We start from the raw sequence: 72,089 nt of genomic DNA on the forward strand, positions 1-72,089 counted from the left end.
GCCAGCAGAAGTGTCACATTTGCTCTTCAAGAGAATAGCTTTGAAAGCTTCCTGATTTGAAAAAGCTAAGTGCTTGTGGGGGATACACACGTACACACACACAAAATACACCCAGAGTTTTCTTTGGCAACCATCATCACAGTGGCAGATATTTCAGGATTAGGACAAACAGCAAAGGAAGAAATAAAACCCTGATGTAGATTGTGCATGCTCAGCCAGTTATCAGCAGAGTGAGTCTGGGCCCAGCCCTGACCATTCAGCACAGCACAGAACAGAAAAGCCACCTGAGGCAGCTTTGATTAGTAAGCTGCCAGAAAACTAAGGGGAAAAAAAAAAAAAGATATTTACTTTTCCAGCGCTGATTCCAAAGGGTAAGGCTGTTTAGTTTCTTTACAAATGGCACAGCCAGTCTCCCCATGCCAACATCACAGTAAGATGTGATTTTTGTTCTCCCATTATCTCCATGGCCCTGCCATGAGAGTTTACACCAGCTGAGGATGTCTGAAATTCAATCCCACTGAAGGCAGGAGTTTCATCAACAGCACTGCCATTTAATCCACTATATAGCAGCAGTCAGGACAGTCACCTAGCACAGCAAGGAAGGCATCAAGCCTAGAACAGGAACTCTTTACTTTACGGTAAAGTACAACATTTGAGAAGAGCAGAAGAGGAAAGCAAGCCAGAGCGGGCAGCTCAATCCATACGCTTCGACTAAAGTTTATTATCTAACAATGCCCTCCATCTGCCTGCCACCTGCTCCTCTCATGGGCACAAGCAATGGTTAGCACTGCAACACAGGTGAGGAAGCAGGAGTGAAATGTTCAGATGACCGTGCGATAAGGCCTGGCCCTGCTCCCAGCAAAGCCAGAGGTACAGTGGCCACGGTTGTTGCAGTACCACTTCAGTGGCTATGCCTGGCCTTTTCAATCCACTGCTTCATGTAGCAGATTTCCAAGGCTCGAGCTTGCTGCACAGATTTGGGGTCCAAAGGGTTGCGGCTGCGTAGGTCCAGGTGATGGGCTCCATCTGGGATCAGGATTGCCACAAGGGAATCGGTGATGTTCTGGGTCACCCCACCTGCAGACCACGGGTCCAGGCCACCGTTGCTGTAAGGAAAGAATACCTCGTTATGGTACAGCAGTCAGCAGTGGGACTGCAGCTCACATCAACAGAGCCACATTGACTTTCAACTAGTTTTGCTTATGTACAGAGCTCAGCCCTGTCCCAATGTCTTCTTGCCCACCCCTCTGCTGAAAGGGCCCTTCTTGACAGAGGTATGGAGCTATCAGCAGCGTAAGCAAGGCTATCCTTCTGTCATTAATTATCTGCTAATTCAGGTAATAACCTACAATAGTGCCACAACCTCTGGAGATAGATTTGCTGCCACCTGTCATTGTCAAAAAAGGTTCAGGTTCCCCCGTACCGAGACAGGTCCAAATTCCCAAATCGAAGCACTTTGCTTTCGTTCTTCAGTGTACCATAAACTAACAACCAAATGGACCCTTCAGAGCTGAATTTTCATGAAGTTCTACCTTTTTCTCTCTCAGCTGTGTGCCAACCTGGTTTTGCAAAGAAATGCCTGGACCTTCCATTAGTCCCCTTATTTCTAATAACAACCATATTAAAATAATGCTTTTATCCCTCAGGAAATCGTCTAAAATTATTCTTCCTCTAACAGGACAATTTAATGCAATTTACTCCCCCTCCTGCCTCACCCCAAGTCAATGAAAGGATTCCGTGCACTGTGGACTTGGATCCAAATAATGCCTGGTCCATGGAGCAATGGCTGAACTGGGATGAGAGTTTTGCATCTCTCATTCCTAGCTTTGGACCTCACCCAGTAATCCCTATTACATCTTTGTTTTCTTCACTACAATGTTCTTCCCACATGTGGTCCATCTTTCTGCACAAAGAAAGCAACAATCCGTGTGCTCACAGAACTACACAAATCTAGATCTGTTCCTCACTTAAAATACAGGACCTGCCTGCAAAAGAAAACATTAAAGGTGAGCTATTGTATGTCAGTGTAAATTTCTAGGAGGATCTAAGAAATGAAAACATCCTTGGACATTAAGAGATATGCAGCTAGGAAAATAACACAGCAGCAGCAACAGAAAATAACAGAAAGAAATAGTGAGTAAGAAAGAGTTTTGTAGAAATAACTAAGAGTGAAAACCTGATGAGGTCTGAACTAATACTTGTGGGCTGTTTTTATTTCAATGGAGAAACAAATAAAGTCTCTTGAATCTCTGTAGTTCTTTATTTTCCATGGTTCTAAATATGACTTAAGAGAAACATTTTGTATCTGCAGAACAAAAGCATACAAAGCTGCCCAATAAGCAAAAAGCATTTGATTTAAAAGATTGCCTGAATCAGCAGAGCACCTTGGCAACAGGGGGATGAGTTGCTGAGAGACCCAAGATGTACATGAACTTGGATCTTTTGGTCCCAGTCACGTGGAAACTAAGCATGCCACAAGAAAACAACTCTCTCTGGCTTTTCTGGGAGCTGCTGGCTGCATCCTCTGTGGCTCCTGCCAAATGATGGCACCAGAGGCACTGACGCAGTTTGGGAAGTGATACTTGCTGAAGATTACTTCTGTAAATCTTAACGGTTTTACAGAATAAGATAGTTCAGTACCAACGGGAATGGATTATTTGTGTGTTAAAGCTAAGCATGCATGCACTTGCCCATCTTACAGGACAGGATTTTCCCAGTGTAACAGAAGTAGTAAAAAAAAAAAAAAAGAATAAAAACCTCAGCCATTTCTTTCTAGCAGTGTCCAGGCAAGTAGGGCTTGAGGAAAAAAGCAAACAACTAATGCAAGTGATCAGCCACTAGACCTGTTTTCATTTAATCATATTTCCTTGACAGCATAACTAGCATCCTGCCTAACCCACAGCAAACTGTTGTCTTTGCTGTCATCTCTTCAAAGCCTCCTCAGCCCTCCAGTGCTGCCCAGAACAAGGAGTTTTACACAATCTTAGAAGCACTTTCTGTGCATCCTTTTATAACATGCCCATTCTCCACAACTGCCACGTTGTCTTTTCTTAACTTTTTTCTCTCACCTTCTCTTCAGCCAGGTAGTGATCTGCCTTCTCTTTTCCTCCATTCCCTTCTTTTATGCTAACAAGACCTGCTTCTGCACATAGCTTCAGTATCTCTCAAAACAGAGCTTTTGCTTTCTGCCCCTCCCCTGCCAGTACAGAACTGGATAGGTGGATGCCCTAGCTTAGAAGCCCACAACCTAGATGTGATCCATCCAGATTGAAAAGTACCCATTTTTAGACTGTGCACACCAAATCTCATACTGTCTGACATAACCTGGGCTGATTTTGACTACCACAGTATGTCGATGACGAGACGCTACCAACTGGTACAAGCTCTCTGCCACCATATGCATGAACAGTGTTAAAATCCGTTTCCACCACTGTGCAGCACTTCCACACCAAGTACAGAGCATGTTCCAGTAAGAGTACCAGGAGTGGAAATTGCTAGAAGAGAGAAGGCAAACAGGGTTCTGAAAGTCCCAATGTCCTCAAACCAGTGTTTTAACATACATGCGCTGCTCAAGACAGGCATGTCGTATTTGCCTACGGCCTAAGTAAGCACTCACACACTAATTACATACCTCCAAGAAGGTACCAAAGTGGCAACGGAGATTCCTGCGTCGATGCCTTACAATACATACAACACCATTTGAATCTGCAGAGTGATGCACTGCTCGCAGAGGGAGAAGCAGCAACACCAGTTTAAGCATCCTGGCCAAATCCCACTGTGGCTGGATAAATCCACCCAACAGTGGTTCTCTTTAGATGGAGTATTTTTCCCCTTCTTGCGCTGAACTGTTGTGTGAGTTGCCCAACACTTGAAACACAGTGCGTTTTACCCCACAGGGAGCCACATCCCCTGGTAAATGTAGGGGTATTTTTTGTAAAGCACTCCGCAGTGTTTGAGGATAAAAGGCTCTTACATAAAGTGTACAGTGTTGACAATGTATTTGTTTGAAGATAAACAACCCAGCTTGAGATCCAGAGCTTTTTATGTACAGCACTACTTCTTCATTCAATCTGGTTGCTTTTAAGCTTTTCTCACTTCAAGCTCCTTCAGCTGGCATAAATTCTTAAACACTTATTTAGATTTGTTTGCTTGTCTATCGCTTACAAAGCGGATTTCTACTGTACAGAGCTGTGAAGTCTTGGAAATAAGCACCACTTTGCAGAAATTAAGTTAAACCAATAATTTTTTTATTAAAAAGTTTTCAAAAAAAAAAGGGTGGAATTTCTCATCCTGCTGGGACAGAAACAGCAAGAGCCAAACAAGAGGAAAGCAACAGGCCTTTGGAGCCAAACAGACCAATGCTAACAGCTGACATCTAGAGAATAATCTTCAACTCAAGTGAAGATTTTCTACTTTTAAAATACACACCTATTTACCAAGTCCAACAGGCTAATTGAGTTTTGTTTGAAGTGGCAGCAGGGTTTGGTTTTTTTGCTCTTTTGTTTTTTTAAAAACCCTTGCACACTTTTAACCAGAGCAGAGAGGAATATATATCCAGGAGCTGCCCATAGTGGGCAATGAGTACAGCAAGTCAGACTGCCTGAAGCACAGGATTCAGTGGGTTTATTAAATGATTCCCTATCACTTAATGACCTGATGAACAGCCAGCCAGGAGTTAACTGTTCAATGTTTTGAATCACATCACAGCAAAAGCACAGCTACATGAATCTCCCTTTAAAGAAAGGAGAGTTTAACCTCAAAAATAAGGAAAGTGAAGGCTAAGTAGAAAGCAAGCAGCATGCACTAGTTTTTGCACTAGACTGAAACATTTCTTTTGCTTTTTGTCCACATACAAAGGTGTTTCAGACAAACTTCTGTTGTATTACCGGTATGCCTTGCTAGAATGGAAAACATCTCTTTGTATTTGGATCTTACTCAAGTTTGTTGAAACTTGCCTAATTACCACTAAAATAAAAATGCAGTTGGCAGCGATAGGAAAGCTTCCCAAGTTACTTCCCTCTCTTTCCTGTATCAAAGGGAAAGAGAAATATCACGCCAGCCCTTCCGCAAGGCTATCACCCACAGCGACAATTTTAGTGACCGAGATCCTGTGTTATAGCTAGAGCTTGTTTAGACTTTTCTTTTATGTAGAAGAGACAGTGCTTTGGCTTCACAAAAGCTAGACGGATTTACCAGCATGGGAAACCTGGACTTTAGCCACAAGATAAGAAGGAACCCACATGGAAAGAAAGTTACATTTGGCAGAATCCCAACACAGATTCTTCTTTTAGAGTCACACAGGCAGTGACTGAATAGTTGACTTCTTTGGCCACTGCAGATTGACCATTTTACCCTCAAGAGCAACACAAAGCATGCCCATCATTCATTCAGCTGGAGTGTTGGAGACAGATCCTTTTGCTACTTAGAGCAGGCTCTCTGCACTGACAACCCAAACTGATGGAAGACTCCATTTGAGAAGCTGAAACAAGGCTCACCTGAAGACGATGTTGCTGTGTGAACTGATGTTTTTCCCCCCATACATAGAAAGAATCCAAGAGGGGCGAGGTCTCACTCCCCACAGCCTGTAACACTCCTCTGAAAGTGCATCGAAGTCCCATTTCTGAGGCTCGAACATGTCATTGACACCATCTGTGCACATGGGCATCACCATCTCAGTGCAAGCCTGAAAGAGCAGGGTAACAAGATATATTCCCAGGATACTGTTCAATAGCTGTTAGTGCAGTATTTAAATAAATAAGCTCAAACCGTATTTTACCAGTAATTACTGTTAAACTATCACACAATCATTTAGGTTGGAAAAGACCCTTAAGATAATTGAGTCCAACCATTAACCTAACACTGCCACTAAACCATGTCCCTAAGTGCCTCCACTTCCCTGGGCAGTCGGTTCCAATGCTTGACCACCCTCTCGGTGAAGAAATTTTTCCTACTATCCAATCTAAACCTCCCTGGTGCAACTTGAGGGCATTTCCTCTTTTCCTATCACGTGTTACTTGGGAGAAGAGACTGACACCCACCTTGCTACAACCCCCTTTCACGTAGTTGTAGAGAGTGATAACATCTCCCCTGAGCCTCCTCTTCTTCAGACTAAACCACCCCAGATCCCTCAGCTGCTAGTTATAAGACTTGTCCTCTAAACCCTTCACCAGCTTCATTGCCCTTCATTGGACACGCTACAGCACCTCAATGTCCTTCTTGTAGTGAGGGGCCCAAAACTGAACACAGGATTCAGTGTGCAGCTTCACCAGTGCCGAGTACAGGGGCATGATCACTGCCCTAGTCCTACTGGCCACACACTTTCTGATACAGGCCAGGATGCTGTTGCCCGCCTTGGCCACCTGGGCACACTGCCGGCTCCTATTCAGCCGGCTGTCAACCAGCACCTCAAGGTCCTTTTCTGCCAGGCAGCTCTCCAGCCACTCTTGCCCAAGCCTGTAGCATTGCATGGGGTTGTTGTGACCCAAGTGCAGGACCCAGCACTCAGCCTTGTTAAACCTCATACAGTTGGCCTCGGCCCATCGATCCAACCTGTCCAGATCCCTCTGCAGAGCCCTCCTACCCTCCAGCAGATCAACACTCCCACCCAACTTGGTGTCCCCTGCAAACTTACTGAGGGAGCACTTGATCCCCTCATCCAGATCATTGACAGAGATATTAAACATAACTGGTCCCAGTAGTGAGCCCTGTGTAACACCACTTGTGGCTGGCTGCCGACTGGATTTAACTCCATTCGCCACAACTCTTTGGGCTTGGCCTTCGAGCCGGTTTTTTTCACCCAGTAAAGCATATGCGCATCCAAGCCATGAGCACCCAGTTTCTCCAGGAGAATACTGTGGAAAACTGTGTCAGAGACCTTATGAAAGTCTAGGCAGACAACATCCACAGCCTTTCCCTCATCCACTCAGTGGGTCACCTTGTCATGGAAGGAGATCAGGTTAGTCAAGCAGGATCTGCCTTTCATAAACCCATGCTGAATGGGCCTGATCGCCTGGTTGTCCTGTACGTGCCACATGATGGCACTAAGGATGATCTGCTCAATAACCTTTCCCAGCACAAAGGTCTGACTGACAGGCCTGTAGTTCCCCAGATCCTCTTTCTGGGCCTTCTTGTAGATGGGCCAGAACAGATGCCAAGCAAAAATTTCATCTTTCATACAAACAGACTGACACCTTAGTGATACTAGCTAAAAGAAAAACAAATTATATCCTGGAAGCAACATAGCCCCCACGACTATTAATCTAACTTGCAGTCTGTTCCTACTTGACCTCTTTCCCATGTGCCTTCAGAAGCAGGCAGGGAACAAGCTGCAGAGTGGATGTGTTTTGATGAGTCCAGCTGCCCTATTCTGTTACCTATATGGCATTTCTCCCCTTTCTCAGAGCACAACTTCTAAAGCCTGCATATCTCCTGGGGCTGTTCTGAACAAATACATAGGAGACAGTAGCCAAGAGCAGATGGTCACAACCCGAACACCAGTTCTTAACACTTTGCTTCTGGAAGGAGCTGCCTTGCTCCTCAGAAAAGAGACTGTACATAACAGTGTTGCATGTGCTTAAGAAATGGGATAGGGAGAGCAGAATATCCCGGGCCCCTTGCCCCAGGAATCTGTATTTTTGTTACCTACTTGATGGGAAAGGTTGCGTCTCAGTGAGCTACAGGATAAACAGCTGTAGTTAAAAGAAGTAAGTATCAACATATCCTGATGTATTTGCATGCACAAATTGCGGTGGATAGCTGGGATGGGGGATTTAGAAGATCAAGATGCTGCTGGTGTACATAATCTTTCAGTCTATATGAAGATCTGAAACTCAACAATTAGTTAGGTAATGAAGACACAGCCTACACCTCCTGGGAAAGCTGCTTCTCTTTTCTGTCTTGCCCTCCCCACTACAATCATACTTGCGTCATGCTTACATTTGTCATCAATACATTAATTACATCTGGCACAATATATGAACAACTAAGTGACAGTTGAGAATTCTCATCAGCTCTAGCCCAAAAACCTCACTGAGTTGCAATTTAGAAAGGATAGAGCACATACCTGATAGTACCAACCCAACTGGCCCAGATTTTTTGTTGCAGTCTCAGATATGTCTAAACATGAGGCTTCTCCTGAATAATTGTAGTATAAATTTACTGCATGGAAAACATTCTGCAGCAACAATTTGTCAGAGAGACTGGGATCCTTCAAGAACTTGCAGACTTCCTGCAATGAAGACAGAAGGGGGTAGGTCTAAATCTGCAAGAAATAAAGATTAATACATGATACCTGATAGGATATCAATTTATTTTCAAAGTACAGTCAGACCACTTCCAGAAGGCATCTTTCTATGCAATGATATACCCTGACCATTATCCTAAAAAATACTCCATTTGTGTAGTTGTGCTACTGTGAGGAACCTGAAACTTTACATTTCCTGATTAAAGCTTTAAAAAACAGTACAACTGTTCAATATTTCATTCACCAAGCTTTTCATTCCATTTCCTGTTCTTTAAAATAGGTAATACTTAAAGAATATTTACCACCTCTGTAATGAAAGACAGTAAGATGCAAATACATAACAAAAAAGCTCTAGGTATAGACTGGGGTTCCCTGCAGTTTGCTGTAGTACAAATGGAAACATTCATGTAAAGGAAGTTCTAATATTTTTAAGTCCTTTTATAGAGCAGCATTGCAAAATCCTTACCTCTTTGTGTTTGGAAAATATGAGGTAGTGGAACAAGGCACTGTTTTCCTGGTGAAAAACTAAGAGCAATCTTGAGTAGAGTTTAATGCAAAATCATTGCAACACATGATTTTGTAATTTTATCATGTGATAAATTGTATTTATCATGTGGATGCAAGTAGTGGAAAAAACAAAACAAAACAGAAACGCTACTGCCCCAGAAAGTTTCTCCATCTTAAAACTTTTTTTTAAAACGACAATATTCTCTTTGGCAAGGCTTTTCCTTACTCCTGCTCCCATGGAGTCTGGACTAATACAAGAACAGCATAGTGGGGTAAAAGCTGTGAATCTGAGCTCCCAGCCCATCAGAAGAATCCAGAATTTCTCTCTGCAGGGAGCAAAGGATGCACTGCAACTCCAATGCTGTTCAATGCAGGTGCATAGGCACACGCGGACAACTCACATGGCCAATGCAAAGTGCATCTTCCAAGAAGTGATCTTACTACCCTTCCCCCTCCCCCCTGTATAATCTTTTTCCCCTCATTTTCCATGTGGAAGCTGGGAAACTGATCCCTCCCTTGTTCCCTACAGACAACATCAGAGTACAGCTCCCACATTTTGCCATTCCAAGTAGGTTTTATGGTTTGGCTAGCTCTGCCATCAGTTAACTTGGCAATTAGAGGCCTGGAAAGCTCACTAATTCATGAAAATATACACTGCAGACAGCAGAACAGAGGGCTTGCAGACAGCCCTGTATCTGAAGCTCAGCTTGCATGGTAGAGACAAGAGATCAGTATTTCTGAGAAGAGATCAGTATTTCTGAGAAAGTACTGGCAGCCCACAATAGATTAAGCAACATACATATATAGTTAGCTACTCAAACATGTTCTAGCCCCCTTCCTCACCCTCAGAGTCAGATTAGAGCTTGTGTTTCAGAAAAAAGTATCTGAACAGCTTAAATAACTCATATTTCATACATCAGCATTGTCCAGATGAGCCACAGCCTTTTGTATTTTAGGCTTATATCTCAGAGATCGCATGGACAGTGGTGAAGGTGAGTGCATTTCTTAAGTTGTGTCAGATTGATAACAAAGCAGAAATAAATTTCAAGGTGCTCATAGTGCCCTTTGCAGACAGGCACAGGACAGATGAATGTCCATCCCCTCCTCCAACAGGCAGCTCTAGATGAGGGATATTTTTTTTTTTTATATTTAACTACTGTTTAATAGCCAAAAATACTAATATTTTATCTACCCTACCAGCCATACACAATAACGCAAAGCCATGCAGGGAAATTCAGCCAGGGTCTTAAAACAAAAACACTCCAAGAAATTTGAAGTCTTTGACAAAGCACTGCAGATAAACAGAACTGCACAAGTAAAGGTTTACAAGTGTGAAAAGTGGTTCTGCTTTGAGAAATGACACTGCAAGGAATACATTTGGGGGGATCCACGTTTCCTCTCTCACTCGTTCCCCCATATTAAAAAGGACATAGTCTCAAAACTTTCTCTTAATTGCAAGCTCTGACAGCTAAGCCTTTGCATCAGAAGCTCTAATCACTCGTGCTTTTTGTGCAACATTTCTGCTCCTGAAGAACAACTCCGCAGGACAGCTCAGGTTTTGCCATCATCCCTGGCACTTTTCTGGGCTCTTGATGCAATTTATCAGCCCTACAAGTGGCAGTTAGTCAAACCAGTTGATGCACAAGAAGATATTGCCCTGGTTCTCTTTTCAGCCATGCTGGTTCTACAGAGACAAAAACAAAGGAAAAGGTGCAGCCTGGGAGAGAAGGGAAGAATTAGTTAAACCAAATGGTCAGTTCGACAAGACATTGGTTCTCAATCACCTGTATAGGCCAAGCTGGCAGAGGCTGTAAGAAGTCGGCTTTATAGGGATAGTTCACCATAGCCAAGTTTACCCATGTTTCACTCAGCCAGTTTTTCAATATAGCAGCATCCTGAAGATCTTTTAGTGGGCTGCACAAATGAAATGTGCTCGAAAGCCACTGTAAACCTGCATCTTTAATAAAAAATAAAATAATGTTTAATGTATTGTACCATTAACACATAGGTCAATTGTACTGCTGCTAAAAAAATATTTCCCTTAGCATAACTAATCTGGTGAAATTATGCCACATACATACAAGCATAGCAGATCAGATTTTAGTCAGCACCTCTAAGTGAAGGGAAATATAATCAGTATACTTCAGCATATGGGTATGTCACAGCTAAGATAACATTACCAAAAACAAAGGCAGATTTACATGACATTTGGCATTTTTTTGATAGGAATTACTTCTTCGGGGCACTCTTCCAATGAAAGGAAAACTTCAAACCAGCCAGCTCACAGTGCAAGAACTATTAATGAGAGATCTCTTGGGACTCTCATTATTTTATCTAGAGTAAAATATATTTTTTTTTTCCAAGATATTCTAGAACTCATCCAGTTCAGTTTCCCTGATTTTAATTAGCTAACTCATCATACCAAGCTTTCTATTTAGGACACTGAACTCAACTAGCAAGATTTTTTTTTTTTAATTTAATTCCTTTGCTGTACAGTGAGCTCATCTGATATAAAATCATAGAATCATTTAGGTTGGAAAAGACCCTTAAGATCATCGAGTCCAACCATAAGCCAAACACTACCAAGCCCACCACTAAACCATGTCCTTAAGCGCCACATCTACATGTCTTTTAAATATCTCCAGGGATGGTGACTCAACCACTTCGCTGGGCAACCTGTTCCAGTGCCTGACAACTCTTTCAGTGAAGAAATTCTTCCTAATATCCAATCTAAACCTCCCCTGGCACAACTTGAGGGCATTTCCTCTCATCCTGTCACTTGTTACTTGGGAGAAGAGACTGACCCCCACCTCGTGACAACCTCCTTTCAGGTGTTTGTAGAATCATAGAATCATTTAGGTTGGAAAAGACCCTTAAGATCAAGTTGAACTGAATCTCTAGCACTGAATCCATAAGGATTGCAGTGATTTTCTAGACTTGATTGCCTCTGCTGGCATTTAAACTTTTGTTTTTAGAGTAACAATTATCTGGTCTAGTTTGTCAGAAAGGAATACAAGCCTTGAGGTTCTGATCTGGAGTCAGCTGCTGTCTGACCTTAGGGATGTTTGGATCTGGTTTCTGAATTATGCCAGACATGAATGAAGTTTGTGATCCAACAAAACCAACATTTGAAAAATAATGCTAAGCTCATTTGTCAGTCTTCAACACTAAGAGTATTATGTAAAAAAACTAAATACATATACAGGTGAAAGCCATAACATAAACTTGCTGATTTTATGAAATTATAACACAATCCTGAACATTATGACTCTTTGAAAAAGTATTGGTGAGGTCTCACCTGTTGAGGAAAGGTGGTTAATGGCGTTCCAGGAATTCCGGATGCTTTCTGAGCAGCCTGTCCCACTCTTTTTGAAATCATCAGTCACTATACTGAAATAAGTGCCACATGGAACCAAATCACCAAACTGCCAGATTGGGGCAGAGGCTGCCAGAGCTCTGCAAGGGGACATAAAACATACAGAAAAACATATGCATCCTGAACGCCTGCAAAGTAAACTCCCATCCTCTGCTCAATACCTCCCTGCAGCTTCTAAGTTGCATTTATAATTCAGCTTGGACACCGAGCCCTACGCAAACTAACCATAACATTGCAAAACTATTCCATAGGTCTGCATGCAAGGGCTGTTGAAGTTTATAAGTCGTGACTCTAATAGAAAGATATAAGTAAATACATAAAGCAGAAATTCAGATTAGCTTACATCATTATTTTTTCATTCTCATCTAGCAGCTAGGTCTTTCTCAAAAGGCATTGTGCAAATCCAACTGCAGAGCCCCTGCCCACAAAAATCAACTCTAGCAGGTGCGATTGACACACGTGAAAGGACATCCAGAGGTACCCGGACAAGCTCGAGAAGTGGGCAAATGAATCACAATGCCCCCTGGTGTCAATACAGGCTGGGATATGAAGGGATGGAGAGTAGCCCTACTGAGAAGGACGTGGGGGTACCGGGGGATGAAAAGCTGGACAGGAGCCGGCAATTACATGCTCACAGCCCAGAAGGCCAACTGTTTCCTGGGCTGCATCCAAAGCAGCGTGGGAGCAGGTCGAAGGAGGGGATTCTGCCCCTCTGCTCCACTCTCGGGAGACTCCCCCTGCAGTGCTGCATCCAGCTCTGAAGCCCTCAGCACAGGAAAGACATGGACCTGTTGGAGCGGGTCCAGAGGAGGTCACCAAAATGCTCAGAGGGATGGAACACCTCTGCTGTAAGGACAGGCTGAGAGAGTTGGGGCTGTTCAGCCTGGAGAGGAGAAGGCTCCAGGGAGACCTTCTTGCAGCCTGCCAGGACTTAAAGGGGACTAATAGGAAAGATGGGGACAGACTTCTTAGCAGGGTCTGTTGCAACAGGGTAAGGGATAGGACAAGGTTTTTTAAACCAAAAAAGATTTGGACTAGATCTAAGGAAGAAATTTTTGACAATGAGGGTGGTGAACCACTGGCCCAGGTTGCCCAGAGAGGTGGTAGATGCCCCATCCCTGGAAACGTTCCAGGTCAGGTTGGACGGTGCTTTGAGCAACCTGATCTAGTTGAAGATATCCCCTCTCACTGCAGAGGGGTTGGACTAGATAGTCTTTAAAGGTCCCTTCCAACACAAACTGTTCTATTATTCTATTTACTAATCTTGTTTCCCAGAGGGGAACTAAGGCATTGAAGAGATTAAAGACCTGCCTCAAGTCACCAGGAATTCACTCACCCAGCTACCACATGGGGATACTTCATCCTAAACCAGGCTGCAAGCATTCCTCCATAAGATCCTCCTATAGCTATGACAGGACTGTAACGGGCTCCTGCAATGGTCGTCTTTAAGTACTCAACCAGTACTGCAAAGTCTGCCAGAGCTTGTTCTGATGTCAAGTAATTCAGACGCTTGGAATCCTGAGACAAAGGAAGTAGGTTATATACAGCACGGAAGCTATTTCCAGCAGCAATCTTTCTATTCCCCACAGCAGCTGTCAAGTTCTAAATCTATGGCTAATAACAAATGAAATATTCTCTGCAGGTGTCCCTTGAAGTGCTAGAAAATCTTGGACTCTTTTTTTAATCCTAGAATTGGTAGTTACAAAAATAAGACAGTTGTGTGCTTGTAGCACATCTAAATCTTACTCAGGCTAACAGTCATTGCAGTAGGCAAGTATAACAATAGGCAGAATTATGTGTGTATAGAACACATTTAAGGAAGAAAAACAGACACTTACACTGAAAGACTCATTCCCAAAGGGCAAAGATTCTCCATAATATCTATGTTCAGCAAATACTAACATGGCATTAAGTTCTTCAGCCACATCCCACATAAAACCCTGGTTGAGGGAAAACAGACATTTAAATAAGTTGAATCAATTCTTTTCGAAGTCTCTACTTTTAGTCTAGTGTATTCCAATTCTTACTCTTAGTAGAAGATAGCACTATTGGAACACAACTATAAAGACAGAGTGCAATTTGGTTTTAAAGTATCACTGAAGTAAGAAAACACACAAACCAGATATCCACCCAGAGACAGGGACACATACAAAGAAAACATGTATATTCTAATTCTGCAAAATATTAAGCAGTACTGTTTTGTGAGTACACATAGGTAATCCTGCCAGAACTCCTATGGCACAAGCTCAACCCATAGGAAATAAAAAACACTACTGGGGAAAAGCATGCATTTGAGTTAGGACTACATTACAGAGAACAAAAAATTTGTTTGGCAATAAGTAATAACCTAGGGCATTGCAATACACTTATTTTCAACTAATAAATAACTACCACTTGTTATTACTTGTTGACAGCAGCATGCTACCACCAGTTATGGAAACAGGCAGACAGAGATCACCTGCTGACTGAACAAAGTGTGTAAGCAGTCCTTGGTTGCTTTGAGCCCAGCACATGCCACCTCCTGTTGTGTTACTGGACTTTGTATTGAAGTAGCTGAAAAATGCCCACATGCGCCATTCTGCATTTGTATCAGTCAGGGAAGTAAAAGCTTCCACAGGTCTTGTCAGAGAACAAGAGTCATTTATCTTTGATTTCCCACCCCCTTCATTTCACTTCACATTTTTCTTATGGAGAAAAGACCCAAACCAAAACATCAAAACCTCCCATTTCACTTGGGGAATCTCAAGTAATGGGATAGGCATAATTTGGTCCAAAACTTTGCATTCTTAGTTTGAGCCATCTTACAGTGTTTCCTCTAGAAATTTTCTTCACTACTCCAAAGATAATACAAGTGCATCCCTTTGACTTCTATGGGCTGCAAACAGGACCCTGAACCCCCTAAAACTTTTTCTGTGCTTTTTTTCAGCTTCTTTTTCCTCCTATAACAATCATAGCAACCACCACAAACTTAATTTAAATGATATTCTGACACTGTGTCCTTATTCGTCCTTATTTTTCGGTAGGCCACTACTGGAAAGAAGGATTGTAACTCAAGAATCAAGAATCTATTTTCTACATACTGTATTGTTGCAGAACCACGTGATGTCTCCCTCATTGCCTGTATAAAATAGTATTGGCCCATTGTCTTTCTTCCAGTACTGATCTGCTACCAGATACCGCTGCTGGAATGTCAGATTTTCGTCAAATCCAAAGTGATCAACCTGTAAGAAGGAACAACATGTTCAGAAAGCTAAAATTGATCGAGTCCACTGCAAGTACTGACAGTTACTTTACAGTTGAAAAATAAAGAAAAGGAAGAACATTTTCTAAGATAAAAAAATATGACATTGAAGTGATTTATGTTCTTGGATTCCTAATTTGTCAGAATTTTTCTGCTTTATGAAGGAAACCAGCTAAAATTACAGGTGTATATGCTGAAGGGGAAGTGTTATTTTCAGCTATAAAAAAATCCATGCCCTTTTTATAGTATCATACTTAACATGAGCTATTCTGAATATATTTAGAAAATCAGACAAATCTGCTGAACAGTCACAAAGTATCTGATGTAATAAAACTGTATCAACAAGTAAAAAGATTCATTGTCCCACAATGTTTTGAGTCTTAGGAAAATTCCTTACTACCCTTATTATTTATTAAAAAAATCCACAACAAAACCAAAACTGAAACAAACAAAACAAAAAAGTCCATCTTTTCCTTCTCCCCCCACCCCTCTTTTGGAATAGGATTGAAATTTAAACAGGTTCTTGTTAGAAAGTGGGAGTGAGGTGTTAATTCTTAGAAAATACTAATTCTCTGTACTACTTGTGTTTTTGACAGATTTTTCAGGTAGTTTTATGGAGTGTTTCTCCCCTTGCAATTTTCACGAATACACATACCCTCCACAGTTTTCCCACTGCCCTATAAATGTTGCAAGCCTATACATACCACTTAACCCAAACCCCACAGTGTTAGTTTTATTCCCTCATTAGAAATTTAATTTCAATTCCTAAAAGTTTTTCAGCTTTTATTCACACTGCTTTCTATGCACTATCCCCCCGACCTTTCCCCAAGCATTCATCTATACTGGAAAGTTTATCAGTTGCTTTGACAAGGTAACTCCCTGCATGGGCATAATATTATTCTGGAATACCCACACAGGTTTTTACTATAAAAAATAAAAAAGCCAAACCAAAACAAAAAACTAGTCCAGAAGAGCTATGCTGCTCAACTACAATATATTCACAATCATCACTACTTTTATTCATCAGTTGAAGATGACCTGTAGTTTCCCAATTTTGACTTCCATCAGCGCAAAGCATCATCTTTTCCTTCCACATTGATTCCTGCTGGCAGTAACAGCCTGACATCTGCTGGCTTGAACATTTCTGCTCATCCATCTGCCTTTACACCAACAGCTCTGCCAAATCTCTCAGATGCTCCAGGACTCAACCTTTCACATTTCCTGCTTTCAGAATATCTGTAAGCTAACATTAAAAAGCAGCAAATCACACACAAATCCAAGCACTCGCTGCTAACATAGTGACCTAACTGCTAGGCAGATTCCTCCAGGCAGCTCAGGAAAGCCTAACTCTTGACCTGCAGGATCCAGCTACTCCAGAAAGCGCAGGAATTTATTTAAAATATATAATCTGCTGCAAAGTGTCTCTTTCCAAACTCTCTCAATGCTTACTCACTCTTGGACTGAGGTGAGAGGACAGTTGTGCTGCAGCTCACTGCTAGCAGAACAGCAGGAACTGCTGGAGGTCTGTGCATGGTCTTGACAGATGTAAGAAACAAGGTGTTCGCTCTGAATAAGCTAACTTTTGTGATTGCTTCCAGACCCAAATAAAACTAATGTATTTTCTACGGTTTTGCTCAGTGGGACCACTACATACGAGGTGATGTTATCATGCACATATTTAAGGGCGCTCTCGCTGCTTTCAAGCGCTGTCAATATATATTTGGCTTATTTTACACTGACTCACCTGCTCCTTTTTCATTTGCACAGTTATTAATTTTAGTTTCACTTTCTACATCAAGCATATTCAAGAGCTATTAGATAATGATTAGATGTAGAAAGGCAGAACAAGGTCAGCAACCGAAAAAATCGTTGTTCATAAGACCTTGGGACAATTGAAGAGAAGGACTAGATAAGGCACATCTAATAAAAATTACAGGATAGTTTAATAAAATCCAACACTATTAGAAAGTACAACTAATACATTCTGTTGTGCCAGGTCTGTTTGTAAAGAAGTATCTTTTTCTATGTAACTTTTCTAGTTACGGTGCTAGCCAGAGACAGGAAAAAATAGGCTCATGGGTCCTGTCTGCCTTCTATGGAATTATCTAAAATTAAACATTTAGCTTTAAAACTTGACTCTGCATCCTTCCTGCCTGAAGCCACAGTGCCAACTACAAGACCACACCACAAAAAGTATTCAACTCCCCTGAATTAGAGATATGTACCAAAATCTTCCCAGTGCAGGCACCTTAATATGCAACAGACAAAAGACATCCAGTGGAAGGGGAAAAAAGAAAAAAAAAAAAAAAAATCAGAGTAGTTTAATGGATAAGCATCCTTTTGGCACCAGGCTGAGGTTATTCAATGAGGTATCGTGCAGAACAGATTTTAAAAGCCATCTTACTGCTCCCATTCCACAGGAACTGGAAAATTAGGATAGAAATATCCAAATATGAATATATTTTCCCAAATGACTGCTGATTTTCCTTTTAGAGATATGATTTACTATGGTTTCCTTGTGATGTGATCTGTCAGTCTAATCCCACAAAACAAACCCCAAGATCCCAATGCTCTAGTGAATCTACCTCTCAATACCAAGGAGAACAGTCCAGGAATTTAAGGGTTGGGGATTTTTTTTGCCAGTTTTAGTAACCACATTGATCAAAGTGTAATGATTCTCCATCTTGACTGAGCCATGCTATAGACTCACTGACATTATTCATGTTCTTTCCCATTCCTCCCTCAATCTGTAACATTTTGATAGCCTCACAGCAGCTAAACTGCCTCTGTTCATCACAATTCATAACATTCATGGACATGTGTGACATGCCAGGTAAGACAATTCCAGACTTCTCCAGGGGGAAAAAAAAAAAATAAAATCACAAGCACCTATTACTCAACTGAAAAGCAGGAACTCCTTTATTGCTAGATGATGGGGCCTCATACCTTGTAGACTCATAGAATAGTCTGGGTTGGAAGAGACCTTCAAAGGCCATCTAGTCCAACCCTGCTAAAGTAAGAGGGGACATCTTCAACTAGAGCAGGTTGCTCAGAGCCCTGTCCAGCCCGACCTCGAACGTTTCCAGGGATGGGGCATCTACCACCTCTCTGGGCAACCTCTGCCAGGGTTTCACCACCCTCCTTGTCAAAGATTTCTGCCTTAGATCTACTCTAAATTTACCTTCTTTTAGTTTAAAACCATTACCCCTTGTCCTATCACAACAGGCCCTGCTAAGAAGTCTGTCCCCATCTTTCCTATCAGCCCCCTTTAAGTCCTGGCAGGCTGCAAGAAGGTCTCCCTCGTGCCTTCTCTTCTCCAGGCTGAACAGCCCCAACTCTCTCAGCCTGTTCTTACAGCAGAGGTGTTCCATCCCTCTGAGCATTTTGTAGTAACTTGTCTTTGCAAGGGCAAGACACATAACATAGCTAAAAAAAAAATCTTAAAGTTTGTAAAGCAGACAGAGAGAGATGTCACAACTGCTGGTTATTGCCAAGAAATTTAAAGAACTTTTGAATCCTGAACATCAAAATGCAGCTTGGAAGTGTCCCAAGGAGTGCCTCCTCACAAGAGTAAAAACTCTTTGAAAATGTACTAAGAGTGAAAAACCACAAGAATCAACATAAAATTATGAAGTGAGAGGTTGGACACAAAGGGAAAGCTGTAGTTCAAGAACAGCAGATGGAGCTGTCGTGTAGCCGAACTGTGCTGCAGGAACATGCAGGGCTGCGCATGGGAGCTGCTGGTCCTCATTCAACGAGTGCTTCTTTCACCATCCTTCATAGAACAGGCATGCAAACAAGTAATAAACCCCACAAACCGTGTGAAGTATACTTTACAACTCAAATCACCAGGATATATTTTTAGCTCTCTCTTTTTTTAAGTAAGATTTCATTAAAAAGTTGAACCAGGAAATTTGTTTTCTTCATTTATGCAAAAGCAATAAGACAAAAGCAAACAATTTTGCAACCAGAATAGACCACAACAGCAAAAGAAAAAAAGCAGTTTAGTACAGATTTACAATATCTTAACTGTTGGTTAAAACTAACAATTGTAAAGGTATACTAGCATATATGAGCTTTTTCTAATTACAATTATTGCCAGGATGGCAGCAGTAAGTACAAGGTCCTCAACAACATCATACAACTTTGAATTTGGCCGTCCTTTGAGTGGGAGGTTGTACCAGATGATATGCAGAGTTCTCTTCCAATATTAACTATTTTAGGATTAATCCAAACCAGTTACACAGCCTAAAATTTTAAGCTTTTGTAAACAGGACTACCTAGCAAGTTTGGTTAAAATAAGAATACAATCATCAGCAGCAATACAACAGCAATGTTTTACAGATGAAAGTACATGCAACACACAGAATCAGTCCTTCTGATACTAATAAAATGGAGGATAAAAATAGAAGGAGGAGTACTGAAAGTAACAAATTACAAGCAAGTTTAAGGGCAACTTCTCAGCTGAAGTAGGCAAGACAGACAGCCAGGCAGCAAGGAAAACAAGCAACAAAGTTTCAGTTCCACATACAAAAATCTTCATGAATTTTGTGTGGTTTTAGAAAAAAAAAAATCACCTTGTATTTTCCTGCACATCTTTGAGTCAAAAGACTCAAAGTACTTGGGGAAGATGCATACACACACACCCCAGATTGCTCAAGAGGCAGGCAGCTCCAGACAGAAGACCACAGCCACTTCCCAAAGCATGGCCACAGCTGCTGAGAACCACACTCACCAAGTTTCACAGAATCACAGAATCACTAAGGTTGGAAAGGACCTTCAATATCATCAAGTCCAACCATAAATCCAGTGCCACCATGTCCCCTAAACCATGTCCTGAAGCGCCACATCCACATGTTTATTGAACACTTCCAAAGATGGCGACTCCACCACCTCCCTGGGCAGCCTGTTCCAATGCCTGACCACCCTCTCAGTGAAGAAATTTTTCCTAATATCCAATCTAAACCTCCCCTGGCACAACTTGAGGCCATTTCCTCTCGTCCTATCACTAGTTGCTTGGGAGAAGAGACCAACACCCTCGTCGCCACAACCCCCTTTCAGGTAGTTGTAGAAAGCAATAAGGTCTCCCCTCAGCCTCCTCCTCTCCAGGCTCAACAACCCCAGTTCCCTCAGTCGCTCCTCATAAGACTTGTGCTCCAGACCCCTCACCAGCTTTGTTGCCCTTCTCTGGACACACTCAAGCATCTCAACATCCTTCTTGTAGTGAGGGGCCCAAAACTGAACATAGGATTCAAGGTGCGGCCTCACCAGTGCCGAGTACAGGGGCACGATCACTTCCCTACTCCTGCTGGCCACACTATTGCTGATACAGGCCAGGATGCTGTTGGCCTCCTTGGCCACCTGGGCACACTGCCAGCTCATGTTCAGCTGGCTGTCAGCCAGCACCCCCAGGTCCCTTTCCACCAGGCAGCTCTCCAGCCACTCCTCCCCAAGCCTGTAGCGCTGCCTGGGGTTGTTGTGGCCAAAGTGCAGGACCCGGCACTTGGCCTTATTAAACCTCATACAGTTGACCTCTGCCCATCGATCCAGCCTGTCCAGATGCCTCTGCAGAGCCCTCCTGCCCTCCAGCAGATCAACACTCCCACCCAACTTGGTGTCATCTGCAAACTTACTGAGGGAGCACTCAATTCCCTCATCCAGATCATCTATAAAGATATTGAACAAGACCGGCCCCAGAACCGAGTCCTGGGGAACACCGCTTGCGACCGGCCGCCAGCTGGATTTAACGCCATTGACCACAATCTCTGAGCTCAGCCATCCAGCCAGTTCCTCACCCAGTGAAGAGTAAACCTGTCCAAGCCACGAGCCGCCAGTTTCTCCAGGAAAATGCTGTGGGAGATGTTGTCAAAGGCTTTACTAAAGTAAAGTTTTACTAAAAAGTTTTTTACTAAAGTTTTTTTGATTAAAAATAGTAGTAGGCAGCACGAGGCGTTGTGCCCAAGAGGCTGATGAGAACTACAGACTGAAGCCTTGAGCCAGCAGCTTTGATCCTTTAGCTCAGAGAAGTTTTCTACAGTGAAGTGCAGCTCATCAGCTCAGGACAAGAAGCTTTCTCTAGACAAAGATTGGAACAGGCTGCCCAGGGAGGTGGTGGAGTTAACATCACTGAAGTATTCAAAAAACGTATGGATGTGGCACTTCAGGACATGGTTTAGTGGGCATGGTGGTGTTGGGTTGATGGTTGGACTTGATGATCTTAAAGGTCTTTTCCAACCTTAATGATTCTGTGACTGGTTCACTGAACAACATAGAAGGGCCAAAACCACCTCACTGCCTTCTGCTCAAAATATGCAGCACATTCCTTTGACTTTACCTTATATGTGCACATGTACTGTGTGCTTATGTTGAGCTCTCAAAGATGACTGATCTTGGTGTATGTTGTTTGGGTTTTTTAATATGCTTTTTTGTTTTTTTGGAAGTCCATTTAAAATAAAATAAGCCACTCTGCCACACACCTCCCCTGGGGAGGAAACAAGAAACAGCACAGCAGATGTTAGTTATTCTACAGATGTTAGTCTGCTTAATAAACTCCTGGAAGTATTCAGGAACCATGGCACTGTGTGAAGTACAAAGACAAAACAGGACATGTGGGCTAAAACCCACTTCCTTCCCAGCAGCACCTTAAGGTCATCAGTGACTACAGAGACAGGACAGCAAACCCAAGCCTTTACCAAAAAAAGACTGTGATTCACAGAATAGCTTCTAACCAAAAGCATTTAATGTCGTTCAAGGTGGTAAATCAGCACCTGATGGTTCTATGCTTTTAAGTGTCTGGCAATACTCCAAGTGTCAGAAAGTCTTTCTGTTATGCCTTGAATTTCAACCCTCTAGGCAATAGCTTTATTTTCCCAAATTTGGATATTCCTTTCGAAATCAAGTCAGCTGTTTCACTAGTGAGAAGCCGAGGGATTTTAAGAGGTATGCTCCACCCTCCAAGTGTTCACAGAGTTGTTCTGAGTGCTCATCCTGTCGGAATTATTTCCTGAAGACAGGAAGATACAGGATAGCCTGAGGATATCCTCCTGCGTGAACAGCAGTGTGGGTACTAGCCTCTTTGGGATTTCACCAATGTGTTTTAATTCCTGGTTTTACTCCTGACAGGCTGTGGCCCTCCAGTCCAGTTGGCTGGCCCTATTAGTTCTGTTTCCTCTTAAAAATCTTTGCTTCCTTCATTTAAGTTGGAAGGTCATGAGGGCAGGGACTGCCTTGCCGTCTTTGTACAGCATCATATTCAAAGGGCCCAAATTTTGTAACAAGCATTACTACATATAGTTAAATATTCAAGCTCAAAAACCATTGCAGCAGTAGAGTACTGCTAAATAAATATAGATATATACACACACACACACACACACTATTAATGTCTTCATAGCAGGGAAGACACAGAACGAGAAATGAAAGCTAAATAAAAATCAGTTTTAAACAGTCTCCCTCCGTGACACTATTCTTGTTGCTTTGTTTCCTCCTCCTATTGCACATTTTTGTGTATCATAGCCCACCAGGCCTGAGGCTTCATCTCACCAACAGCTGGTAAGATCCTCTCAGTTTGTCCCTGCTTATTTAGTGCAGAAAAGGAAAAAACAGACAAGAAAATCAAGGCTAGCTTTGTTTTATCTTTACCATTTTACATGCAAGGAATGAGGTGTTTCCTTGCTTTCTAAGCTGATACTTGTGCAAGAGACAGCAGAGATTGAAGATTAGCACCAGTCTGTTGAAATGCATAAGCATTTGATGCTCTGTGGAAGAGCAGGGAGATGTAAACTGCAACTTCTTGCATCAGGCTACATTAACCCACTAACTTGAAAGGCCTACATGTAAATAATGTAAGAAAACTGGAAGAGATGGACTCAACAGAATTGTAATCTTTTACACTCCCCATAATTCAGCTTGTTTGTTCATTAGATTTAATTTTACTCCATTAATCTGTCACATTTAACAAAACATACAGACATAACAATACGCATGCTGTTTGCCTACTCCAGCTTCCATTCTACTACTGATGGTCTAGAAGAACCATTACCAGTTTTTCCCTGGCTGGAGTTAAGCCAAACTTTGGCGCTCCCCCAAAACAAATCCAGATGCAAGATCCTTGTAATGAAAGGATCTCTTCCATTGTGACTATGTCCTTGTGAACACACTGGCCTTTGACTGGAATTCATGTATTTTACGGAAGCTTCTTTTATGCTGCAGAAACTGTATCACCTGCTCTTGGGAGGCTGCAACTGTTTAAGGACATCTGCTTTTAGCACTCATTTATTTCAGTGATTAAAAAGCAGTGACAAGGAAAGCCTCAGACAGGAACTCTACCCCAGCCCTGAGCAACACAGTTTGGACAAGACACTTAAAACAGACCAAAACACATTTATACAGCCACAGGATATGCTGTAGGAAAGCACCAGGCTACTCAGGTCAGCCCTTGTTAGAAACAAACAGTTCCCAAACAGTATATTATGAAAGGTTATTTTTATGTTGGAAATCTAAGCAGCTAACAAGAACACAACTTCCACAAACCATTAGTAGTTGTGCTGCGATTGAAACTCCAGATTTGCCTTATCATGTAAAGATGAAGTCCATAGAGACATTTAGACTTTACCTACTTAAGTGTAAAATCCTCCACCAGTCACAGCGGGGATGCAATTGGTCGTTACAACTCCTCCAGTTGGAAGGACAGCCTGAGAGGTCTCACAGGACCTCCCAAAATTTGCCACCCCAGACTACAGTGTGGCAAACCCCCAGCTCAAGGGGAAGAAGGGGCAGGAGATGGCAGGAGTCACTTCAATCTGCTTTACTGATGATGCTCCTTAACCATGCTTTCCACTCCTCTGCCACCCCGTTGTTCTTCTCCAAGCAATGGAGAGGCTTGTGCTGCTGAAAGTCAATCAACTACACAAATTTATAACAAACTACTATGCTGATAAACACACCAAATGTGAACATCATTGATGACTCCTTTCAAGGCATGATTAGCCTGGTGAAATTCTTCCACAGGACAAGGGATGCAGCAAGGAATAGGGAACAAACGGGTCAAAGCTGTATTACCCAAAGTGCATTATTTCATAAGGTGAAAATAAGCACAAAGACATACAGAATCACAGAATCACAGAATCACTAGGTTGGAAAGGACCTTCAAGATCATCAAGTCCAACCATTAATCCAGCGCCACTATGTCCCCTAAACCATGTCCTGAAGCGCCACATCCACACGTTTTTTGAACTACTATACAAGCAACAACAAAGTTATCCTTGTGAAAAGTCTCTCAGACCTGTAATAGGCAAAGGCCTGCAATTTTTTCCATCCGCCTTCCAGATTGTATTACAAATCCATCACCTTTGGAGGATTAACTTCAGAGGGGAGGAAAAAACTGTACCTGAATCTTCAACATGTCACAGATTAAGCAGTATAAAAATATTCCAGTTTTGCTGAGAGTGTCCTAAGGTTCTAAATAGGACTAATATTTTGAACAAAATACTTTACAAAATAAGTTTGATCTTCCCTGATCAAAACTGTTTTCCTTTGAAAAGCTTCCTCAACCTATTTGTAAACAAGGACATGGGGAAGGAAAGCATTTCACATTCAAGAATATATTTTGATTTGGTCAAATTAAATACTTTAAATACCTCTACGCCTCCTCCCAAAAGGGCTAGAATTTCTAACTTGCCAAATATTTTTAAAGGTTTGACTCAAATTGCAATCATTTTACTTCCCAGATTTTCAGAGCTACAAGGAAATTTGCTCCATTCTGTTATTCTCCCAGACTTAGTTCAGGCCCTGTTACTTGTATTTTTTTTTCTCCAGCTAATCCCACACAAAACAGGGGACCCATGGCAGGGGGGAGGACAAACAAAGTGAAAACTGTCCTGTCATCCACCCAGATATTATTCTAGTCAGATAAAGCACAGGCAAAATGGCAACAGAATTAAAAGGCACCAAATGCCTATATAAGGTCCAGCACTAGGGATTTTACCCATGCCACAGTGGATCATTTAATTGCTACCAATTCTGATGAGCATCTAAGAGGGAGGTGGGGAAGAATTTCAGAAAACAAAGCATCAAAACAGCAATTAGTCATACAGCCCTTATGCAAGAGCAAAAATACCACATCACAACTGCTTCTCTGGCAAGCTTGCAAGCTTCATCTGAACGCTGAAGAACAACTGCTTGCAGGGCTCCAAACTATTGGTAGATGGGATGATAGGGAGACCAGCAGCATTCAGGGAAATAACATCCATGGCTCCCTGCAGGTGAAAAGTTTTTCTACATATTGCTCTACTTTACAACAGAAGCATCCAGGTCTCTTGTTACAATCACAAAAGTTCTCCAGTGGCTGAAAAGCTCTGGCAAACATACGGATAAACGATGGGTCTTTATAACAGCACACTTAACACCCAGACTGGAGCTGGACCACAGATGCTGTTGTTCTCATAGCAAAGCAACACTTTTCTCGTCTAAATAGAGGGTCTCATTTTTACCCAAAAAGATTTTTCTATTTCCATTTTCCATCTTTTTCCTCCACTTAAAAATAGGCAAGAACATTTTGTTATGAACCACCCTGTTCAGAACAGAGTCTGAACAACTGCAAACATTGCTAAAAGCCATTTGCCATCATCTTGTAGGACAGGAGCTCCTGCTTAGGAGTCAAGGGAACTCTACGTTTTCCCCCAGTAGCAGTGACTTTCAGGACTGAAAACTGTACACGTGGAAGTAGCCAGACATTTATCACTGCATAGGAAACACTACAGAAAAGCCAGCAGCAGCGTGTGGTTCTGAATAGCTTTTGTGAAAGACACGGTTTTCAAGAAGTCAGGCAGTAGGGCAAAGCAAGCTGCTGCTTTGAGGCATAAATCACATGTTTTGTTAATGCTAGTTTTGCTTTCACTCACTTCCTCTAGCTCAGTCTGGCCTCACTTCAAGTCCTGATGAAGTCAAAGAGCCTGATGCCCATCACTTTCTGTTCCTGCTGTCTTAAAAGTAAGTTCCTACACCATTAACTATCATCTAAGCCTACCTCTGACTAGCTTTTTCACACTAAGTCTCTTTGTGGATGCTTTTAGAAAGGGTTTTTGCTTCACAATACAAGAAAACAAACAGTACTGTTTTAATATCATCAATGACAGACAGCAGAATTGGGCTCATCCTCAGCAGCTTTGCAGATGACACCAAGCTGAGTGGTGCTGGTTGACACACCTGAGGGACAGGATGCAATCCAGAGGGACCTGGACATGCTTTAGGAATGGGCCCAGGTGACTTCATGAGGTTCAGCGAGGCCAAGTGCAAGGTCCTGCATCTGGGTAACCCCGGTATCAAAGCAGGCTGGGGGAGGAAGGGATGGAGAGCAGCCCTGCCAAGAAGGACTTGGGGGTACTGGGCAATGAAAAGCTGGACAGGAGCGGGCAATGTGCACTCACAGCCCAGAAGGCCAACCGTGTCCTGGGCTGCACCCAAAGCAGTGTGGCCCGCAGGGCGAGGGAGGGGATTCTGCCCCTCTGCTCTGCTCTGGGGAGACCCGCCTGCAGTGCTGCGTCCAGCTCTGGAGCCCTCAGCACAGGAAAGACTTGGACCTGTTGGAGCGTGTCCAGAGGAGGCCACCAAAATGACCAGAGAGATGGAACAGCTCTGCTGTGAGGCCAGGCTGAAAGAGTTGGGTTTCTTCAGCCTGAAGAAGAGAAGGTTCTGGGGACTCCTTCTTGCAGCCTGCCAGGACTTAAAGGGGGCTTAAAAGAAAGATGGGGACAGACTGTTTAGCAGGGCCTGTTGCAACAGGACAAGGGGTAATGGTTTTAAACTAAAAGAGGGCAGATTTGGACTAGATCTAAGGAAGAAATTTTTCCCAGTGAGGGTGGTGAACCACTGACCCAGGCTGCCCAGAGAGGTGGTAGATGCCCCATCCCTGGAACCATTCCAGGTCAGGTTGGATGGGGCTCTGAGCAACCTGCTGTAGTTGAAGATGTCCCTGCTCACTGCAAGGGGGTTGGACTAGATGACCTTTAAAGGTCCCTTCCAACCCTAACTATTCTATGGTTCCATGAAAACTTACTCCCTTTGGAATGAAAGGAGATGCACCACCAAGTGTGTCCATATCAGCAGTCAGAGGGAAAAGCTAGCACACAGCATCATAAGCTCCCTGCGTACTCACATGCCACGCAGGCAGCCCTGCCAGTGAACCCTCTCCACTTCTGGAAAGAGGGACGCTTCTCAGATCTTACTTGAAACACCTTTTCCAGATAATCTTCACCTGATCACTCTCACTAAGCCTGACACAAGCATAAGCTTGTACATAAACTTTGTATTTTGGCTGTAGGCGTGAAAAATGGAAAAGGCCGTTATGTCAATTTGAAGATGGAAACCACCACCCAAAAGGATCAGTTTTGTTCTTTATTCTCTATATGCATTTTGAGAACAGCAAGCACAGCACAAGTGACAGTAATAATGCCATTTGGTAGTAGCACGACAACACTGCTGAGTACTAGAAAATATTCCAGGCATACTAGGACTGATCTAAAGCATAGGAAACAGCAACTAAGAACGTAAAATAAAAAAGAAAATTATCCCCCTACAGCACATGCAAGGAGGACAGTATCTATTGACTGTACTGAAAAGAAATGCAATTCCCATTCTTCTGTCCATATTTCATTTCATGAATTCACATGTCTGGAAAACAAAGAAATGAACCATTTTGCAAGTATATGGAAGATGACCAAGTACAGCCTGGTCTTCCCCATTAAATTTCTTACAAGTTTCACTGCTTTAGATATAAAAATCTAAAGATTCCAGAGTGTATTAACGTAATTCTTCAGTTTCTTTAAGATTTAAAATTAAATAATCAAATGTGACCTCTAGTATCTCAGTCGGGCATATTTTACAAATTACCTGCACAGTTTACAACAACTTATGCTGTTGACTGGCCTTGATCTCCTTAAGGTCAGATGAAAAAATCAGTACAGAACGCATTAACATCAAATTTCATTTTGAACTTCATTTCCCTTCTTATGTCTCCACCCAGCACCTTCCCCCCAAAAAAGCAAGAAATTCAGAGCTAAGACTTTGATTCAACTGCTCATGGGTACCAATTGCTCATGGGCAATTGGTACAAGTCAAAATAACTTCAGTGAAGTTAACAGGACTTCTCATGAACATCTGGCTTGTAAACAGCTTGCTGCCTCAGCCATGGGCAGGTTTGTTTATTGTTTAGTCCTTTAGACTTTCTTTAATCAAGACAGTCTATCAGAAATCTTTGAGTGGCCTATACAGATTTTAATGATTAAAGCTAGTGAGATAAAATGCTTATTTTCAGAGGGCGTAGTGATCATTGATGCTTTCTGTAGTCTATAGTATTAACTGCTCACTTGAAGGAAGAGACTGCAAGTTGTGAGGAAATTAAGTGTTTCCTGCTTAATTTGAGAAGCTGCTGTCTGCATTGTGACCCACAGATAAGTAGTGCATAAAAATAAAAATTCACTGACAAGCTTTAAGAAGTACTTCCCCATTTTCCTGTCCACTGAATAAGAACTATTGTTTCTGCTTATAGACCTGGTTTATAGCTTACAGCTCCTGTTTTAAATCACACTATGAAATCACAGAGTAAGAGCTGCCAAGTACTCCTGTACTACTTGATGAGTAAAACATATTCCAAGTAGTTCACCTCCGAGACAAACATCAGCATCACTTCTCTAACCACTGACAAAACTTTTAATTGGTACCAAGGGGTTCTGTAAAAAGCACTTTGTTTTTTCCTTCACCAGAAGTTAAAAGTGCTATTGTATTATGGTGCCAGACATGAAAAACTCATCTTAACTATTCCCGACATCTGTTACTATTTTGAGACACCAACATCAGTCACAATAAGATGCTGAAAAAATTGCTAACCAGAATTTAAAGTACTAATCTCAATCTGTTTTAATGTCTTAAAAGCAAGTTTTAGGCCCATGGTTGAGAATTGCTTCATTAGCATTAAAACAGCTCATACGGTACTGTTGTGTGTATGTTTTTAGTGACACTCATTTATGTACAACAGTGAAAATTTCAGAGTGGAAAATGCCGAATTGGATTAAAGGTATCTTGTTCAGTAATTGTAAACTTTCTTCTTGTGAATAAAACAGATGCAACATCTAAAAGCAAAACTGCACCCTTAGTTTGGATTAATCCAAATTTACCATCTTATCATCATCTAATCCAAATTTATCATCTTAAGGTGATAAATTAAGACAGTATTGTCATCAAAAAAGTGATCCAATCTCTTCACCTCACTTTCCTTTACTCTGCTCATTCATGCAGTGACCTGAGACTGAAGTTAAATTGGTTTTTTGCCATAGTACATTTTCAGTTAGAGCAGGAAAATTCTGTGATTCACTGGCTCCCTCTAAATTGACCCTTCCTGTAAAAGACAAAGAACCTTGCCTGAAAAATATAGCTTCGCTTCTCCTTTGCAGTCCTTCTCAAATTCTCTTTTCTGGCTTGAAACATGCATTCTAATTTTTGCACTTTCAATCAAGGCTTTCATTTTCTATGCCTCAGAACTTCAGTCCCTAACACAAAATAGGGTATTAAAGACACCTGATATTGCCAGAAAAGATCAAATTGCATGCTTTTGAAACTTCATTACTTTGGAGCTTCAGCATAGCTTCCTTTTATGTACACACAGTGTGAAGTACAGATGTGTTTCAAAGCACAAGGACTTGCATATGAATTTACTATGCTATGAAATACTGACATAGGTATGAAGTCTAGGAAGTTATTAAATGCAATCAGAACCCATCTTCTGGAAATGGTGACACAATTGACATGTATTAGTTCAAAAGACAATCTGATTGAAGGACCAGGCTCAGTAATTTGCTGAACGCAAGTTAATTTGTACTTGTTACATTGGTTCTTAGGCCATTCATAGCAGTTCACAAAGCAAGAGATGTGCTTACAAAGTGCAACTGGGGTGAAGGCTCCACCAGCACGTTAAGTCTCGCACAGCCATCAATTATCAAATTGAGTGAAGAGTCACCACATCTACTCTCTTTTCTGAAAAAGACAGTTTATCATGGAGAATCCTTCAAATATCAGGCAATTTAAGACATCATCCTCTCAGCAGTACTGCACTTAAAGCACCACAAGTTCTCAGCCTATGGTTTTTGTGACACTGGTACCTGAATTGAAGACAGGAATGCAGAGGTGCAAGACAAGCTCCCCCAAGGTCAGAAAAGCTGCCTGACTCTAGACCCTCCCCACTATGCTATAAGGTTATTTCTACTTGGGCAAAGAGAACTAGATGGCTCTTGGATGCCTCACCAAGTCTTTGCAATGAATTTGAATTGTGGTTACTGACACAGCTGCCTTCAGAGAAGCCATTCAGATAGCGGTGGCCTGCAGCTCTACACATCCTACACATCATTCTCTCTGTAAAGTTCAGTTTTGGATGGATTAATTTAACACAAAAATCACAAGCAACCATTTAGCAACCAAGCTACTAAAGCAGAAGTGAGAATAGTCTTGCCTACAAAAGTCACGCTAGTGCATCGGAAAAGCTGAAAAGGAGACCAATGTCCCCAGTAGAGTTAAAATTTGTTGATGCAAAGATGTGAGCGATGGCAGAGTTTCTCCTTCAAGTGTCATCTACTAATCTAGGTCAGCACGAAGTACCTTTATACTGGGGTAATTTCACATCTGCATTGGAGGCATAAGGGCTGAAAAGCATCATTTATGAAGGGGGGGAGGGATCAAAATGCCAAGCCAAAATAATAAAAATTGAGCACATTCACAGTTCAGTATGCAAGCCAAGATCCTGGTCCCACTGACACTGGCATTGCTTGACTTATGTCTCATTATTCTAGACTTTAGTCCTGTCATTAGGAATGTCTGACACTTGAAATGGTAAACAGGAGGAAGTTCAATGTAAGTGAGCGTTGAGCTGAACTCTGACCCAGTTACTTCTCCATTTTTAGGAAAGCAGACCTAAATACCATTGCTTCTCAGTAAAGGCTGACACTAAACCCACAAGCAATGCTACAGGTCTATAGGCCTTCACGCCGAGACTCCATTTAGATATTCTAATGAATACACATGAAAATTCTCAGCTTCTGAAATTCACTTCTCCGATGTGCAATGTTAATGAATAGTTCACAGTGGTCAAGAGGTATTTTCAAGCAACAGAAATCATGCAAGAAATCTGTTTAGACTATTCAAAGTTCTCTTTTGGGGAAGTATTAAATATTTAAAGACTATTCAAAAAGATTTTTTATAGAAGTAGGTGTAAGAAATGTTTCCTTTATGACAGTGTAGTATTTTGCCATATTATAAAATCACTTTTATATTGCATGATTTTATATACATAAATTTTAACTGATGTTGAAAGCCAAAGGGATAAACAAGAATCAAAACAGGAACTTAGGTAAGAAGAAAGAACAGAAGCAGATGATTCATACCATAAGCAACTGTAATGCAAATAATTAAACTTCAACAATCCTGAGAGGTAGCAAATTATCACTGCCCCTATTTAATATGTTAATCATAGTATTTATGTTCCACTACATAATAATGATGTAATTACAAATTCCCAGACAGCAGCACTAAGGCACGTGGTTCATAAGGGCTGAAGAGTTTGACTATCAGTTCTGCATGCTATGCTACTTTTAAAAAGCAGTCTTATGCCCTCTGTGTGATTAGACCTCTTATGCTAACCCTGCATCTTTCAAGTGCCAGGCAGCAGCATTCAAATCTTTGACAAATACAAAAAAAAATTAATATACACACATCTCCCACCACATTCAGCAATACTAGTAAGTTCTTGGACAAAAAAAAACCAAGGATGTCAAGGCCTGTGAGTAGGACCCCTCTTTCTGCAGCAGCCGCTCTCAGCCAACATGATTTTGCTTGAAGTAGGGAAAGAGAACGTGGAAGAGCCTTAAGGCAGCAAGATGTGGCATCGACTTTACAACAGGATGTCACAGGGACTCTTCTCTCCCTTCTCTCAACATCTGTCTACCTCCCAAAATCCACAGGTTCACAGCAGCTCTGCCACTTTGCTGGCAACTGGAGGGCACACAGGCCATCTCTGCCGACAGCTGAGGAGAACAACAAGGTGATACCTGAGAAGGGATGAGGACAAAGGTATAACAGCATGGTGACAGAGGGTGGTGCAGACCACAGCACAGAATTAGTATCCCTGATACTATGACAGCAATGTGCAACAATCAATGTGCCAGAACAATTACGTGCCACGCTTAAGAGTTACAACACTACCGCAGGACTGACATCCTGGCCAACATGGACTGCACATTGTAAAGGGTATCTGCAGTATGTTACCAAAATAAGCTTCAGGGCTATTAGAGGATTTAATGGAGGGATCAATCACTACCCAAGCAATTGAAAAGCATTACAGAGATGCTTTCAAGACACAGGAATTCTATGATTTATTCAAGGAGACCACTGGAAGAGGAGTGCTCCCAATCCAGTAACACAGTCTGCAGAAGAACATAGTCTCAGTACATGGATTTCTCACTAAAATTGTTCTCAACCCATCTCTCACATCCCTAATGACAGAAACCTTAACTCTAAAATTAGTTCCTAGCTATTCAGGATAATCTTAAAAGGCTTATCTATTTTCTTCATGTCTGTTCTCTGTGAAAGCAACGCTCATTCCATCGTAAATTCACCTTCTACAAAGTTGAAGCAGGAGATGTTCAATCCACATATCATCCAAGATGCCTGTGAATTAAACACTTTCTCCTTCCCACCACTCCCTAGGGAGACCAGGGCATAAAATTCAGATGCAGTCTACAAGCCTGATTCTAATCAAACCAAGAGAATACCAGAAAAGTGTCCTCCCCCCTTACTATGGCTCCGAGTAAGAGGGATCATTACCTCCCCTGCAAAAACCAGGTACAGCACAGGAAGATGCAGACATTCCCTGACACATTCAAAGGAACTACTGACTGCTGGTTTTTTTTTTTCTTTTAAACCTATAAACAGGGACCATTTCATTTTCTGCAAGGGGACCACAGCAGCACTTGTAGTCAACATCATGGAGCCCTCTGTTCTGTCCACATGCTATGGATTTTGCCAACAAATTGCAAGGAGACTTGTTGGAGCTGACAGGAAAACAGAGCTCAGGTTAGTAACAGAAACCCGTTCCGTATTTAAAACGAACAAACAAAAAAATCACACAACTGCTATTTGTAAATACCAGCAGGGTACAACTGAGGTCCCCGGCCCCTCTCTGCTGACATGCTGTATGTTTTGGAATACAGACTTTGGTGCTAGGATATGGCGTATAGACACACCAGAGCAGACTACTCATCACTTTAAGTAGTTGCAACTTCACTGGAATATTCAAGACCTGGAACATTTTACCAAAGTGACCGGGCATTGTAACATCCAGAAACCCGCAGAAACACGATGCTGTCCAGTCTGCGGCTAAATGAGGCACCTGATAAAAGAAAATACCCCCTGAACCCCGCGGACACTCCCTGCCTGCAGCCGCGAGCAAACTGCGAAGTGACGGAAACCGCACCGGCCGCACTTGCCCTCAGCCCGGCCCGCAGCAGCTCCCCGAGGGGAGAGGCGACCGCCCCTCCAACAGCGGGCTCTTTACTGAAGGGAGCTACGCGGGCGCGGCGTGAGGGGAAGCCGGGGCCGCGGCGGGCTCCTACCTGCTGCCTGAGGTAGCGCGTGAGGTAGGGGGCGGTCGGCAGCGCAGCGCCCCGGCGGTGGAGGCGGGGTGGGGGAGCAGGTAGGGCGCCGGGCGCGCCGAGCAGCAGGAGACACAAGACAACCCACACCATTGCCAGGAGGAGCGGAGGCTGCCTGCCGCCCCACCGCCTTATAGCGGCCCCGCTGCCCCCGCCCGCGGGCTGCCCCGACCCGGCCCCGGGGGAGCGGCGGGACCCAGCGGGGAGGGCGGGGTCGCGCGTGCGCCCTTGGCGCAGGGCCGCTATGCGACCCGCCCTAAAGGGGCGAGGTTATCGAACTACACGTGGAGGGGTGGGCACTAAGTAGTGGGGCTTTCCGATTGGCTGCGTAGTCGAGGATCGCTCGCACACGCTTTCGCGGTTGGCTGCGGCGACTTGGAGAGGCGTTTAGGTCGCGCCGCGTCCCCTGAGGAGACAGCGATTGGTTGCTTGGCGCATGTGATACGCCCTTCTCGTCGCTAGGTGCCGTGTGACAGACTTATGAGAACGAGGCTGGCATCCTAGCGTTCTTATTGGGTAAGTGGGGCGGCCCCGCCTCCGGACTGCGTTTCGGATTGGGTGATCGCCGCCTCGTCCCCGCCTCCAGCAACGGACCTCAGCAACCTGCACTTCTGTCTTCCGGGCTCGCCTCAAAGCTGGGCGCTCGGGTTGTGGTCGGGTGGTGGAGCCGTGCTGTAGGCGGCCCTTCCCCGAGGCCGGAGCTGAGGCGATGGAGGTATGGCCACGATAACCACCTTTCGCTGTTTCCCCGCCGTGCGGGCCTGAGGGTACCGAGGGGAGGCGGCACCGCCGCCGCCAGCTGCCCGTTCCCTTGGCCCCGGTGACAGCGCTTCACCGTTCCCCTTCAGCGAGGCCCGTGCGGCCGGGAGACGGAGACTCTATTTGGTCACGGGAGCGCTAGAATAGACACATCGGTAAAAGCGATAATATTTCAGTAACTGAAGCCTTTCCTGGGTGTTGAGCAAAGCTTAAAGCGCCCAGGACGAGCGAGGTGGGTGGGTGAAGCCAGGCAGTTCCGTTCGGCCTTCAGCATCCTCGTTGGTGCTGTGCCCCCGCCCGGATAGCTCGGCCTGGCTGGTCGCTGTCGGCCTCCGGGGGCGTCTGGGGGCTGGAATGAGAGGAGAGTGCTGGTTAAGGGGTAAAACTTGCAGTGTGAGACCTGTTACAACTCTTCGTGTGGGGTTTTTTTTTTTTTTCCTTAGGGAGGATTGAAGGCAGTGATCCCACTAGAGGGCACCAGGCACTGGTGGAAAAGTCGGTGAGGCTTCAGGGCTGTTAACAAGGAAATTTCTTTGGAGGCTTGCTGTGGGGAGCACCTGCAGTGCCCCGTGATTCCCGGGATGGGTATGTGGGTCCAGAGGTTTGGTTTGTTTATTAAAAAAAAATAATAAAGCAAACCTGATCTATTTCTACTGTTCTTTTTTCACTTGTGGCCAGATAATGAGTGCCATATTTCTACCAAAGAGAAATAGAGGTGTGGCTCTTGAGTCTGTTTGCTCTAAAGGGAGCTCTTACCAGAACCTGTGTGAATATATACATGCTATGCTTCATCTCCTATGTTCCAATGAAACACCTGAAGTATTTGCTGTGTTTTCTGGGGAGTGTGATTTTTTTTTTTTTTATTTCATTAAAAACTGCAGATAACAGTACACTTTGTTTATATAGTTCTGAGTTGAAAACCAGTTGGAATGTGAAGCACCCGCTGGTTTTCTCCAAGTCCACCTTCTTGGGCAATAACAAATTCAGACTTACTTTTATTACTTCTTTTCTGTAAATTGGTATGTTTTACTTGCAGTATTTACTGGTATCTTGTACTGTAACTAAAGCAAAATAGTTCCATTTTGGCAAGAATTGAAGGCATGCACCATTTAATATACCAGGTGAAATGAGTCTCTGTTAATACATGTTCTGAAGAGCAATTTTTCGTTTTGGTTGGCCCCCCAGTAAAGCTTTTACCTTTTCCTGCCTCTGTTTTCCTGCCCTTTTTGCCCTAGGGAGTATTTGGATATCTGACTATTTTTTTTGCCTCCAAACCGCTCAGAGTAATGAATTTAGTCACTCACATTTTTCCAGTACTCATGTTACAGATCTTGTTTCTACCAGAGTGCTGAGAATGCTCAAAGGGATAGCCTCTGACTTGAACTAGTTTGTGTCAAAATACGAACAAAACATCATTGTTGATTATTGAATGGCTTTTAGCATGTAAAAGCCGTACTTGAGTCTCCTTTATCTCCTTCGTCTTCTGCCTCCCTGAGGTACTTCTGGCATGAAGATGTGAAATTCTCTTCCTATTCTGAGTTTATTCTGCAGCACATTGAAAAGAGATTTATATTTAGTTATTACTGTGATAAAGGGCTTTTGCAAAGAAGGATTTTTAAGGTGTTCTTTAATTCAACTGTAGTGACATTTTGACATTTCAGTAATTTAAGTTGCAACTCTATGATTTGAGGTATTTTAGGGTAATTTTGTCTGCATCTGCTGGAAAAAAGTTGACTTTCTAAAATATAGGACGTCTCCTAAAAATTGGTATTTTGTACAGTATAGTAATAATAATGGCAAAATAATTCTGCAGGAAAGTAAAACTTAATAAAAATTAAATTAATTCTTATTTATTTAAATACTTAGTTCATAACTTATTTGTCAGATCCATATGGCCTCTTTGTTGAAATCAATGGTAAATACTGTAGAGCTGTCCCTTTGGCTCAAAGAGTATGGATATAGTTGCAATTGCAAGCCTTTTTGAGGTTTTCTGGGCATCATCTCCTTTTGAAGTCATTGGTATTGAAGGTGTTTGCAGAATTACAAGTGCAGAATCATTTTAGTTTTTAACCCCACGTTGTGACTTCATTCTAAATTAAGGGAAAAAATCAAACAGATTTACTGCAGTGCTGTGCTCAAGGACAGTTCTAATAAAGATTCCCTAAATACAAGTGGGAATTTGCATGATTTATCTGGAAGAGTGTGCAAATATCATGAACACTTGCTTCTTATTAGATATCTTCTTTTTTTTTTTCCTTCTTAAAGGGTTAATTAAGGGTAATAATAGATGTTGCCTCAATTGGGCTCCCATTTTCAAACAGAGATCATCATTTCCTGAGGACTGCCTTTCAAAATGTTCAAACCACCCCACTAAAAACAGTTAATAGCTCATAAAATGAGAACTCTGGACCATTTTGACTTTCTTGTTTCAGGTGATGCTGTGAGCACATGAATAGTGTGAGAGGACTCTTGGCTGCCTCTGTAATTTCTGTCCAGAACTCCTGCTTCATCTATCCTGCCTGTCAAAAATGCTTTTCTAGGCTGATACTGGATTCTAGAAGGTACGTCCTGTTTTGAGGATTATTAACTGTAACTGTCAGAGACCTCAGGAGTCTCTGTGAGCTGAACACAAGTTAAAACAAATTGGTGAAAATCCAGCCATTGTAGAAATAAGTGCTAATTTCAGATATTTATGTTACCTATCACTATTTAGACCTCTCTGTATTCCAGTAGCAGCTTGGAGGTCATTACGGATTGAGAGTTCTGTTGCATTCAGTGCCATGCAGTATCGAAGGACAGTTTAGGAGAATAAATGATGTGTGTTAATAGCTTCCAAGTGCATCCCCTGCAGTCCAGTTCTTCAGTGCTGTTCCTAAATTGGAAAGCACTGGTTGAAAGCCCCTCCAAATCAAGTCCTTTTTTTTTTTTTTTAATCTCATTTTATCTGTGCAGTGCATCAGGTATGACTCTTCCACTTACTGTGTGTTCAGAAACCTATGAGCTTTCCTTTTTAATCCCACTGTTATATGAAATTTATGACACAAAGAAGAACAGTAAGTCAAAGAATGTCAACACTAAATGAAAGAAGCTGACTTGGCAAAGCAAGAATATCTGTTGCTTCAAATGCTGAATTAAAAGATAACAGTGCCATTTCCTGATGATTTTTTTAAATCTAGGTATTACACTAAGGCTACAGGAAGAAAAATCCCAAACCAGAATGAAATGGAAAAAAGGGGGTGCAGGGAATTCAAAATTACTCCCCAACAGGTCATTCAAAGTCCACTGTCTCTCTCCAACTTCACAACAGGCTAGCATTTAATAAATCAATAAAAGAAGCCAGAGGGATTCTTCATGATACACACCCCTTGCTGTGCCTATGGTAAGAGTAATGCCTCAAGGAGTAAAGAATAAGAAAGAATCTTATAGTTTGTAATGGAATATTTGATACATTATAGTAGTAATACTTACGGCTGCAGATAAGTTCTTACCTCAGCAGTGATTAACAGAAGTTCACATATTCATTCTTTTTTTATCCTTTTACTGTCTCATCAGGTTTAACTGTCTAAAATGTGGCTGCACAGGTGAAGCTAAAGACGCAGGCTACAGGTATAGATTGTCCCTAAAGATTGCTGACACTAGTGATTTGTTTGACATTACTGTGTTTGGAAGTTGCTTAGATCCATTCTTTGGGGTCACCGCGGAAAATCTGCAGAGGTAAGGAATGGATTGTTTCTAACTATATAGCTGCTGCATTTTCTTCAGCGTAAAAAAATTGACATGAGCTTGGATGGTGGGGAGACGAGTGGGAAGAAGCTGCTAAAGTGCTCCCTTCCAGCATTTCCTTGGTACCATCACCTTGAGAAAATGCTGAAGTTTGGTTTCTTCCTGAAATCTTGAAATTTTGAAATGGATTACTTCTACATAAGAGATCTTCCACTTGTCTGTTGAAGGCAGCTACAGCCTGCTAAGTGAGCTTCACAATTTTAGGTGTCTTCCTTGTGTCCTTCCTTTATTTGAGATGATTGAATTTTCTTTGTCTAATGGCAGGTTACTAAGTAAATTGGCTTTTCCAGAGGTTTAGATATAATTTTCCCCCAAGATTTTTGAATAGTCTTAAGGGAAAGGTAGAGCCTCTGGTTTTGGGTTTTTTGTAACAGTTTGGATTTGAAAAAAAAAAAAGGTGTGCACCTTATGACTGGTCTTCAAGATGACCAGATTTTCCTTTAGCAAAGAAGGATTTCTAAGAAAGCCTGTAAGTCCTCAGAGCCTGAACACCTACTTTGTACGCTTCAGACTTTCTGATATGTGAAACTGCTATAATGGGATATTTGGATACATTCACTGCATGTTTCTCAATTCTGTTATTTTCCAATGACTTGTGATGGACACTTTTAAAATCCCATATTAGCAGCATTAATAGCATTCTCATGGCAGGCATTCTACGCTACACTGCAGTACTACTGTCAACTGTGAAAAAGAGTTACTTGCATGTCTTGATATGGATGCTGCTGTCGCTGTAAAGATGCGGGCAGAAAGGATGTGTAAGCAATAGCAGCATATTGACAGCATTATACAGTCATTGTGTCAATACAAAAATCACAGCCACGCAGGGAACACCTGAAAGTTGTATGTGTATTGAACCTATTCAAAGTGGTGGTTTTGTTTACTTCTATTTCACTAACAAATTAAGTGGGGTAAATAATTGAATTTATAGGTTCCTGGTTTCCTGTTTTCATTCTACGTTTAGTTTAAGCTGCCACGGTATCTTTTCTTTAGCACGTGTCCTACCTATACTACAGCTAAAATGTCTTACCTATACTACAGCTAAGGCTTCCTCTGTTGGTGCAGTACTTCTATATGTTTTTACTCAAGGTGTATTCAAGACTTCCATCATCTGTCAGGAGAAACAAACACAGATGCATCTCCAGGAGTGTTAGTTCAAGCGGTGGAATCCTGTTTCATTGGAAGAAGATTTATATTTGGAGTGAAGGTAACTTTTAATCCACATTACTCTCCTATAATTAGTTCTTTCATTAGCTTGTAGCCAGTTGGGGGCATAGACTGAGTTATCAAAGCATCATGTACTACATCTTTTGGAAGTTTGAGACAATTTAGGACTAGGACATGGGAAGGATTCTGCTCCTCTTCCCCCAGACTCCTATGTTATTTTAAATAAGTCACATCCAAAAGTCATCTTGAATGGCAGTAGTCATCTTGACAGCTTGTCAGGGCTGCTTTTCAGAGAGCCTGAGCAGTGCCAGCTCCTGTGCATATCACTAACAGCTTGGAGTCTGTAAAAAAGCATCTACAGTTCAAGTAAGAAACAGATTGTCTTTTTGAGCACCGCCCTACCTTTCGCATGCTACATAGTCTCCTGGTGTCTGAAATGGAAGGAGAAACATCCCCTTGCAGCATTTTGATATTTCTGGATGTAAGAGCATGTTTAAAAATGTTGATAAAGTACAGCTGTTCAACATATGCGTCTGTGGCTCTTTTATGTATTTAACAGACTTTGAAATATTATTTCTTAGTAATATTTCCATAGAAACAGTCTTCTAAGTTCTCTTCAAATGCTGCTTGTGTGAGTCATTCATAGTATGAAGTCTGTGAACTAAATCCTACCTGGCAGGTGCTTTTCCTCTCTCACAGGTACCATGAGATTTGTATCTGAGCTGAGATTTTCCTAATTCATGGCATCTTAAGTAATGGAAGTTGGAGGACTTCATGGATTAACTTTACTTAACTGGATCGATTCACCAGGTCTCTAGGTTTGATGCCTTTACAAATATACGTAATTCTACATATCAACAGCCTTGTTGCTGCTCCTGCACACACAAAGACTGAACACACATTTGAAGACCATTTGTTCAGCCTCTGGCTGTAGACGTTTCTGTATAGTTTTGTTAAGCTATGCATGCAGTTGCACTCTGCCAGATAAAACTCAGAATCAACATAACATACTTTTTTAAGTCTTACCTGGAAAGGTATTGCCTTCAGCCTCAACCTTTGCATAGACTCAGGAAGTAGCAGGGTTGTTAAATTTGAAGATAGCTACATTTGCTTTTTGGCCTCACTGGCATTGGCAGACCTTGAGTGGAAGGCGAAAAAAGATTAACCACTTCTCAAAACATTAGATAATTCCCTCTGCTTTTAATGTAATTTTTCACCTGTAATTTCTGTGCAGAGAGAAGCAGGTTCTATAAAGAATTACAGCTGAAGCTCCTTTGAAACACTAATCTCCAAATAAATCTGCAAAGATAAAGGTTGTAGCTTGTTTCCCTTTCACAGAGGTAGCATATAACAAATACCATGCTGGCTTTGATAGCTGGGCTGCCAAGCCAGACAGCTGGTACCAGAGTGCTTTGCTTCAAGTACTGCCCAGCACCTCCAAGGTAAAAGACAAGCATTGGCCTTAGGCAGCCATTTGCACAGGACAGCACTGCAGGAAGCCCGGAAGCATCCAGTGCCCTAAAGGGAGGAAGAAATTTTCTGTGAAATCCTTTCTTAGATTCCTTGGTTGTTTTTCCACCTCCAAAGCTTTGTGTAATTGCAACAAGCAAAGAACTTCTCGCTGTGATGCCCTTAATAGCCCTTGCCAGTGCTTATTTCCCAGGGAGTACTGCTTTCTTTGTGTGACGGACTGTTTTGTATTCTCTTCCCTGCAGATCGTGACAAAAAGTGAGACCTAAATATAAGCCTGACTTAAAAGATATGCTTTTTTTTTTCTATCGCAAAATAAAGCATTTTACCAAGTTGGTTTTTTTCTTTCCTCCCCCAGGGTTGTGCAAGTGAAGATGGAGGGTGTTCTGCTGCCAGCAGCATCTTGCAAAACTGTTCCAGAATTAATAGAAGTACGAAAAACCTTACAGCTTGCCAGATCTTCCTGCCAAACACTACTGTTACTGGGTTTACTGTTATCAGCTACTTCCATCGGCTCCTGCAGTCAGCAAAATTCAGGAGCTGTAATAGCAGCTCATACTTATCCGATGCATCTTCAGCTCCAATAGATGAACCTGTCAGTGAGCTCAGCAGCTTGTCTAGCCTGAGCAGAAACTCCCGTTTTGTTCAGTCTAGTGGCACGGAAAGTTTTTTAGAGTCCTGGCAGCTGTCCTTCAGCCTGACTTCATCTGTTGCTTGGGCAACAGCAGAAGACTTTCCCACTCCTGAAGTAGGAAAGCTGGTGAGTGAACAGCATGAAGAAGAAGGGAGGCCTGTCTCTGCAGAATCATGCAGTGTAAGCCTCAACAATCAAACGCCTTGGGGTTCACGGTTTTGCAGCTCCACTGTGAAGGAAGAGGATAAAGAGGAGGATAATGAATTGAGTTCACAGCCTAGTCGGACTGACAGTACCTCTGCAACTGAGAAATTAGTCAGAGTATCCTCTTCAAAGACTGAGTGTTCACATGGAAGCAGTTCCAGGTTTTCACAACATCCCTTGGAATCTGGAGTGAAAAGCATTTACCCAAAGACTAATAGTAGAAATCATTCTTACAGAGAAAAATCCCACAACTCCCTTTTATACAAGAGAGATGCCTCAGCTTCTCATCACATCAATGTAGCTGGAGTGTCTCAGGTGGACTCTATGCTTTGGGATGACCTCCCATTCTCAGAAAGCCTAAATGAATTTTTAGCCAGAATAGAAGATGGCAAGAGTGTTGTAACATTACCCAGCCTTGAAGCAGGCAAACATGCCCTTCTTGAAAGTAGCAAGTTGGGTGTAAATCTTCACAAAGCATATCCCAGGCAAACCCTAGTAGCTGGCAGTTTGCCTGAAGTGAGTGTTTTGGGGAGGTTCTGTCCACGAGCAGAGAATGATAGCTGGGAAAATGTGTTGTTTGCTTGCCTTCAGTCAAATGCAAATCCTCTGAGCAATGAGGTGTCACAATGTGAGTCTTCCTCTAGTGTTTTATTTTCAGCTGACAAGGTATGTGGAGCATCTTGCTTTACACCTAACCCTCATCTCTCTATTCTGTCACAGTCCTTACCAGTTACATCAGAGCCTTCTGTTTCTGAGAGCAGATACGTGCAGTCCAAAGAAGCAAATACTGACATTTTGAAGTCAGCTTGGTCTTCTATTAGTCTGCAGTGTACTGCTGAACATGGAGAAACCTCCTGTTTAAGAAGCAGCAAGGCAGCTACCTGTGTACATTCTGCACATGATAGCTCTTTAACTGGTTGTGAAAATAAAGAAAATTCTTTTTCTACACCAAGCCAAAGAGCAGATCTTACATTCACAGGGGCATGGGACTCTGATCCAGCAACTCCCAACATTACAAGAAGGACATATAAAAGAGAATTAAAACCATTGACAGAACTGTCAGAAAATACCTTCAAAATTGTTACTAGGAGAGAGGTGCTGAGGAACGATAGTTTCCTTGAAGGCAGTTACAATGCTTCTGCTGATCTCTTTGATGCAAGTGCAAGAGAGGTATCAAAACCTGTAGAATTTTTAAATAAATCATGTGATTCTTTAGTACAGGAAGATACTTTGACAGAAAAGGTCACAGCTCCTGAATTGGTGCTTTATCCTGGAGATGTTCCCTGTAACAGTTCAAAACAGAGCTCATCCCTACATAGGTCCCCTCCTGCTTTTAGTAAGCACAGTACACCAGTAACTTACTCCTTTTGTGATTCGGAATGCAATTCCGTTAGTGTGCAGGACTTTGTTCCTTATTCACAGTCAACTCCTATGACAAAACCTCTCCAGAAACTGTGGCCTGTTGGGGAAAGAAGCTCTTTTGTCACTATCTTCACCCCTAAAAATCCCACTAAAATCCATTCCAAAGGCAAGCGGTCTAGGTCTTCCTTTCAAAACACTCTGTTGCAGCAGCTTACTGGCAGGTTAGTGAAACGTGAAAGGCCAGGTAACAGGGAAGACAAAGAAAATAATAGCTCTGTTTCACAGCAGTTCCTTAACAGCCAACCTCCTGCCAGCTTTGAGGACTGGATCCCTCCATCTGCAAACAAAAGGTTGAAACCAACTGCATCTTTAAACTTAAAAACAGTTGGCTGGACTACTACTGACTTGCAATCGACCTGTGGGCACACTGGCAGGAACCCTATTTCTGAAAGGAAAGAGAGAAGTGAAAATTACGTGTGCTTCAGAAATGAGAAATTAAACCTTGGAAATACAGCCAGGATTCTATCAACTCCTGTATCTGCAGGTGTCACCAATGCCTTGTTTTTAAATGATACAGTCCTGGAAACTTCTTGCCCTTCAGAAGGCAAGAATGTCCTCTCAAGTGCAAATTATTCAGCAGGTATCTTGGGAGGGGTAACTGGCTGGTCTCCCGAGTTGTTCTTCCAAACACAGAGCCTATTTTCCAGTAAGCCCAAACACTAAAAAAAAAAGGTATTTCTGTGCTGTGTTCTTTTTAACCTTTTTTTAAATACTTTTTGGGAAGGAGCCAGTAGAAGAAAAGAGCTGTTTAAAAACGAATTGTTTATACACCTGTTGGCATATGTATTCCTAAAATCAGTTGTTTATTTGCATATCTTTGTACTTTGTGCAGAGATGAGGAAAATAGAATTTGCAGTTACTTTATTTTATTGTAAATTAACTCAAGAATGTGCAATAAAAACTTTTGTAAATGTGTGAGTATTTAGTAGATCTCATTTTATCAAGTACAGGTAGGTGAAGTGTTTTAGTGTTCAGCATTGTCTTTTCATCACAGGAAGAGCCCTGCAGTCTGATGTGCGGAAACAAACTTCACAACTCAAAATGAGTGATAAAGCAGGTATGTTTATTACAGTGCTGGGTGCAAGGGGGATCGCTCCTCCTAACTTGCACACCGTTTCGGCGAGCAGGCAAATATTTATTACACAAAAGCATACATATTCATATGATTATGCAATACAAAACATACATATGAAGTGAGGCAGAGTAGTTCAAAAGGTTTGCGTCAGTAGTTTATGTTATCAATGATCTGTCTCTGGTGGTTGTTTACTTCTTCAGCGGTCGTCTTTTGTCTTTTAGATGAACTTCAATCATTTACACATGCTCTCTTCTTACTTGATGGTTTCAACAGTTGTTAACAAGTTCTAGCCAGTTCTGTGATAAGGCTATCATTGTAGTTCTTGTTATCACTTCCTTTGTTTAGCAAGTCAGTCCTTGACCAATATCAATATCTAAGTGCTTAAAAGCAGGTAGTTATGTCTCTATATCAGGTCCATGTCCACTCCAGATTCTTATTCTGATGGAGAAGGGCCAAGTTTTCATCAAAGAATTTCAAATACCATATGGGACCCCAGTATTTGAGCCCACTTGGGATCCTGTGACAGAGTTGAGTTGGGTGGAGGGGACCATCCTGAGAGGTTGGTAGCAGCTCCCAGTTTTCCTGTAGGCTTTTTCAGGTTAAAGCCTGCTAACGGCTGATTCCTGGCAGTGTCTTTCCTCTTCCTTGCTTGGTAGCAGCTCCCAGTTTTCCTGTGGGCTTTTTCAGGTTAAAGTCTGCTAACGGCTGATTCCTGGCAGTGTCTTTCCTCTTCCTTGCTTTGGGGTCTTCCATATCCCTAAACCCAGAATGGCTGCATTTAGGATCATTGAATACAGAAATCCTGGGGCTGCTGCAAGCTGGTAGATAGGTCCTGCAGAAGGATGTGGGAACCCAATGGCACAGGATCCCATCAGTCTGAAAAGGCTGACTTGTAGAACCAAAGCCTAAGGTTATCTGCTGTGATTTTTTGGAGGAGGCATAGGATGAATATGCACCATTTACATTGTGATGGGTGACGAATAGAGTTTACTTGGTTCATTCTCTGCTACAAGGTAGACATTGCTACGTTTCTACGTTTGAGGCCTCACTTCATTTCTCATGCGCCTACTTGAGCCTCAGACTCGGTGTTTGTTCAGAAGAGTTTTGTGTCTCCATGTGCAAGGAACAAACGGTATCAATTCTGATAACTAAAGCACTTTCAGGTTATAAAGACACCACCTCTGCCTTAGCAAATCTGAGGCAAGTTGCTGAAGTTAGAAAAGTATTACGGGAATGTATCATTTTGTGCTCATCTTGTTCCAGTGTGTTTTACTTACTATCCGTTACTCACTGTTGGACTTGGGGCTAGAGGGGCTTCTTGTGTGACACTGAAAGGCTTCTCTAACCTTATAGGCACTTGGTCTCACGATAGGTACCTCACTGGGGCGGGCACACAAACCAGCGTGTTAAGGCAGGACCTGCCAAAGACAGGTGATGGAAACCATGTTTGGGATGGATGAAAAAACCCAAACCTTTTGAATTTGAGCTGTAGTCTTTGCGTGCCTTCGTATCTCTTCTATAAAATACATCTGTACCTGCTTTTTGTTTTCAGGACACTCAGGGAAGTATGAGGGCAGTTACTCTCTCACCACCTTGTCCTTTATTCACTATTTTAACATGGATCAGCCTTACAGAACATACAGGTAAAATTTTCCAGTTTCTTGGTCCTTAGCTGAAGTTCTGCACTTTCTAATCAAATGCATTTCTCATTGCGGGATGAGGGGAGAGAAGAGTCTTTGAAATCAAACAATTCTGCAGCTGAGCAGGATATTGGGGAGATACCGCCTCTCCTATTGAGGGCACGGGTGTGCTGAGGCAGCAGGCGTTCCTGCAGGCTGAACAAAGAAAACTGTTCCTCATGGCTATGCAGCAGGTCTGCACAGGTAAATTCACTTTACAAAGAAGTTTTTCCATAGCAGTCAGAGTTGCTTTTCTTTTTTTTCCCACTACTTAACAGTTGAGGAAACTGAGGCACAGCTTTAAAGACTTGCCCAACATTAAGCGAGTGTAGAGCCTAGCTCTGGATATCACTGAAAGACCTTAAACCAGCAAACTATCTTTTCTGCTTGCTGTCCTATCCAGCAAGATACTCAAGCACAAGCCAAAAGTTCTTCCTGGTGCTTAAGGGTGCTGCAGCAGTAGGTGTGGTGGCAAGAGGCTCAGGGTTTCTTCTTAGAGGTCCAAGCCTGGATCCCTGCAGTGCCTGGATCCTAGACATAAACAGAAGAAAAAGGAACATTAAGTCATAGCAAAAAAAGGGGGGGAAGGGGGGAGCAGAATTAAACAATTCGATGACCAAAGTAACTTCAAGCATCGTACCTGTGAGTGGAGTCACTTGTGAAGTGCTGTGCGAGTGACACCCACCTAAACCACTGTTGCAGAACATGGCAACATTGTGCTGTAAGTGGTACATGGATCCCTAGGCAGGGCTTGATCACCATCAGGGACATGATGGTAATAGAAGATGGCATGTAACTGTACTGGGTTTGTGTGGCAAGGTTTTGGTAGCGGTGGGGGGACTGCAGGGTCCAGAAGCTTCACCCATGTCCAACAGCCAATGCAGCTGGCTACAAGATGGACCCACCGCTGGCCAAGACCGAGCCCGTCAGCAGTGGTGGCAGTGCCTCTGGGGGAACAGAGTGAAGAAGGGCACAGCATTTGCAGCTGGAGAGAAGAGTGAGAAGATGTGAGAGGAGCAGCCCTGCAGCCCCCAGCCCAGAGCAGGAGGGGCAGGAGGGCTCCAGACGCCAGAGCAGAGGGTCCCCGGCAGCCCCCGGGGAAGCCCCCGGGGAGGCCGGCTGTGCCCCTGCGGCCATGGAGCCCCACGGGGGAGCAGATCTGCACCCGCACCCGGGGAGGGCTCCACGCCGGAGCAGGGGGATGCCCGAAGGAGGCCGTGACCCCGTGGGCAGCCCGCGCTGGGGCCGGCTCCTGGCAGGGCCTGTGGCCCCGTGGGGAGAGAGAGGAGCCCCGGCTGGAGCAGGTTTGCTGGCAGGACCTGGGACCCCGCGGGGGCCAGGCTGGAGCAGCCTGTTCCTGAAGGACGGCACCCGTGGGGGACCCAGGCTGGAGCAGCTCGTGAAGAACTGCAGCCCGTGGGAAGGACTCACGCTGGAGAAGTCCGTGGAGGACTGTCTCCTGTGGGAGGGACCCCAGGCTGGAGCAGGGCAGAGGGTGAGGAGTCCTCCCCCTGAGGAGGAAGGAGCGGCAGAGACCAGGTGTGATGAACTGACCACAACCCCCATTCCCCGTCCCCCTGCGCCGCTCGGGGGGAGGAGGGAGAGAAATGGGGAGTGAAGTGGAGCCCGGGAAGAAGGGAGGGGTGGGGGGAAGGGGTTTTAGGAGTTGGGTTTAGTTCTCATTACCCCACTCTGATTTGATTGGCAATAAATTAAACTACTTTCCCTGATTTGAGTCTGTTTTGCCCGTGACAGTAACTGGTGAGTGATCTCTCCCTGCCCTTATCTTGACCCAGGAGCCTTTCGTTATACTTTCTCTCCCCCGTCCAGCTGAGGAGGGCAGTGACGGAGGGGCTGTGGTGGGCACCTGGCATCCAGCCGGGGTCAACCCACCACAGTATCATTTATAAGCCATTGATGACTTGCCCAGCTGAGCTTTAGCTCTGCACTTGACAATGGATCAGAGCACCAGAACTGCACCAGGGTTGCTTCAGTCAGGATAGTGCAGGGCTCAAGGGTGAGTCCAAGTGAACAAGCCTGTGCTTGTGCCTGCATTTACCAATTTGCTATTGCAAATAAAATCCTACTTGATGAATCTATGTTCGGGGCAAGTGGAAAAGGAGTAAGAAATGTAGCCTGCCTGGAAATGGTATATCTGCATTGATTGATAGCTTATGTAGAAGAAATAAAGGGAAAGACAGCATTATTCATATCCAAATCACGGAACACAGGGAAGGCAATATTGAAAGGGTTTTAAGACATCAGTGCTCAAACAAGTAAAGCTTGAAACTAGTTGTTTCTACTACCACCTCCCACGTAATACGAGATGGTGGTATCACTGGCTCTTTAAGCACTCCCTTGTGATGAACTGGACAAACACCCACTTTATCATGGGGGCTAGACCAGATCCAAGTGAGACACAGGGGACTTGATGCGGCTAGCAATGAACCACTGCCAGAACTTCCACATCATATACCTGACAGCGTCTTGACATGAAATGTCTTGTCTAGCAGGAGTGATTTTATTCAGCAGAGAATTCATCCACACACTGTGGTAAGTGATAGCTTTGGTGCAAGCTGATGTGATTATAATTACAAGCTTGTACAAAAAGAATAAAGCTCAGCATGTTTAATGCCGAAGGTAATAAAACTCCTGAAAATGCATACTGGGTTTGTGGTTGATTCCCCATGCATAGAAAACCGTAAATCAAGACTAGATTTTAAATTAGGTAGGACTGTCTGTATGATACCATTGAAATTAATGTAGTGCAGTCAAATCTCCCGTGCTTCGTGAGAGAGGACTGCACACATCGCAAGACCAAAATGTACTGTTGTGTGACAGGCCCCTGTCAGCAAGATGACATCTTCTGGGCAGGGGTCCCTAAGTGCTTGGTAGGAAGACTTAGTACATGAGGAGATGGAGGAGAAGCAGTAAGCCGTCTTGGTTTTGCTCCTGTATTCTGTCCATCTTGCATTTCTTCCCTTGGGCATTTTGTTCCCTTTTTGCAGGGAGCCTTCATGCTCCTACAATCCTTTTACCCACTCAAAGCCTGGCACAGGCTTCCTGTGTGACCTTGCTGCTACACCTGCTGAACAAGAAGAAGGTTGCATGTCCCACACATTACATGCTCCTTGCTAGGAAGAGCTGTCACTCTTCACCTGCCCCTTACCTTTCCCCCAGGAAGAGCTTGGTTTGGCTTCTCCAGCCATCACTCCCACAGGCAACACACTCCAGCCCTCCTCTCTTTCAGTAAATAATCGGTTCCCAAGCTGCCTGTGCTTCAAGGATTTTTTTGCCCTCCCTTTACCCAGTTCCTACCTAGGAGCATGCAGGGACTTTTCCCTCTCCAAATACCTCTCTGTTTTATCACTGACTCAAATTGCCAGCTTCCTGGGGAACATGGAGCAGATGGTCCAGCCCTCATGTCAGATATTTACCAAGGAAGGAGCTTCAAGGTCAGTGGAAGAGGCAATAAAAGACACATGGTGTCTTCAAGCTTCACAGCTCATTTCTCAGTGTGTTAGCAGAAGTCATTGTGGAGCAGAGCACAGGGAGGAAGTCTGATCCCCTGAATGAGTTAGAGCACAAACTTTATGTATTGATCAAAAGACTAAAAGCTTAAAATGGGAGATCTTGTCCAAAAGGATTCTAGGCCCCCAGAAAGGCAGGGACCAGAGAGGCATCAGAGAACTCCAGTGGAAGAAGCAGTCTTCTGTGAGCATGAAAAGAGCAAGCTGAAGGCTGAAAAGAAGAACTAGCATAAAAAAAAGAAAGACACTAGGACAAAGACTAAATTTATCCAAAGCATCCAAATTCCACCTTCATCCAACACAACCCTAGCATCCTAGGAGGGCAAGAGCTTAACTAGCAACAGGTTTGCAACGATGGGGAATAAAGATGCTACCTTTGTCTAAGACCACCCTCTAGTGACTGATGCCGGCATTTTTTTGGCATTTCACACCACTATGAGTTCTCTGGTTTTGAATAAAATTTTTCTTCCACTCTAGTGCAAAGGGACATTGCTCCCATGGACAAGAGCTCTACCTTTGCTCTTGCTGTGATATCCCAATGCTGTGAGAGCCTTGCTATGCTGAACCCAAGCAGAAAATCCTCAGCAGCCATTCATTTGTTGGTTTGATATTAAATCATGTCAAGCAAATTGGTTTGTCTTGTACATATTTTTAAGGCAACTTTGCTTTGCAGTTCAAATCAAACAAGCAAACAAATCAAACACTTTAAACACCAAGTGGAAAGGATTAAACATTTATTTACATACAGATACATATGTAAGCAATTTCTAAGTATAAAAAGGACATTACAAATAAACATGAAGCATCATACATTCATCACCCTGGTCATCCAAAATACATCCCTTTCTCAACCCCACTGTACCACAGTTGACAACAGGAACTTAAAAAAACAGATGAGCCAAATGCTTCTGACAGTCAATGATTCACAGTTTGGCGATTTGCTAACACTTACACCCTTCCCAAAGGCAGCACTACCCCGGCAGCTCGAGATCAAGGGTCCCACCAGCTGTAGTGCATTTTCTCCACCGAAATGGTTGTGCTTGATCAACAAGAAACACGTCCTCTCCTCATCCTTCTGGACACGTGTTTAGGAATTGGGGTTCTTCCTAAAATTCTGTACATTGTGCTAAATTCACAGTTGTTGGTGAAAAGATAGCAGACCTTTGTGGGAAAAACTCCAAACCAGGAAATTCCTTTAATACTGTGACTTCCCTGGCATAGAAGTTGGAAACAAAATATGCTGCTTTTAATGTTTAAGCAGGTTTTAAAACTAGAATTCAAACTACAGTTGATGGTACAAAACATACTTTGTTCATGCTGTAAAGAGAATTACGTCCTTCAGTACAGATTTGCTAGTAATCAAAGCTGAGAGTAATTCAGGTTTTCTTCTGAGGAAATGAAGATGCCTTTATAACATCTCTAAAAATGATCATAGCTTTCAGGAAAGAGGAAACGTTTTAGACTCAAAAACCTAAAGGTAATGCAGAGCACGACAAACTTGTCAGTTAGATAACATTACAAAGGGAAACAAGCCAGTAAACATAAAATTAAACTGCCTACTCAAAGTATTAATGAATTCAAATACGAGCTGGGTGAGTTTTTCTGTACAGATCAAAGGCAGTTTGGAAAAAATCTCATGATCTGCAAATTCACAGAACAGCCAGATATGTGCGGCAGAACAGAGTGAAGCGGAAATAAAAGACGAGCAGAAAGAGCCTTGTCCCATATTGACAGCTGAGTGACTGCAGCTGCTCCAGTCTCAAGGGGTTTTATAGGGGTTTTTTTCCTCCTTTTTGTAAACAGCTGTGGGGAATGAAATGGATGTGACATATCTGCAGTGCATCTTATTATGCTAAAAACCATGGCACATTTTAAACTACTTGTGTAATATCCAGAGATATACTTGTCACTCCAAGCCAGCACCGCGACAAGCACTGGGCTTCCTCCATACTCTCATCAGATGGCCTTTTCTCCCCCAAAACATTGTCTTAAGAAGTTGTTTTTGCCCCTTCCAGTGCTGGCTCTATGTGGAGGCCAGCAGTAAGGCATTCTTCCAGTCTGCAAGAGTTGAGGCAATAGCAGTGCATGAAATCACAGCAGCTCTCCCTGCCATAGACCAAACATTTTATTCTCACTCCATTAATATGCCAAAACAGCATTCCCCTTTCCTCCGCTTCCCCCTCCACAAAGGCTTGGCTGCTGGGGGTGCCACGGCCATTACATTTACTAAAGCTCATGCCAATGATGCAACCCAGACCCCTGGAGATATTCACACCACGACCCAAGTGGCAGCTCAGAATGACTCTCCTCTTCCACACGGCTGTACATCTCCCTGGATGGAGAGCAGCACCCACCTGCTCGCTGGAGATTCAACTCACTTGCACCAAACCCCCACGAATTCTTAACATCTGAATCTCTCATATATGGTCTCATAAGAAGGGAAACATTCCTGTCTGAGAACAGAAGATGAAGTGGTGGCACAGAAGATAAGCCACAAGACGCTCTTCCTTCTAGGTAAAGCAGGACTTGGATCCCATGGTTCATACAACCAGACCCCTTTCCAGTCCGAGACCTCCACACTGCTTTGGTTGCCCCTCCTCACAGAGCTCCTGTAACACCAGTCTCCCTTACCAGTGGCACATCTTGTAAGGCATGAGCAGTATTGGGAACAAGCAGATTCATGGATGAAAGGTACTGGAGGAATCAGGCTTTGAAAAGCTCCGAGGTTTGCATTCAAGTGACACCAGAGCCCTTGATCACTGCCCATGAAAGCGTAAGAGTACTTTTAACATTTCCTCTCCCCCAGGGACCCATGCACAGCTACAAAGGTGACGGACACGGGTTTGGCCATGTCAGGTGCCTGTGGACCAGGGCTGCACTCCAGAAGATGCTTGGCAGGGACACCACTGCGGTGCACTCACAAGTGTGAGAAACATCACCCCAAGATAAGCAGTAGTAGAAAAAAACAAAGGTGCAAATGCAAAGGTGGCATCTGCGTTTAATCATAGCACTAACCAGAGCTAAAATTATCTTCTGAGCTTGCTGGAAACAGGTAACGAGTTCAACAAACGCGATCACAACCAGGAAGTGCTCATAGCTGGTTATTAATGTGAAAGCAGAGGCAGTGTCTGAGTACAGTACAGCCAGCTCCTGTTTATCCAGACAGATGCGCTGAGCTGTTAACCCTAGCTATACTCTTAAAACCAGTCTAATTTTTCACTGACAACATTTACAGCCTACATGACAGTCATTGCCATCTCAGTTTCTGCTATATCTTCCCCAGTTACCCAGTTGACTGTATTTGGAGAAACAAACATTAGAGATGAGCTGCTTTTTTTCCTGGATCTGTGGCTCCCCACGTTAAAAAAAAAAAGAAAGAAAAACCACTCTCAACTCATATGGCATAGTTTTTTACTTCTGGTTTAAGTTACAGCTTATTCACATGAAGAGAAAGGGTGTGATGGCATCCATGGGTGATGACAGCCAGCAATCCATCTTGGCTAGATATAGTACAGTACAGCAAGAGGAGGCTTTGGGTCATTTTAGCGAGGTGGTGATTAGCGAGGTAAGTCAGAGCAATGTGGCAGGCTACTTTGGGAGCCTTGCCTCATGGTCAGCGTGATTACCCTGTTGCCTATTTTCCTAGCCAAGATAAATCCTGAACTGAGGCAAATGGGAGATCTGTAATCTTTATGGTACATTTAACTACAGCTCAAGTGGATGATCACATTTCAAAAAGACATGACCAGTTCTAGTTGAGGCTGCTTTGCTTAGGATGCCTTAGTCCCTTGTAGGAAATCAAGCATCTCCCCAACACTGATCATCATAAGAAAACAAGATTGCCCTTCAAAATAATGATCCTTTGCTGCTTGTGAACAGTAACTAGAACAATTATTATCCAGAGCAACGAGAGGACAGATTGATGCAAGGAAAGAGGGTCATGTGAAGAGCCAGATTTGTTCAGATAAGCAAATGAAGTTTATAAACTGAGGAAGAAAACGTTGTTATATAAAATCTTTCACTACTAGAATTGATTAGAGTATTCTTTGGCTCCCGTGAGTTTTCTGGTGAGCCTTTATGTACCTCAACATTTTAGAGAGTTTCCATACTTGCTCAGTAGGAATTCACAGTGTCCTTTAGAGACACCTTTTTCTAACTGAATTAACTCAAAAAGGTCTTTGTTGGTAGGAGCAACCCGTATAAGGATAGTGGGTTCTTTGATATTGAAAGCAACAGAATGCAGAAGACTTTCAGATGAGATTCAAATTCTAAGTATCCCTTTTTCAAGCCCAGAGCAATCAAAAATCTAAGTCATGGGTGCATTTTTTAAAAGAGGATGGGATTGAGAAAATCCTGAGCTAGTAGAACCATGTCTTCATTTTGTATTTTCAGCTCTACACCATCATCTGTCGCCTAGCACTCAGTCCACCTCATGGCCAGGAGAGGGCTTCTGTGATAGCATCTCCGGCCACATCCAACCACGATGGTACCACAGGTCCCCAAAGGGCAGTAGAGCCTGCATGCTTGATCAGCCTATTTTAATAGCTGGAGAATTTCACCTGTTTTCCAACTGAATTCAGTCTCTGACTACAGAAATCGTGCCAGCTCAACATCTCAGCCTGATTTACAGACAGTTCTTCATGCTGAAAAGGGAAGACAAGTGGAACAGCAGCTGAACAAACAGCAGTCTTTAGAGATAACGAACAAGACAAAACCCAGTGGGTTTGACTATAACTAATTGCATCCCTTGTCAGCAATAGCTCAGGAGAGCCTGTTGTCCCATGTGTGTGCACCCACCATGCTTCTGCATCGCTAATTTTGACTTTCCGTCTTTTCAAATCAGTCTCCTGTGTCAACCTCAGTCTGCTGCTATTATTACTGATGCTGAAGGAATTCAATAGCCATTAACCACTAAACCTAGACTAGCAGGAGCCAACTGTTACCAATATAGCTATTTCCAAAAAGAAAAAACAGCACCAGCAGGCCGACACATTTTAAAGGCTGTTTCCTGTGCTCTACAGCAAAGAACAAAGCATCTTGCCTGACAATTTGTCATATGTGGCTTTCATTAAATAATGATCACAAAGCCATTTAGCATTCAGCACAAACATGTATCTGACTGCATGCTCAAACAACTTACCTGTAGATCAAATCAGGACTTCAGTGTTAGAGGTAGGAAGAGGCACCCACTGTCTCCTCCTTTATAGAGTTCGTAATTTCACTTTTCCCATCATAACTCTGACTTGAAGGGTTTGCTTTTTTTTTTTCCATAGCACTTGGTCTCTCATGGGGAACACAAATGGCAACAGAAGGGAGTCATGGCTGGTACCAGCAAACTTGCAGTGTAAATACCCAATACAAAATACTAGTGAGCAAAGCACAGAGCATTTAGGGGTTTACACATGATCACCTTGACTGAATCAGTGGCTGAACTGGAAAACAGAGTTTAGACCATCCAGTTTTCAGGACACGCTTTTACTAATCTCTCCAAACAAGCCTGCAAGCTGAAGCAAACATCTGTTGGCCATCCAACACTGGCTTCTGCTTGGAGCTACTCGTTGTGCTAAAAAGTTTAAAGAAGGTGTCTTATTATGGGACTACTGTAAAAATTAATATTCACCCAGAGATAAGATTACTCTATGGCTCCAAATATATCACCCTGAAAACACATCAAAATCTAGAAACCACACTAAAAACAATCCTATAGTAGAGAACATTTCCAGTCAAATTTGGCCCCATTGTATCAATTCTGCATGGCTTTTGGACGCTCAACCCAGCAAGCATCACAAGGCTTTTACTGAGAGTTCTCTCAAAAATCCACTCATCTAGCGAGTTGTTGACCATAGTGGGACAGATGATCGTTAGCTAATTGGGATTTGTATTTTTATCTCCTTTTATTTTTTGAGACTTTGATCACTATGCCACAGCACTAAGTTGTCATTAGCAGTTGATAAAGCTCCTCTTCCAGTTGGGAAGCCTTCTGCAGCAGACTAGACTGTAGAAGACAAGATAAACCCTCAGTGCTACAAAGAGAGGTTGGTTGTATGCACTAGAGAGATATTCAAAGGTGTACAAAAATAACTCCTGCAAAGGAGTTACTACAATAAAAACACCACTTTTTCACCAGGGAGTGTGTTTGTTAACTGCAGAAAAAGAGGCGAGTTTCAAGCTACAGCTTTGGCTTACATCTTTATAGAATGTTGCACACACCACCATGGCTTCCTTTCAACTTTTTAAGTCTACACAGAATAAATTTTGAAAGGAATCCTTTCACATTTGTCCCTGGAGAAGTCAGACAGTTTGCTGTAACATCAGCCCAACTGCAGCACTCCACTCCACTGCAAAAGCACATCACTGGCTGGAGATGGAGTCCTTAGAAAGAGACGATTTGCTAGCAATAAAAAGAAACAATCCTTGGAATCTGGTAGGCAGCTAGTCTCCACAATAATCAGCTACAGGTTAGGAAAGCACTGGAAAAAGAGACTTAGCCTTCCAGAAACCTCAAAGAGAATATTCATTAAAATAAAGTTAGTTTCTGCTATTTGACCAGTTCAGCTTGTTTGGTCATGATAATGCATTAGAGTTCAACCTCCAGAAGTGATGCAAGGAGCACTTCAAAATGCATTTATAGTGCTACCCAGCAGGAATGAAAAGCACCAGGCCAGCTTTGATGCTTCTGGAAATCAGGCTGAGGAACCCACAGGTGTTTTAGTGGGCAGTCTCCTTCCTCCTTGATTAACCTGATCAAACAGCACTGGCCTTTTTGTAATAAATTACATGCTGACAAGTCCAGCACCTGGACAGTAAGAGCTTTTACAAATTAAATATATGTAGTATTGATTTTTAATGTGAGTGTTACTTTACATGTTACTTTACACTCTGTGCCTTGCTCTAAACAGCTACCTAAACGCTGTGCAGAATCAGCTGTCTCAGAGTTGGGTGGTCTTCACCAGCTCAAGAGAGGCTGCCGTTGGCAATTTAGGAATGCTCAGGACAGACATTGTTCTTCAGCACAGGCTGTACCACACGGTCCAGCACAGCAGCAGCCACCAAGTCCCACATGTTTCTAAACCCTCTGGATTACACCATGAGCAGAGCCTGGAAAGGACCCATACAGGCCAGCGCAGCAGATGACACATCCCCCGACATCTCACTTACAGTAGCACTTTGCTAAGTGTTACCTAAATGACAAACCAATGTCGTACCACAACTTCTACATTTTCCTTTTTACCACTAGTCATAAAAGAAGAAAGTGACCTAAAAAATAGCAAGAAAACACTAAAAACAGCTACATGGCACGCCAATCCCCTCTCTCTGACACAGAATCAGCTCCCCATTACAGATCAAAGGCACAACATGATACAGCCCAAAGAAGTCTTTTCAGGAAAATGTGAAAAAGAATTTTAAAATGCCTTTTTTTTAACTACTGTTTTCAAGAAGTACTTTAATGGCAGCTTTTTATGTCAATACAAAAGCTCTGTTATCTTCAGTAAATGCCAAATAAAATTAAATTGATTAACTCTAATTTACAGCATATCACAGCCATATAATTGTCAGGAGAAATTTACCCAGATAAGCTAAACTGAAATGAAACCTCTAAAAATAATCTTTTTCACGTGCACATTCACTGTCTTCCAGTTTTGCTTTACCATGTACATTTGCAATGCATTATTCGCACATGGCACGAGGGGTGTAATAACATCGCAAACTCCATAGTGCTTCCACTTCAGGGGTTTTGTAGAAATTTCCTAAACAGTTACACACACACTGGAGTCTGGGATTAAGTGTACAAGGAATCAAGTAAGTTAAATGACTCTATAGACCTGAACCCAAAAGCTGCTCTAGCAGAGAGACTAGATGCCAAGAAGACACTGTCAAGAGCGTCTTGGAGAGCAGTTCCACAAGGTGAGCGCTGGATGGGTCAGACACAGAACGATACCCCTTGCAACCCGTCGCTATTTCCACTTAGCACTAAAAAAAAAAACCCAACACGCTACAAAACTGGGTGTCTGCCTTTCAACAAGAATCGTATCTACAAGTTTTATTTTTAAGCCAGACATATTGCAGATTGCCACTTCAAACTGTGCTCTCTTTGGACCCTTATACACAAGAATTTGGTCATGTCTGGTGCGCTTTTTCAAACTCCAACAATAATGTTTCCCAAGGCTAATTTTTCACATTAGGACAACACTAATTAGAAGAGCAACGGGGTTTTTTTTTTATTTCTGGAAAGTCTTTTCATCCTGTGTTGGATATCAAAGCAGCACAGTCCTTTCCCACTATGTTCAAGCCTAGAAAAAGAGGTAACAAGATTATTTTTTTTTTTTTTATGAACAGTGCTTATTAGTGTTTTTTTCTAACCAGTCTAAGTTACACATTCAGAATAGTAACATAGTAAGACTACACGTTTGATCTATGGAATATTTGCTGAACTGCTAGCACCAAAGGGAGAAACTGAGCTGTATCCGTGTCTTAACTCTTGAAAATGTTGAAATATGTAACTTTTTTTTTAATTCTATGTTCATGAAAGTGCCTGTAGACGAGAGACATAACACTACTTCAAACCAGAGTCCTCCATGAAGATGCGCGGGCAGATGCTATGTACATGTCCCAACTACTCACTCGCTGGCAGCCCAGAAGATTGCCAGTGTAGTCCAGGGTCAGTGTTCATTGTTGGGTTTTTTCTTTCTTTTTTTTTTTTTATTGTAGAAAGGACCAAACACATTGCTCTGTAAGAGAGATTTTGATCTCTTCAATATCTTCAAGAGGCTGCTCTAGTCTCCCATAGAAGAAAACGCAATAGCTCATGTTCTGCATTACATGAAGTTCTTGTACAACTCTTCTTTTCCCAACCTGCTCCAGAGACTGCAAGAAAAATGAAATTTTAACCATCTTATATTCTGCTATATCGCTCCGCAGCTGGAGCCGTCAGCCTGCCATGCTTCCAGGTCTGCAACCTGACTCAGGGTAAGTCAGATGGGTCAAAGTAGCAGGAATTTCCTTCAAGTAGATAAATCCCAGCCAAAAAAAAAAATCCTCTTGGCCCATGGTGGAAGGGGAAATCACATGCCAGCTCTTTAATTAAAATTACAGCAAGTCAAGTAGCTGATACTTTTCCCCTCTCCTGGTAAGGGGGATGAGACATTGTTCACAAGGGTGTTCTGTCGTGCCTCGCTGATCAACCGGCAGGCCAAGTCCAGGAAGAGTTTTTCCACATTATCCGATTCTTTTGCCGAGGTTTCCAGATAGTACATGTCCTGTGCTTCGGAAAACTCTGCAGCCCTTTGCTGGGAGACTTCCCTTTTATCAGCTAAATCAATCTTATTACCTGCATTGATAAAAGATTTTAGAAAGATAATTAATTTGACTTCCAAAACAAGAGAAACAGAGGAAAATAAGGGGTAAAGAAGAAATTTGGTGTTGTATATATGTATGGACAGTGGTTTTGATGTGAAACTTGCAGTGCTTGCTCTCCCCTGCAGATAATGGATTCCCTGGTACATGCAACCAAGTTCATTTAATATCAGCTGATTTAATGGAATATGCCCTGTGAACATCCAAGTCAGTTTTAATTTAAGCACCAGTGCATCTGTTTGCTGCTATCAACTGACATTAAAGGATTTCCATTTTAATGTCTATTGAAAATTCTCCTGTTCTTCCTCTGAGGAGTACTTAAAATGTCAATTATAACATGTGAGACACTAAACGTGATATTTCTCACATCACTACAAGCTTTAAAAGCAGCCTGGCATGGAAGGCTGTGTTCCTATTTCAATATTCCCATGAAGGATTTGGCTTCTGAGGCTGGAAGAGGGATGGGTTTGGGGAGCACCTGCAGAGCAAGGTGGGGAGAAAAATCAGCCCCTTCCTTTAGAAAGCTAGATTTAACGGAGAGTTGATTAATGTCTCAAGCAAGCGTCTGATATGAATTATACCCTATTACCAGACACTTCACCTCCCACGTGATGTTTTTGCCACTAATTAACATTACAAAGAAGATAACAGACCAGGACCTGCAGGAACAGGGGGCCGTGTCCAGGGACCAGGCAGGTTCAGCAGGAAACATCTCCCGGTCTCACTTCTTACAAAACTGCTGGTAGAACTAGCGGGAGGAAAAAACTGCACTTCCACTAGTAAGCCACATCTCATTGGCCCCCTCTCCTCCAAGAGGCCCTTTCTTTCCTGATAAAGCAGTTTCTCGGACCCACGGTACACAGTGAAGTTACCTTTCTGAACAAATTATCGCTCAACATAAATGGTTTATGGGTGTCACCACCTCCAAAGCATGTGTTATGGCTGTTATCATTTCTATTTTGTGCTGTAGATGCTGATAATTAACTTCATGTTCCCTAAAACATTCATGTATATATTTGTTAGTCATGTATTAATTATTTTCTGCACCATTTGTACACGTGCCACACCTGCCTTATGGAGTGTAATGAGTTTCTTGTATGGAGACTCCTTAAATCCCAATGCTCACGTGCAATACCACTGGGGCACGTAAAACTCAAAAGATTTTTAAAGTCACTGTAAAAACATTTTAGAATACTCTAGACTTCTCTTTTAAACTGCAAACTATTAAAGGAGATCATGACACCACAGTATGAAACTTTCTGGCTTACCCCAAGTTATTTTTCCATTGTTTTTTATACATCCTTGGGCCTTTAAAAGCCACGTCCTAACTATCAGATGCTGAAAGCAGAGCATGGAAAAGCATGTGGAAATGTATGGGGTTTGCATGGCAAGGTTTTGGTAGCGGGGGGCTGCAGGGGTGGCTTCTGTAGGAAGTTGCTAGAAGCTTCCCCCATGTCCGACAGAGCCAGTGCAGCCGGCTACAAGATGGACCCACCGCTGTCCAAGGCCAAGCCCATCAGTGATGGGGGTAGTGCCTCTGGGGAACGGAGTGAAGAAGGGGGGAAAAAAATCAGGCAGCAACTGCAGCCGGAGAGAGGAGTGAGATGTGAGAGGATCAGGCAGCAACTGCAGCCCCCAGCCCAGAGCAGGAGGGGCAGGAGGGCTCCAGGCTGGAGCAACCTGTTCCTGAAGGACGGCACCCGTGGGGGGACCCAGGCTGGAGCAGCTCGTGAAGAACTGCAGCCCGTGGGAAGGACTCACGTTGGAGAAGTCCGTGGAGGACTGTCTGCCGTGGGAGGGACCCCAGGCTGGAGCAGGGCAGAGGGTGAGGAGCCTCCCCCTGAGGAGGAAGGAGCGGCAGAGACCAGGTGTGATGAACTGACCACAACCCCCATTCCCCGTCCCCCTGCGCCGCTCGGGGGGAGGAGGGAGAGAAATGGGGAGTGAAGTTGAGCCCGGGAAGAAGGGAGGGGTGGGGGGAGGGGTTTTAAGAGTTGGGTTTAGTTCTCATTACCCCACTCTGATTTGATTGGCAATAAATTAAATTAATTTCCCTGAGTCGAGTCTGGTTTTTGCCCATGATGGTACTTGCTGAGTGATCTCTCCCTGCCCTTATCTCGACCCAGGAGCCTTTCGTTATACTTTCTCTCCCCCGTCCAGCTGAGGAGGGCAGTGACAGAGCAGCTTTGGTGGGCACCTGGTGTCTGGCCAGGGTCAACTCACTACAGTCCTTTTTGGTGACCAAACAGGGACTTGAACCCTGGCAAAATAACCTTCATCTTGCTTGTAGCAGACAGATGGCCTGAGGTCTGCTTTAGCTTGAGTTGAAGCTGTACAGATTAACATAGCATTCAGTCACTTATTTTCCCTAAAATTCATGCAAAAATACCCAGTTTTCTAGCTCTGTCCCACCTGTGATTGCTATGATCCACACAACCATCACATCCTGACCTGGTTCCCAGATCCTGACCCACTTGAGACAAGATTCTGGTTGTTCCACAGCTAAAGAGTATAGCAACCTGCAGACAGCCCTAACTTGAGCAGATCCTTGTATACTTGTAGAGATCTGAGCTGGAAGTCACAAGGGAAACTGCTCTATTCTTAGCTCAGTCGGTAGCTGCAGCGTCAACACTTTAGTTCCATATGGGACCGACTAGTGGGAAGTATCCACCTCTGCATGCCGTAGCCTTAGACCCGAGACAGGACCACACTTTGAGAAGTCCCTGGGGTGTCCTGAACATCGCTATCAGCGTCTTGGGGTTATTTGCAGAAGGAATGGTCCGAGCACCAGGTTTAAGGCACCAGCTGCACCCTGCACCCACCTGCAGTTACAACTCTGGCTGGCAACAAGACCTGCTGCACCAGTTCGAGCATCCTGCACCACCAGTTCACGCAGATGCCACATTCTCCTCCTGCCAACACCTCCATCTGCCGCCAACCCCTCGACACGCACAGCTCAGCCCCTCATCACACCACCCTGCTAGGGACGATCGTCGCTTACCCACTAGCACGGTTATGACCTTATTGCTGGCATACTGCTCGATTTCACGCAGCCACTCCGGGAGACACCGGAAGGATTCCTCGCAGGTGATGTCATAGGTCAAGATTAACGCGTTAGCACTGCGATAGTAACTCTGCGTGATGGATCGGAATCGCTCTTGTCCTGCCGTGTCCCAGATCTGCAGCTTTTGGCATAACAAGAAAGGGTGGAAAAAAGAAAGAAAAAAATAATTTTACTTTTTTTAATTGATAGCAGCGTTGTTTTGACCTTAAAAACCCCCTTCAGGGTAAAAGCAATGCTGGGAAAGCACTTAGCTCTTCTCCCCTTTGGCTTCCCCTGCCCCAGCATTTTTTGTTTCCGTTCCTGCAGTTGTGGATTGAAGTGCAAGGCACAAAGTCAGCTGGCACTGCGGCCCATGGCCCCTGGAAGCCACAGGTCTGTGGGCCTTCATGCAACTTCTAGCATCTCCTCCTGCTGTGGACAGAGCTGCCGGCGCAGGAGGGAGAAAGGCACTTCTCCTGCCCCTGAAGTCCAACAGCAGCATCCACCCCAAGAAGAAATAAGAAAGCTTCTCCTCTAGCTCCCAAGGCTACCTATAGTTATCCTGAGATGATGCACTGATGGGTGGAAGCCACAGGAGGGAACAAGACGCTCAGCTGAACGCTGATCCAAGGACTCGCTAACACGTTTTATCTCTGCAGCTTCAGCCATCTCACCCTGTTGCTTGCTGCCCGCCTTCCCAACATGTAGAACTGGTTGACGTGTCCTTAATTATATCAAAGAGTTCATGAATGTTTGCCAAACTTTCTGGGTCCAGGAAGACAACAGACACTTCCCAATACAAACTAAACTCGTACTGTTTTTATAATTTGAGCATCTGATAGTTTTTGGTGGGTCACCAAAACCTCAGTACTTCAAAAAGGCAGTCAAAGAAAAAAACACCCTAAATTAAACCTTTTCAGCGTAAGAGTACTTCTCTGCTTTTTTTTTTTTTTTTTTTTTTTAAAACACCCCTCCCTGGAACTAAATATGTGAAAGGTTGATTTCCAGCCAGAATTCTGTGTACTTTGGGAAGAAAAAGGTAAAGTATTTGAGATTTTTTCCCATATATTCAGCAGTCTGTAACAGAGAAAATCTTATTCTTGCCCAGTCCCAAAGTCGAACTACGCCAGCTGCTCATCAAAAATGTGTTAGTTTTGAAATGAAAGCTCCCAGTAGCAGCTTTCAGACACGACGTATGATTTTGAAAAAGTACATTTTTGCAGAGAAAGTAGTTTGTGTCTGGCTCACAGCTCCTGGGCACCTTTGTGCTTTATCTCTTGGCATATAGTTGTATTTAAATGGCTGAACCTGGCACCTGCAGTTAAGTGACATACAAAACCATAAGTGAAATTACTTGCATGTGAAATGTTAAAACAAACTAGCCTCCCAACTCTGGCAGATGGAAAAAAAAAAAAAAGATTTTGTTGTTGCTCAGCTACTTTCTTACCGGCTAGAGTCATAAGTCTACCTATGAGCTGGGTGTAGAAGGCAGGGAAGAGCCCCCAACCTTACAGTCACTGACAAACTCTTCCTGCACACAAAACGCACATCTTGCTTCAGCTCACTGATTGTTTCTGCCAAATAAAATATTTTACAGCAACCATTTCACTTGTATCTTTTTTTTTTCAGAGGAATCGAAGGATTGTGCCTGACTCAGCCTGCAGACTAAAACCTCGACATTTATTTTCCTGATGCCAGCTGATGTGTCCTGCTCTCCCAATATTTGTACATATATTTAGCTTTATGCGTATGAACGTTACACCAAATGCAATAAGATCACAGGTCCGTATAGCATGGCCCTCTGTTTGCAGCACTGAAGATGTTTAGCTTTGATCAGTATAATAACTATCTACTTGGCTCAAATTTGTGCAGCCTCTTAGTACAGGTGCTGTACATATTTTTTGTTTTATTAGGAAAGGCCAGGCAGATCAAAACCCCTCTCAGCTGCACAGCGCTGTCCCAGCTCATCTGTCAGCAAGCTTTATTAGCCACTCATCTCTGATACGGCTTGCACACAGCTTTCATGCTAGCAAGTACCTCTCCACTGACTTTCAAATGCAATTTTGAAAGCTGGAAAGTATTTTTCCACAGAAATCTATAATTTATTTTCAAGTCTGAAAACCTTTTTGGTAAACAGCTCCACGCTCTCATCCTGGATCCCAGCAGACATGCAGGAGATGCTGCCCGGCACAGAAGTGAAGTCACAGCTCAGGCACTGTTAAATGACCTAACAGTCACAGAAGTGCCTCGTTTGACTGAGATGTCGTTTTCATTGCTCTGTGCTCTGACTCATTCCTGCTCTTCCCACTCATTAAATGCTTATTTTCCCCAGCACTGCTTACTCAAAAAGTTTCAGCTACAAGATCACTCCCTGAAAGAAACCCGTTTACCTTGCAGACTCCAGAAGGCTCATTCAAATGCCCAAAGGTGTCATACTAAACTTCTTCCCAAGCTTGGTCATTGTGGCTGAGCTCCAGCAACTCCAATTTACTCCACTGGTGAGGTCAGGAGAGGGACTTTGATTTAACAACTCATTATTTGCTATGTGAAATATAGCTGGTATACCAGCTACCACTTGCTAAGGCTCTGTGAAACACAAGCCTGCCCCAAGGTGACGAAGAAAGAGTTGCTTGGGTGGACACTTGTGCATTCATCAGAAATTTGCAGGGCAGCAGGGGCTTACCATGCTGATGATGATGAGTTTGCATTTAACTTGTAGAGCTTCCCTGAACTGTCCTTGCCCCTGAGATAGCCCATGTTGGCACAACTGCTCGCAACCTTCTCTTAAGCAGTTTGCGTCCCCAGTCCAAGCTTATCTTAAAAACAGGATTATGTCACGGGAGCAACAAGTCAAACGCAGACAAATCCTTAGGGTGAGTACACCTGTCCAAAAACCAGACCTCAGATATAAGCAATATTCTTAAGGTTCCATCTGTACTTGACAGGGAACCAAATGCTTGGAAAGGAGAAGTGTCTGAAGAGGATGAGATTATTCTTCCTCAGAGATTGCTTTTTCTTCCTCCATTGACCAGGACAATCCTGAGATAGCTGGTTTGAGCCAGGTGTAAGGGAAAAAAATTAATTCGACCTTCAGTGCCATTACCATAAGCCATTTACCAGCTTAGATCCTCTGAGCAGCTTCACTGGAGCTGGTTTTGGCTGAAAGAAACATCTCTGCTGTCCGAGGAGCCTGGACAAGCAGCATCCATGTCCTGGTCAAGTCTGGTGTGCCAGACGCCTGCTAACAAGCATGACAACCACCAAGCCAAGCACCGACACCACAGGGGCTACACGTGATCCTGTTTTCCTGCCTGCTACTCTGTCCCACTTGCACAGCAAGGTGCTCAACATTAACTTGGTTTTTATCAGGGCAAGATCTTCACACATCTTGTCCTTCACCTGCTTAGGCTGAGAGGTCTAGTCAAGGACCATCACTTGCCACAGGTTTGTACAGCTCCTCACGCAGCAGCGTGGCAGCCTGCTGACACAATCACTGCTTTTAAAATCTGTCCTAAACTTAGGAATACACCACCTGATTTTCTTTTCAAAAAGCCTCTGCACTGATATACAGGTAAAAAAAAAAACCACAGGCTGAAAATCTGCATGAGTCCGATGTTTCCATCCCATCACTCGCACAAGCTTAAAAATGGGTCTTGATGTCACATCCAGCCACTGTCACACTTCTGCTGCTCTCCCATTTGCTCACTACTAGATCTGATAATGGCAGCAAAGGGGAAAAAAACCACCCTGTTTTCCATCTTGATGCTTGTGGATTTAATGGAGACAGAGTAATTCCAGAAGCAGCTCAGGGATCCTAGACATGTTGACATTAGGGGCTCAGATAACCATACTCTTCTCCCACCTCTTGGACACCACCGTAGCTCTAGAGAAATCTCTACTAATGAATGAAACAGTGCTAGCTAACATCTCTGGGCACTGGAACCCAACCATGGATCCCATTAAACACAAGACTGGTCCCTGGTGTGTTTTGGCCCAGGCAAAGTAGCTGTCTGCCAAGTGATGCTCAGGCTCAGTTTGGGAGTTAGCACAGGACAAAGACAGTTTCCCAGCAGCAGTTCAGTTGCAACCACTCTATTTTGGAGGGTGAAAGAGTTAGTAATATGGAGGACATCGCCCATCTCAATTCAACCTGTTGACTGCAGCACAAGTATTGTGACCATCTCTGCTTCTCCCAAACCCGTAACTTGGCAGAAGCGGAAGATGAACCTTTGTTGTGCAGAACCACTCAAATCCAGAAGCCTGCTCTCCCCAACAGCCGTCTTGAGATCTCACAGGAGAAGAACTTCATCAAACACGTCTCAGCAGGAACACAATAAATTTCTGCTTACCAGAAATGCCCTGAGTAGAGGCTGCACTGGCATGCTGCTTTGTGCTTCCTCAACCCCAGCCAGGCACAATCTTAGTGTCTCCTAAGCAAGATGTCCCCTTTCCATTTTCTCCCTTAGAGTAGGTTCACTGCTATGACCCTGATAGAGAGGGGCACAAAGATTTGGCATTGCCTGAGCCACACCAGACAGCCCTGTGCTTCCTTGCATCCCTTCCAGCAGCGGGAGAGCTGCAGCAAGAAACCTCAGCTGTGGTACTGACACAGGAGTTTACACTTAAAACCATCAGGCTCCTACCTTCACTTTTTCACCATTTATCTCCACAGTTTTAATCATAAAGTCAACCCCAATCGTGGCTCCTTGACCCGGTGGGAAAAGCCCCTGAAAGAAAATAAGAGTTTCATTAAGCAAACTTCTGTAGCAAGACAAAACTTGCTATCAACCCAGAGGGGTGCCAGTCCTCACCTTTTTCCATCCTCAAAACTATTCCTCCCTTGTCCCCTTCCCCAGATACTTATTTCCATCACATTTAGAAAGGAAAATTTCCCCAGCACAAAGGTTACAATAGTTCAACCCCCCAGTGTTTTCCCTGCCTACCCATCCCCAGTCATGTAGCAAGTCATTGACTTCAGAGGCAGGAAAAACAGAAGCAGAAAAGGAGGATTCATACAGGGAAAATGAGAGGGGAAAAGCCCTTCTGTGCAGTTGGAAGAGGCAAGGGAAGGGTAGATGAGGACCCTCCATTCTATTTCCCAATGCCTTGGAAGAGGTGAGGGTGCCCGGTCCTGCAACCTCACGCCTCCCCTCTCCCCTCCACCAGACACCACGGCACGGAAAGGCATTTCTGGCAGCTCCCAGCACGGGGATCACACCCCTGCACAGCACTTCAGGAGTGAAGCAGAGAGCCAGCCGCTACCAGTGCCACAGCAATGGCAAAGGCCGGCATGATGCTGATGGTATTTGATTACAGCACCATCAGAAACAAGCAACAGCAAACAAAGAAAACAAAAAAACCCCAGAGCTTTTTGATTTCTGGTGTCTACCTTTACAAAGTCATGTTGATTTTGGGGCACATCCATCCCCCACAGCAGCTGTACTGCCAAAGCACAAGCAGCAGCAGTGGCCACAGATTTTTACGGTTAACCCTTTGGGGTTGACTAGCTTTATTGCCACCGGCTGTCACATGCAGTTGGAGAGTGCTTAACCTCAACACAGCTTTAAAACTAAAATGAACAGTGAGGGAGGGAAATTGCTGGCAATTCCTAGTGGCGAGTGCAAGAAAAAATCCACAACTTAAGTTCTTTTGCCCCAGATCACAGAAGCCTGGTCCTTTCCCTGTTATTCTGCCACAAAAAAAGTCTGGTGTTTAACAGAAGACACTGGACTGACAGCCCAGGACCCAGATTATTTAGTTATCTACTGAAGACAAGTAATAGGGAGAGCTTTGTGTAGTGGCAGGAGGGATGAGGAGAAGGCACACGGGAGCACACCAGATGTGCTGGTCCTTTTAACTGATCCAGAGCACCCTCAAATCGGGAGGAGTTCTGCCAGCAACCTTCAGAGAGGACTACCCACCGTCAGAGAGGGACGAGTTTTCTCCAACACAAGATCCCCAACAGGGCGAAGTACAGCACTAGATGCAGATGCACTGCTCATCCCAGTGTGTTACTACAGGTGATGCATGCACCAAGAGCGCAGACAACAAATTACTTCAGAGCTGCAATGCCAGCCAAGCCCTCAGTGCACAGCTCATGAGCCACAGGCTCCATGCTCCTGTGCCAGTGCTGTCTCCACCCGACGTCCCATGTCCAAGAAGTGGCCAACCTTACCTGAGTGAAGCGACGGACTAAGCAGGTCTTCCCCACACCGGCGTTGCCGATTAAAACAATTTTGAAGAGGAAATCATAATCTTCCATACTCATTTACGCAGCTGCAAGAGAGCGAGCACAACACGGTGTGAACCAAGGCACTAGGGAAATGCCCTTTTATTCCTGCTGAACTTTATTCCTCCAAACATTCAGAACAAAGGTCTCCTGATGTGTGCATGACTCCCCAGATAAGGGAGAAGAGCCCTTCCCGCTCCAAGCCAGGACATCCACGTAGTTCAACGTCAGCTGCTCGGAATCCCTGGCCACGCTTTGGCTTTTGCACCGTCTCACCTGGCTGCCCATGAATTGGAGATGCTCATTCTCAGCTTTTGGAGCAACACTCCAAAAGCCTGATTCACCATTTCCTAGATTTCCCCAAATGTTTGTTTCGCTTTTAACAGTGTCAGCTCCAAAGGACAGCACAGACTTTGCCACCTTCTCCAGGGAGAAAATGTAATTTATTTCTGTTAGGGCAATACCCAAAATGCTGCTGTGAGCTCCTCCAGGTGGGCGCTGGGTGCACATGGAGCAGGGCTGGGAGGCACATGGGGGCAGAACAGACAGGGAAATTAAAATAATTTAAAAATAAAAGCAGCAACGTTTGCCTTAAAGGCAGAATGAGCTCATTTGCTAAAATTGTAGTGGGCACAGGTGTAACAGTTTGGCTGAAGTATGTTAAAAGAGGATTTTAAAAAAGAAGAAATAATAGATGCTATTAGGAATATTCCTGCTAAGATTATTTTTGTTAATTTTGTGAGGATAGCTTGTTCGGCGTAAAGCTCAAATGGGAAGGGAACACAGAGGAGCCTGGGGGGTACTCAGCACATCCCCCCCACCAAGTCCAGCCTCCTGGGCAGGATGCAGAGACTGATGTTTCAGCAACGTCGCAGGAGATGGGCACGGTGCCTACCCGGGGAAGCCCTACAGGGCTTGCTTAAGCCACTCCGAGTACGGGGAGGACTGAACAGATGAACGTAGAGTTTGCTGCAGCTGAACAAGGCATGAGGGATGAGTATCCAGACCACCATCTCCAGTGCACCCAAGGGTGCTTCTGACACTGTGACCGGAGAAGGGGTCTGTAACCTTCAAGAAAAGCAGTAACATGCAAAAGAGATTCAGTTGGGTATTTTAGGCAGACAGAAAAACCCCCAGACCAGGGAGCAGAAGGGCAGTGTCCAAACCCAGCTCTGTCCAAGAGGATCCAGATATTATACATGACATCAAAGACCTGTCTTCAAGATTGGTCTGGGGTAATGGCATAAAAGACATCAGTAAAGAGACAGATTTACAAGCCATCAGTTGAGATACCAGGTAAGGAGATACCTAAGCACCGGTACCTAACTCACCAATACCTATAGATTAGGTACTGGATGAGGAGACAGAGCCAAAGACAGGAAGTATAGGAGGGAAATAAAAAAAAGTGTTATGAAATTGCTATCCTCAGTAAAGCATCAGATTGCTTAGACGGTTTTTACAGAGCTGATGAAGGGAACAAATGCAACAAGGTGAAACAAGGTTCTCATGCTCAGCCCAAAGGCAGTGTGCCCTCTCCCACTATCTCCAAAGGCCCTTCCTTGGTAGGGTTCATTGCCACACACCAGAAGGCCCCAGCTACAGACCCCAGTCCCACCATACAGCTGTGATAGGCTTACAGTCAAACAGCCAGAGAGTTCAAAACTGAGACAGTCTGGGTCTGCCTGGAAGGGCACACCAAAACAGCTCTCCAAGCACCACCAAGAGCCTTGTGGACCTGAAGGCAAAAGAGGGGGAAAAATGGTGCAGCTGCTTCACGTTTATGTGATCCTTGGCCTTCCCAGCAGCCTAAAAAGGGTAACCACACCAACTAGTGACTAATGATCTGCATCACATCGGCAGCTGGTTAGCACGGACATGGCTGAGTCACTACAGGGACATGTCACTTTTCCTGGGCCAGTGACACAATGCAGCTCTTGCCCTTCTGCTGCTTTGCTGAGCTGGAGCTACGGTGCCCCACAAAGTGCCAAAGAGCAGCAGCTGGAGCTGTCCTAGGGATGCTCCAACCTCAACCTTGCTCTGACACATGAGACCTTGCAGCTCCCTCCTATCTCTTAATAAGTGGAAGAGTGGGACCTTAAAGAGCAGCCTCAAAAAACGCCCTATTTTCTGGGGTTGTGTAATGATTTTGTATCTCCATGCCTGGCTTTCCCAGAGTGGGACTGGACAACAACAACAGTATTAAGAACATGTTGACAGTGCTCTTGCAATGAAGGCTAAATGTTAATATACAGTTTCAAGCTTTCACACTAGCCAACGTGAAGAAAAATGTGACCATCCACTAAAAGCTATTTCAAGACTAATGAGACTTACTCAGCACTGGGTAATTATCCCTGGGATGCTTCAAATCCCGGAGAGCACTGCTCCCCCTGGAGGGATTTCAGTTCTATTACTTGCACCCCAAACAATCCAATGTTCAAATTTATCTTCTCAGGAAGCTTAAAAATAAACTTCCTCTTCAGATCTTTGAGCTTAGAAACAGTAAATGGCTCACACATACCCTAGAGTTATGTCTGATCCCCTTCGTTAGTCTCCAAGACTAGCCATATGCGATAACGACCCCAAACGGGAACTGGAAGATGAGCCAAGGCCATAAACCAAACACAACAATGAGATTAAATGCCAGAACCGAAGAAACACAAAATGTGGGGGCACAGGAGGGGAGAAAGCAATGGACTGAGTAGCAAAGAAGAGACAGAAGTAATTTGAGAGGTGGAGTGGGCAGGCGAGGTTGACCATCACTGCCCTGTCATTCCCCTGCTCACCCAAATTGGTGTTTCTCCCACACACGCCAACCTACCACCGCATCAGCGCTGGACACAAACATTGCATCAGTTACCATTACGAAATATTCTCCTTCTGCAAGCAGAGCAGCAAAGGTCACTTGGCTGAAAGGCTGACTCAGGCTCACGCAACCCTCCCTCTCCCCAGGGAAGATGTGTCTCAACCTCTGCCCCACTCGCACGGTCGGGGAATGTGCACCTCAGCAATACATCACACTTCCAATTATATGCCTTAAAAAAAAAAAAACCTAAAAATGCAGAGTGCAACATTGTTTGCTTGGTTTTGGGGTTTGGGGTTTGCTTTTCTTCCTTTCTGTTTTCTTGTGTTTGCGTCACAGGGCTCTGCCTCGCATCCCTGCAGTGGCTGAAGACATCGGGGCCGCAGCTGCCTGTCCCACCCTTTGGCAGAGACAAGGCCCTGCAGCAAGGGCAGGGGACGGGATGCCTGCCCACGCCTCAGCCACCCCTCACCGCACTTGTTTAAATCACAAATAGGGCTGGCTGCAGCACAGAGACATGCCCTATCATGAGGTAAAACAGGAGCAGAGCTGAGGCTGCCAGCGGGGCAGAAAACTGGGTTTCACAGCCATTTTTCCCAGAGGCAGTTTATACAGCTCGCACCACATCCAGCCCTCATGGCTCACGACCCTCCTGGGCTGTTCCCACCAGCCCGGCAGGGACCAGTTCTGCAGGGTTTTATTTCATTTGGGTCACTTCTCAGCTCCACTCCATCATGCAGCCCCACGCATGGTCACTGCAGGCAGGAACAAGGGAACAAGGAGCCAGGAAGGGTGAATTGAAGCAGAGTGACCACCTGGAAAGGTGGTCCATCTGCAGGAATGCAGCCAAAGGATAGCACGACACATTTCAGGCTTAGTTGG

At 43.6% G+C, this 72,089-nt stretch overlaps 3 protein-coding genes across 3 annotated transcripts; 1 reads left to right on the forward strand and 2 right to left on the reverse strand.

The window, feature by feature from the left end:
- Positions 1-901: 901 nt before the first annotated feature.
- Positions 902-34,130, reverse strand: PRCP (prolylcarboxypeptidase; the record flags this gene model as incomplete). The annotated part of the gene is made up of 9 exons (XM_082013322.1): positions 34,020-34,130; positions 15,206-15,346; positions 13,964-14,065; positions 13,462-13,643; positions 12,048-12,205; positions 10,534-10,706; positions 8,063-8,227; positions 5,496-5,683; positions 902-1,106 (listed from the first exon to the last, which is right to left on the reverse strand). Exons 3-9 carry the CDS (start codon positions 14,057-14,059, stop codon positions 902-904), a joined length of 1,167 nt encoding a protein of 388 aa, XP_081869448.1. The 5' UTR covers positions 14,060-14,065; positions 15,206-15,346; positions 34,020-34,130.
- A 2,887-nt stretch (positions 34,131-37,017) lies between these two features.
- DDIAS (DNA damage induced apoptosis suppressor) lies at positions 37,018-44,160 on the forward strand (the record flags this gene model as incomplete). Its single annotated transcript, XM_082014945.1, has 4 exons — positions 37,018-37,378; positions 38,370-38,531; positions 39,690-39,807; positions 41,596-44,160. Exons 1-4 carry the CDS (start codon positions 37,266-37,268, stop codon positions 44,158-44,160), a joined length of 2,958 nt encoding a protein of 985 aa, XP_081871071.1. The 5' UTR covers positions 37,018-37,265.
- Positions 44,161-58,858: 14,698 nt separating this feature from the next.
- On the reverse strand, positions 58,859-68,446 carry RAB30 (RAB30, member RAS oncogene family; the record flags this gene model as incomplete). The annotated part of the gene is made up of 4 exons (XM_082005901.1): positions 58,859-59,109; positions 62,137-62,320; positions 66,822-66,905; positions 68,354-68,446. The coding sequence occupies 4 exons, from the start codon at positions 68,444-68,446 to the stop codon at positions 58,859-58,861; spliced, it is 612 nt and encodes a 203-aa protein (XP_081862027.1).
- Positions 68,447-72,089: the final 3,643 nt, after the last annotated feature.

Source organism: Phaethon aethereus (genome assembly GCF_964289735.1).
Source record: "Phaethon aethereus genome assembly, chromosome: 1".
Lineage (NCBI taxonomy): Eukaryota > Metazoa > Chordata > Aves > Phaethontiformes > Phaethontidae > Phaethon > Phaethon aethereus.